General features: G+C 43.5%; 1 protein-coding gene across 1 annotated transcript; it reads left to right on the top strand.

The window, feature by feature from the left end:
* Positions 1–18344: 18344 nt before the first annotated feature.
* RIMS3 (regulating synaptic membrane exocytosis 3) lies at positions 18345–60036 on the top strand. The gene is made up of 6 exons (XM_032228451.1): positions 18345–18606; positions 51805–51946; positions 52260–52372; positions 54355–54456; positions 57376–57515; positions 59824–60036. Exons 1-6 carry the CDS (start codon positions 18387–18389, stop codon positions 60034–60036), a joined length of 930 nt encoding a protein of 309 aa, XP_032084342.1. The 5' UTR covers positions 18345–18386.
* The last annotated feature ends 12053 nt before the right edge of the window (positions 60037–72089 follow it).

Here is a 72089-nt window from a genome sequence, read left to right as displayed (position 1 = left end):
AAGACACTGAGTTTGTTGATTAGAAAGGTTGGCAGTTCAGAATGAGCTCCCGTTACTTGTCCCAGCTTCTGCCAAACCTAGCAGTTTGAAAGCACATAAAAAATGCAAGTAGAAAAATAGGAACCACCTTTGGTGGGAAGGTAACAGCGTTCTGTGCACCTTAGGTGTTTGGTCATGCCAGCCAAATGACTACGAGATGTCTTTGAATAGTGCTGGCTCTTCGGCTTTGAAACGGAGATGAGCACTGCCCCCTAGAGTCAGGAATGACTAGCACATGTGTGCAAGGGGAACCATTACCTTTACCTTTATGAACCAGGTCTATGTTTTCCTGTTATTGTTTTGTACAGAAGATGCCTTCTTGATTTAACCACAGCCTTATTGAGCTTGACTGCTATCAAAAGTGTGGACTACAACTCCCATCACGCCATGCTAGTTGTGGTTCTTGAGAACTGAAATTTACTAATGGGGTAGTTCAGTCTGAGGAAACCTATTTCACACCTTCCTACTTGTCTGTGCCTTTAAACCCAGTTTGCTGAATGGCTAAGTGGCCTGGGGGAATGAGATGGATGCCAAAAATCTGCCAATTACGTTTAAATGAAAACCAACATACTTCTTTCAACACAGAGCAGGCAGAAAAGTGAAGGGCCTTATTATTTGTGTTACTCTTTAATTTGTACCACTGTGCTAAGTATTGCTTTGACATTTGCCATTGGTGTGGTGAAAGAAACCCCTGCCTTGTGGTTTTTCAGAGAAAAGAAACAGTGCCCGCTAACCTATTTTGCTGCTGCTTAACCCTCTGAAGTCTTTTGTTTAAAAGCCTGGCAGGAAAGGTCTGTTGGTACAGATTTCCTGGAGAACGGCTGATTTGCCAGCTTAATTGAGGCTGGGGTGGCATTGGCAAGGATGGCATTTCCACATAGGCAGTGGTGGGTTTCAAATTTTTTTAGAACCTCTTCTGTAGGTGTGGCCTGTTTTGTGGGAGTGGCTTGCCGGCCATGTGACTGGGTGGGAGTGGCTTGCCAGCCATGTGACTGAGTGGGCGTGACCAACTAGTAAAATGTGGTGAAACTCACTTAACAACGCTCTTGCTTAGCAACCAAAATGTTGGCTCAGAAACTCTGGCATTGAAGTGTGCAAGTCTTAAAGCTGTCAAGTTACAAGACCCTTGCACCCCTAACCCTTTAGAAAAAACCCCCAGGGGTGTTCAAACTTGACAGCTTTAAGACTTTAAGGTTTAGATAGGACTCTTAGAGGCGGGCGGGGCGATTGGTGAGCCAGCCAATCAGTGAGCGGCAGGTGGGGCAAGCGTGGTGCGGACGGGCAGGGGGACGGAGCTGGAACCAGTTCTAAATGGCACAGTAGATTTGTGGAACCTCTTCTATAGAAGAGGTTAGAACTGGCAGAAACCCACCCCTGCACATAGGTTTTCCTAATCCTTTTAGGAAAAGGGAAAAAAGATTGTTAGCCCACAATGTGGAGCCAGTGCAGGCAAGCGACAAAGGACATGTTCTGACCGAGGCTTCCTGATACAGTTAAAAGCACATGCTTAATCCCAAAAATCCTCTTTTTATTTCAAAGGCTGTGAATTATGCTCATTCACAGCCCGCAATGAGTCACAAATAGTTTGTAAAGAGTCTGACAGTAGGCTGCCAATGTCTTTTCAGATAAAGCTGATAAGCACCCACCTTTATCTTCCTTGAAACGCTGCCAAAGACAATTGGCAATTAGCTTGGCAAGGCCAAATGGAGCAAAGAGTCAAAACGGAGTTTCAGAAGGTAAAGTGACCAGCATGAACAAAGTTGCTTCCTGCAAAGACTCACGAGCCTTTGCTCCTCCTTTATGTCCTTTGGCAGAGGCCAATCACCTCCAAGCCTTACTCCCAAGTCATCCCTTTTGTCTTGCCTTCTGTTCTGTTTTCCCAGATGTGCCAATATGACATCTCTAATAAAATGGAACTTCAAGGAACTTCAAGCCCCGGAGTTTTATTTCGTTGGGGGTGTTACTTGGGACCCTGATAGCATGGCCTTCAACTCCCAGCAAGCTGGCTGGAGAATTCTGGGAGTTGAAGTCTACACATCTTCAAGTTGCCAAGGTTGAGAAACACAGATCTATTGGAAAAGATTTATTGCATAAGTTCATGTAAAATAGATGGGAAAAATTCATGCCCTCAACTGAACTGTTGCTGTTAGATTCAGCAGCTAATGAGAAGGATATTTGTCCTTCATTCACAGTTCGGTTTAGAACCAGAACTTTTCCTCTTAGGATGAATAGACCCTCCCCCCCCCAAAAAAGGAAGATTATTTCAATATAGGCTTACTGGAAAGCAATTCCAGTGATGGAAAGGTTGACACTACCCACTATGGAGGAATGGTCAGTGAAACTGACTAATTTTGCTGAAATTGAAAGTTAGATTAGAGAAATAATAGATTATAGAAACAAGATTAGTATATAACTTTAGAGAGGTTAAAATATTTGTACTTATAATTGCTATGAAGGCTATCATAAGCCACTTCTTTATATCTTTTTTCTTTTTGCACTCTGCTTTTCTTTGCTCTCTTTCTCTGTCTTCTTTCTTTATTTTATATTAGTTTGTAAAAAGAATCTTTTTAAACATTTAATTATGCAAGACACACAGGTCAGGTTAGTGTTTTTTACCATGCTGTGAAAATAAGCACAATTGAGATCGCACTGACACCACACACAATACATGAAGTTATCTGGAGTTCTGATAGGCTGTTTGGCTTTCTTTCTAGAATTTCATTGGAGCAGGTCTGCAAAGAGAAGCTGGCTGTTTTGTACCCAAGTAAAACAAACGGGGGATTTTCTTGCTTCATATTTATTTATGTGTTTGTAAAATTTATTAGCCAACCATCTTGGCATACAGTAACCCTGGGCAGCGTACTATATTTTCTTTCTAAAACCTTTCTCTGCAATCAGAATCTTTTGAGGCAACTTCCTTGTGTGTCGAATCACACTTGGCCAGTAAGTAGCTGTTCTGTTCTGTTCTATTCTATTCCTGGCAAAGCAGTTAATAGGAATATTATATTTTGATAAAATTAATAAAATTTAATATAAAAAAACAGGAATAATATAATAGTAATAACAAAAAAACAACCACCATAGGCATTGACAAATTTGCCATCAGTCAATTGCAGAAGGCAGCTTTACTTTGAACTGCTTCCATCCTGCGACAATATCTGTAACACCACCCAACATCCAGATTTGCCTATCCCAGGTCCTTGATAAGGACTCGATAGGAAGACAAAAATGCCAAACCCAGACTGAACATCTGGCTGACTGTGCGATTATTATTATTATTATTAATAATAATAATAAATAATTTTTTTCAGCTGCTGTAAAAAATCACGCAGACTGATTATAAATTGCGGCACAATTCAGTAGCACAAATGATCCATTGTAATTTGTGCAAAAATTATAATATTACAACAGCAACAAACTGGTGGGAACATCAGCCTGAAAAAGTCACCGAAAATCAGATGGTCAAGATGGAGAGTTGACAGAACAAAGCACTGCATGGCCAATTTCTGGAAAAAATAAAAGATAAAGTGGACAGTGAAAAAACTTGGTTATGGTTAAGAGCAGGTACATTAAAGAAAAAAACAGAGTCACTAATCCTGGCTGCACAAGAACAAGCTATCTGCACAAATGCCATTAAGGCCAAAATCAAAAATCCTCTGATGATGCCAAATGCAGAGTTTGCAAAGAAGCTGATGAAACTGTTGATCACATACTCAGCTGCTGTAAAAAAATCACGCAGACTGATTATAAATTGCGGCACAATTCAGTAACACAAATTATCCATTGGAATTCGTGTAAAAATTATAATATTAAAACAGCAACAAACTGGTGGGAACATCAGCCTGAAAAAGTCACTGAAAATCAGATGGTCAAGGTCTTGTGGGATTTTTGCATACAAACAGACGAAATACTGGCGCATAATACACCAGACATCACACTGGTTGAGAAAAATAAGGTTACAATCATAGACATCGCAATACCAGGTGATAGCAGGGTCGACAAGAAGGAATATGAAAAAATCACGAAATACCAGGACTTAAAAATCAAAATTCAACGATTATGGCACAAACCAGCAGTGGTAATTCCAGTGGTAATTGGCACGCTGGGTGCTATTCCAAAAGCACTGGAATTACATTTAAAACAGTTAAAAATTGGCAAAATCACTATCAGTCAAATGCAAAAAGCCGCACTGCTTGGATCTGCACGCATATTACAAAAATACGTTACAACTTCCTAGGCCCCTGTGTGGGGCCCGACTAGTAACCAATGCCAAATCTGGTGAAACAACTGGCCGCTGTGATACAATTGTATAATAATAATAATAATAATAATAATAACAACAACAACAACAACAACTCCGCCGTTGCCGGTCCCAAGCCCGGATGAGAAAGGAGGAGGGTTGGGGTCAGGTTGGCATCTGGTCCCGTAAAAAAACCCCCGCCAACCCATACAATATGGTGAAAAAAACAAATAAGAATTCCATACCGCATCGGTCGTCGCGCGGGTTAACAAGGGCTGCGGCGGATGTTGTGGTCCCTGGACATCCGTCGACAAGTGGGCTACAAGTGGACCAGCCAACAAAACGACAAAAATATAGTGCAGATGAAAACCGTGCCATAATGGCCTGTTACTACAACTCAGAGCCAGAAAAAAGAGGCTATTTAAAGCGAATGTATGAATTATGGAAACAACAATATCCAGATTCAAATGTTAGTGAACAACGACTAGCAGATCAAAGGCGATTTATTATACGGAATAAAGTGTTTAGTGAAGTTGAACATGAGGAAATTCAGGCAAATTGCAAAACCCAAAAAACAATATCACAAGCGGAAATAACTGATATTCAAGACACAACTAAAGACATTATAGTAGAACTCCCAGAAGAAGCTCTCGGGGAGGAAATAACATCACCACCACTAGAACCAGTTATCACTGAACCAACTGATGAACTAACTCAAAAACAAAAAGAATTGAAGGATAAGATCATGGAGCATTTTCTGCTTAATGAGGAAAGGCAACGTTTACCATCACTAAAAACTGTGCCTAAGAAAATTTTGGCCCCTATCATGAAAATGGTTAATGCAGTGTTTTCAACAATTGAACCGGGATCCATCTTGGAAACAAACCAGTTAATGTACAGCGCAGCTGTAATAGTCACTAATGAACTAGGCATTAAAATTAAAGTACCTAGTCACACAACAGAAAAAGCATCAAAGCCAAAGTGGAAAATCCGTTTAGAACAAAAAATCAAAAAATTAAGGGCAGATGCTAGTAACTTAAAGAACATGCATGAGCAACGGCTTAAAAACAACAAAATCATAGATTGGCTAATCAGACGATATAGATTGGATACAAGAAACATCAATGAAGCTGTAGAGATTGTAAAACAGCAGATAACAGCAACAGCTAGAAAAATTGAAAGATATGAGGCACGAATCATCCAATATAAACAAAATCAGCAATTTCGATCAGACCAACGGCGTTTTTATCAAAGTCTTAATGTAAATGGTGACACCAAAAGTGAAAAACCAGAAAAGCAGGCCACAGTTGAATTCTGGAAAGAATTGTGGGAAAATGCAAAGGACTACAACAAGGAAGCAAACTGGATACATGACTTTGAGAAAAGCATTGGCAACAAGCAAATGCAAGTATTAGAAATAACAACTGAGATGGTCAAAAATCGAGTTAAAAAGGTAAAGAATTGGACATCACCTGGAAAGGACCAATTACATGGTTTCTGGCTCAAATATCTGACCAGTTTACATGCAATATTGGCCAGGCAACTGAATGAAATTTTACAAAAGGGCCAAATTGATGAATGGTTGACAACTGGAAAAACATACTTGATTCAGAAAGATGCAGCTAAAGGAACAACACCTGAAAACTACAGACCAATAACATGCTTGCCAACAACCTTCAAATTACTCACAGGCATTATTGCAAATAACATGATGGATTATTTGGAAACAAACAACATCTTGCCAGTAGAGCAAAAAGGCAACAAAAGAAGGAGCAGGGGCACAAAAGATCAGCTTCTAATTGATAAAATGATATTAGAAAATTGTAAGAACAGAAAAACAAACTTGAATATGGTCTGGATTGATTACAAAAAGGCATTTGACTCACTGCCACATAGTTGGATCATAAAATGCTTAGAAACAACTGGCATTAGCAAAAATATTACATCCTTTACTGAAAAGGCAATGAAACAATGGAGAACTGAGTTGGCAATAGGGAATGAGAGCTACGGAATGGTTAATATCAAGCGAGGAATTTTCCAGGGTGATTCACTTTCACCTCTTCTCTTCATCATCGCAATGATCCCACTATCAATAATCTTAAAAAAAATGAAATTAGGCTACCAAACAGCCAAAAAAGCTGAAAAAAATTCGCATTTACTATATATGGATGATTTGAAACTCTATGGAAAGTCAGAAATAGAAATCCAATCATTGACAAATACAGTCCGAGTATTCAGCACCGATATTTCAATGCAGTTTGGCATGGAAAAATGTGCCACTGTATCCATAAAAAGGGGCAAAATCACTGCATGTGAGGGAATTGAAATGCCCAATGGCCAACTAACTAAATGCAAAGAAAATGAAGCCTACAAATACTTAGGCATTCTGCAGTTGGATAACATCAAGCATGGAGAAGTAAAAACTATTGTCATGCGAGAGTACACCAACAGAGTTAGGAAAATTTTGAAATCTAAATTGAATGGTGGAAATACAATCAAGGCCATAAATACCTGGGCAATACCAGTTATAAGATACACAGCTGGCATAGTTAACTGGACACAAGCTGATTTGGACCTTTTGGACCGAAAAACCAGGAAACTAATGACAATGCACTACAGTTTACATCCACGTGGTGATACTGATAGACTGTACCTGCCCCGAAAATCAGGTGGCAGAGGATTATTACAAGTGAAGCAAACAGTTGAAGAAGAAAAACATGCACTGGCTGATTATTTAAAAGAAAGTCAAGAACATCTATTAATCGAAGTAAAGAACAAAAATCTACTGAAGGCCCAACAGACGAAACAAGAATACAGAAAAGATGTGATAAAATCAAGAATGGAGAGTTGGCAGAACAAAGCACTGCATGGCCAATTTCTGGAAAAAATAAAAGATAAAGTGGACAGTGAACAAACTTGGTTATGGTTAACAACAGGTTCATTAAAAAAAGAAACAGAGTCACTAATCCTGGCTGCGCAAGAACAAGCTATCCGCACAAATGCCATTAAGGCCAAAATTGAAAAATCCTCTGATGATGCCAAATGCAGACTTTGCAAAGAAGCTGATGAAAGTGTTGATCACATACTCAGCTGCTGTAAAAAAATCGCGCAGACTGATTATAAATTGCGGCACAATTCAGTAGCACAAATGATCCATTGGAATTTGTGCAAAAATTATAATATTAAAACAGCAACAAACTGGTGGGAACATCAGCCTGAAAAAGTCACCAAAAATCAGATGGTCAAGATCTTGTGGGATTTCCGTATACAAACCGACAAAATACTGGCGCATAATACACCAGACATCACACTGGTTGAGAAAAATAAGGTCACAATCATAGACATCGCAATACCAGGTGATAGCAGGGTCGCTGAGAAGGAGCATGAAAAGATCACAAGATACCAGGACTTAAAAATCGAAATTCAACGACTATGGCACAAACCAGCAGGGGTAATTCCAGTGGTAATTGGCACACTGGGTGCTATTCCAAAAGCACTGGAATTACATTTAAAACAGTTAAAAATTGACAAAATCACCATCAGTCAAATGCAAAAAGCCGCACTGCTTGGATCTGCACGCATATTAAGAAAATACGTTACGACGTCCTAGGCCCCTGGGTGGGGCCCGACTAGTAACCAATGCCAAATCCGGTGAAACAACTGGCCGCTGTGATACAATTGTACAATAATAATAATAATAATAATAATAATAATAATAATAATAATAACAACAACTCCGCCGTTGCCGGTCCCAAGCCCGGATGAGAAAGGAGGAAGGTTGGGATCAGGTTAGCATCTGGTCCCGTAAAAAAACCCCCCGCCAACCCATACAATATGGTGAAAAAAACGAATAAGAATTCCATACCGCATCGGTCGTCGCGCGGGTTAACAAGGGCCGCGGCGGATGTTGGGGTCCCTGGACATCCGCCGACAAGTGGGCTACAAGTGGACCAGCCAACAAAACGACAAAAATATAGTGCAGATGAAAACCGCGCCATAATGGCCTGTTACTACAACTCAGAGCCAGAAAAAAGAGGATATTTAAAGCGAATGTATGAATTATGGAAACAACAATATCCAGATTCAAATGTTAGTGAACAACGACTAGCAGATCAAAGGCGATTTATTATACGGAATAAAGTGTTTAGTGAAGTTGAACATGAGGAAATTCAGGCAAATTGCAAAACCCAAAAAACAATATCACAAGCGGAAATAACTGATATTCAAGACACAACTAAAGACACTATAGTAGAACTCCCAGAAGAAGCTCTCAGGGAGGAAATAACATCACCACCACTAGAACCAGTTATCATTGAACCAACTGATGAACTAACTCAAAAACAAAAAGAATTGAAGGATAAGATCATGGAGCATTTTCTGCTTAATGAGGAAAGGCAACGTTTACCATCACTAAAAACTGTGCCTAAGAAAATTTTGGCCCCTATCATGAAAATGGTTAATGCAGTGTTTTCAACAATTGAACCGGGATCCATCTTGGAAACAAACCAGTTAATGTACAGCGCAGCTGTAATAGTCACTAATGAACTAGGCATTAAAATTAAAGTACCTAGTCACACAACAGAAAAAGCATCAAAGCCAAAGTGGAAAATCCGTCTAGAACAAAAAATCAAAAAATTAAGGGCAGATGCTAGTAACTTAAAGAACATGCATGAGCAACGGCTTAAAAACAACAAAATCATAGATCGGCTAATCAGAAGATATAGATTGGATACAAGAAACATCAATGAAGCTGTAGAGATTGTAAAACAGCAGATAACAGCAACAGCTAGAAAAATTGAAAGATATGAGGCACGAATCATCCAATATAAACAAAATCAGCAATTTCGATCAGACCAACGGCGTTTTTATCAAAGTCTTAATGTGAATGGCGACACCAAAAGTGAAAAACCAGAAAAGCAGGCCACAGTTGAATTCTGGAAAGAATTGTGGGAAAATGCAAAGGACTACAACAAGGAAGCAAAGTGGATACATGACTTTGAGAAAAGCATTGGCAACAAACAAATGCAAGTATTAGAAATAACAACTGAGATGATCAAAAATCGAGTTAAAAAGGTAAAGAATTGGACATCACCTGGAAAGGACCAATTACATGGTTTCTGGCTCAAATATCTGACCAGTTTACATGCAATATTGGCCAGGCAACTGAATGAAATTTTACAAAAGGGCCAAATTGATGAATGGTTGACAACTGGAAAAACATACTTGATTCAGAAAGATCCAACTAAAGGAACAACACCTGAAAACTATAGACCAATAACATGCTTACCAACAACCTTCAAATTACTCACAGGCATTATTGCAGATAACATGATGGATTATTTGGAAACAAACAACATCTTGCCAGTAGAGCAAAAAGGCAACAAAAGAAGGAGCAGGGGCACAAAAGATCAGCTTCTAATTGATAAAATGATATTAGAAAATTGTAAGAACAGAAAAACAAACTTGAATATGGTCTGGATTGATTACAAAAAGGCATTTGACTCACTGCCACATAGTTGGATCATAAAATGCTTAGAAACAACTGGCATTAGCAAAAATATTACATCCTTTACTGAAAAGGCAATGAAACAATGGAGAACTGAGTTGGCAATAGGGAATGAGAGCTACGGAATGGTTAATATCAAGCGAGGAATTTTCCAGGGTGATTCACTTTCACCTCTTCATCATCGCAATGATCCCACTATCAATAATCTTAAAAAAAATGAAATTAGGCTACCAAACAGCCAAAAAAGCTGAAAAAAATTCGCATTTACTATATATGGATGATTTGAAACTCTATGGAAAGTCAGAAATAGAAATCCAATCATTGACAAATACAGTCCGAGTATTCAGCACCGATATTTCAATGCAGTTTGGCATGGAAAAATGTGCCACTGTATCCATAAAAAGGGGCAAAATCACTGCATGTGAGGGAATTGAAATGCCCAATGGCCAACTAACTAAATGCAAAGAAAATGAAGCCTACAAATACTTAGGCATTCTGCAGTTGGATAACATCAAGCATGGAGAAGTAAAAACTATTGTCATGCGAGAGTACACCAACAGAGTTAGGAAAATTTTGAAATCTAAATTGAATGGTGGAAATACAATCAAGGCCATAAATACCTGGGCAATACCAGTTATAAGATACACAGCTGGCATAGTTAACTGGACACAAGCTGATTTGGACCTTTTGGACCGAAAAACCAGGAAACTAATGACAATGCACTACAGTTTACATCCACGTGGTGATACTGATAGACTGTACCTGCCCCGAAAATCAGGTGGCAGAGGATTATTACAAGTGAAGCAAACAGTTGAAGAAGAAAAACATGCACTGGCTGATTATTTAAAAGAAAGTCAAGAACATCTATTAATCGAAGTAAAGAACAAAAATCTACTGAAGGCCCAACAGACAAAACAAGAATACAGAAAAGATGTGATAAAATCAAGAATGGAGAGTTGGCAGAACAAAGCACTGCATGGTCAATTTCTGGAAAAAATAAAAGATAAAGTGGACAGTGAACAAACTTGGTTATGGTTAAAAACAGGTACATTAAAGAAAGAAACAGAGTCACTAATCCTGGCTGCGCAAGAACAAGCTATCCGCACAAATGCCATTAAGGCCAAAATCGAAAAATCCTCTGATGATGCCAAATGCAGACTTTGCAAAGAAGCTGATGAAACTGTTGATCACATACTCAGCTGCTGTAAAAAAATCGCGCAGACTGATTATAAATTGCGGCACAATTCAGTAGCACAAATGATCCATTGGAATTTGTGCAAAAATTATAATATTAAAACAGCAACAAACTGGTGGGAACATCAGCCTGAAAAAGTCACAGAAAATCAGATGGTCAAGATCTTGTGGGATTTCCGTATACAAACTGACAAAATACTGGCGCATAATACACCAGACATCACACTGGTTGAGAAAAATAAGGTCACAATCATAGACATCGCAATACCAGGTGATAGCAGGGTCGCCGAGAAGGAACATGAAAAAATTGCAAGATACCAGGACTTAAAAATCGAAATTCAACGACTATGGCACAAACCAGCAGTGGTAATTCCAGTGGTAATTGGCACACTGGGTGCTATTCCAAAAGCACTGGAATTACATTTAAAACAGTTAAAAATTGACAAAATCACCATCAGTCAAATGCAAAAAGCCGCACTGCTTGGATCTGCACGCATATTACGAAAATACGTTACGACGTCCTAGGCCCCTGGGTGGGGCCCGACTAGTAACCAATGCCAAATCCGGTGAAACAACTGGCCGCTGCGATACAATTGTACAACAACAACAACAGTAATAATAATAATAATAATAATAATAATAATAATAATAATAATACAAAAGCAAAACAAAGTGCTTTTTCTAAAAAAGGGGGGACAACAAAGAAGTGGATTGTGGAACAAATGTGTTCCTCGCATGATACACGTAAGAAGTCCCACCTATGAAAAATGGTCTTTCTCTTTAGAAATGGAGAGAGCTCTTCCGACACTTGTGATTCAGAATGGGCATCCTGAGATTTTGGCGGGGGAAACAGCTGTGGTCTGATTTCTATTGATGGCTCTCAATTGACCCATCTCTGACTTGGACACTTTGGCTTGGCTTGGCGAAATGAATTGATTTCACCAGCCGCTACTTGGAGATCAAAATAACATCCATTCCCTAAAAGAAAAGCCCCAGAAGTTGCAAGGGAAGAGAAGGAAAAGTTGCTCCCTGTTTCATTCTGACCCTCTACAGTTGCTGAATGCCACTATTTGGTTCTCGTTTGACAAGCTGGTGTAAAGTGTGCCATTTACTGCTCAGCAGCCAAGAGGGGTGATTTTTCTCTCTTCTTTTCCTTTTTCCTCTCTGCTTCCTCCATCTCTTTTTGTCTCTCTCTTCCTTTTTCATCTCAGTGGTGTTCCGGGAAACATTTTCCAAGGTGTTGCCAATACTGTTTCCCTCCATTGTTGCAAAGTGGCTGGGAATGAATAATTTAGCTTCCTCAGGAAGAAGGAGGTGTCCATCGCCCTGGAAGGCTGAATTATTCATAGCAAGGGGGGGGGGGACGACGACGGACCCAAAGCTAGTAAGTAATCCAGCTGGGCATTTCACACCTTTTCTGGCAGTGCCCCAAATCAGAAGTCTGTTTTGAAAGACCAAGGTCCTAGGCTGACCCAAAAGCAGAAATGGTCCAAGGAATGCTCTGATTTTGGAATCTGGAGGTGGGGGAGGAAGGGGGCAAGTTTCCTCAAGTTCCCAAGATGCAACTTGTAGCATCTGCACTCTGCCAAGGTACCAGATAGAGAAGATTTCTTGGATGAGAAGTGAAACATCTTCAAGGAAAAACAAAGAAAGTCCACTTACCTTTTGGAAAAGCATCTTTGGGACAACCATGTCCTGGATGACTGAGTATCTCCATAGACTTCCAAGAAATATGAATCTTTTAAAAAATCTCAATAGTTGACTGCGGAATTCTGCGAGTTGAAATTCACCCAGCTGAAAATTGCTGAGATTAAGAAACACTGGTTATAAGATTTCATGAAAATTTATTCTGGAAGATTCATAGAACATCTACAGAATGCCAATTTTGCACTGGAAATAGAAATGTTGCAACTCTCTCCATTTTGCCATTTTCCAGCAAACATTTTAATAATATTGAGGCATCTTGGGAGAATGCTTGTAGCATGACGTTGGTGTTGTTTTGAAAAAAAAAAGCAGCTTTGGCTTCACAATTAAGAAGTGAATAATGCGGGAAATATGATGTTTGAGTTTTCTTCCTTTCAATTGCCTTTGATCACATATATACCTTGTCAAAAAATGCCCCGCTGAGCTGCTTTTGTGATGTTTTCTCAATCAAAGTCTGGGTTTAGCTAATATGTAGCTCCTTTTTCAGCCAGTCTGTACAAGTTGAACTATGAATCTGGATTCACATAACATGCTAAAGGATAAAATAAAAAAGAAATGCAGGTTAACCTTAGCTGGACTGTGGATAATGTGAGAATGCAGCTAACAGAAGTAGAACTGACCTGATTTAAGTGTATCATGTGAATCAATCAGTATATATTTCTTGAATAGATTTTGCCCTCTACGTGATCTCTAGTTGTGTTGGGATACAAGTCTCAGAACTTGTACATTTAAAGCAGTGTTTTTCAACCTTGGTAACTTGAAGATGTGTGGACTTCAACTCCCAGAATTCCCTTGCCAGCTATACTGGCTGGAGAAATCTGGGAGTCGAAGTCCACATATCTTCAAGCTGCCAAGATTGAGAAAGTCTTAAGAAAGGAGATATTAGTAAAGCATCATTTGTTGTTGTTAGTTGCGAAGTCATGTCTGACCCATCGTGACCCCATGGACAATGTTCCTCCAGGCCTTCCTGTCCTCTACCATCTTCTAGAGTCCATTTACTCTCATGCCTACTGCTTTGGTGACTCCATCCAGCCACCTCATTCTCTGCCACCCTCTTCTTTTGCTCTCAGTCTTTCCCAGCATTCGGCTCTTCTCCAGTGAATCCTTCCTTCTGATTAGGTGGCCAAAGTATTTGAGTTTCCTCTTCAGGCTCTGGCTTTCTAAAGAGCAGTCAGAGTTGATCTCCTCTAGGACTGACCAGTTTGATTGCCTTGCGATCCAAGGGACTCACAGGAGTCTTCTTCAGCACCAGAGTTGAAAGGCCTCCATTTTTTGGCTCTCAATCTTTCTTATGGTCCAACCTTCACAGCCATACATTGCAATTGGGAAAACCATAGCCAAAGCATCAGTAATGAAGGAAAATATGGACAAGATTGGAGAAGATAAATACTTACATTAAATGCTTTTGAAGGGAGGGAAGATGTTTCTTAGAAAAAATGTAATCAGGCCCAAAATTGTGACAGAGGAATATACAGAAATAGGGGCATTTTTAGCTCTAGATCTAGCAAAGCTGCACCAAATGCATTTCTGGCAATGTTACTGCTTGTTATCTCAATAACTGAGTCATCTGGATATGCTAGCTCTGTTAGTTTTCGGTTTCAGGCTGCCTAGCTAAGTTTGCATAATATTTGAAGTTCAAAGCTTTTAACAAAATGAACAAATTTATTGCTCCTGCTAGCAGGATTCATTTCTCCAAAGCCACAAAAACAGCAATCGTTGAGACAAAAAAAGTAGGGTCACTCAGAGAATGAGATAGCCAGTACCTAAATTTGATAAATAATTAAACAAACAATGCAACAAAATAAGTCTTTTTCTGCTAAAGCAGGGGTGTCAAATTCAAGTCCAAGGGATATTTTAAGGCTGAGATTGTTTTTCCACCCGTCCTCTTAATACCAAGAGAATTAAGGTGGAACCAATTTAAGTTTCTAATATTCTCTTCCTGTCCCTGTCCAGGCTTAACTGAGGTAAGATACTCCCAGGAAAGAAGGAGTGCATTTCAGAGGAACAAGAGACAACTCAGATAGCTTGTGTGAGAGACAGAGGATGAAGACAGCTCCTCCCTAATAGTGTAGAAGGCTGGTAATTTGCTTTAGTTTGGCAAGATTCTGTCTATAAGTGAGGAACAATAAAGAAATCTGCTTCGAAGAATAGCAATAGCACTTATACTTCTATACCACTTTATAGTGCTTAACAGCCTTCTCTAAGCAGTTTACAGAGTCAGCCTCTTGCCCCCAACAATCGGAGTCTTCACTTTGCCCACCTTGGAAGGATGGAAGGATGAGTCAACGTTGAGCCTGGTGAGATTTGAACTACAGGCAGCCAACAGTCAGCAGAAGTAGCCTGCAGTACTGCACTCTAACCACTGTGCCACCATGGCTCATAGAATCACAGTGTGTTTTTCTTAGTTTGTGGAGGCTGATAACAAGCATTCTGGGATTAGAAGAACTGATTCTAGAGTACATATTATGACTTCCAGGAAGGTATTTTGCCACCCACTGAGCTGTTATAAGACAGGTCCTCCTGAATTCATTCTGAGAATTTTGGATGTCAATCACTTCTTCCTGAAGCAGTGCAGAATATTTACCGTTTCTACTCTTGCATCCTAGAAAGCCCCCTTTGAACATTAAATATCGTTTAGATCTCCAGCAGGGCAAGGATTGGCTTTCACTGTATCCAGGGGTGGGCTGCTGGAGGTCTGCACTGGTTTAGTTAGTTGGTTTACTTTATTGTCATTGCACCTTGTACAACAAAATTAAATGTGATCTTCAGTGTACAATGACAGTTGGGCAATCCTCTAGCTAGGATTCTGCCCAGTTCGGCAAACCCCCAAATGCCACCCTTGGCTGACCTTGCCTGCCCTTCCCCTCCTACCCCTCCCCTCCCAGGAATCTCCACACAGCCCATTCACCTTGCCAGATAAGTGCAGGGCCCCATGCAGAGACTCAGGGAGGGGGGAAATGGGCCTACCGGAGGTTCTGGAAATTCAAAAACGGTCCTACTTCTGGCCTCTGGAGAGCTTCTGGAGCCTGGGGGAAGCAGTTTTCGCCCTTCCGGAGGCTCGAGGAAAGCCTCTAGAGCCTGGGGAGGGTGAAAAACACCCTCCCCCTGATAGGCCACACCCACCATGGCCACGCCCATCAAGCAACGGGGCAGCAAACCCATTGCTGCTATTTTTGAAGCCCACCCCTGACTGTATCTGGTGGTTGGTATTGGTCATCCAACAGTACAAATAGAACACTCTGACATGAACTTTAACAAGCAGAAAGGGTTGGCATTTATAAACCATAATCATTTTTAATGAAACAAAAAACAAACAAACCAATAAAAATTCACCAGCAAAAGCATCCAGGATGTATCTTCAGTAATGGGCATTTTGACCTTTTCTAAAATTCAGGCAATCCCTTGTTCATTTTATCCTTTTGGAACAGAACAGAAAGCAACAGACACCTTCCTGCCAGGCAGAGTCAACTTCTGGGGGAAATAATTGTATTATAAACATTGTGTGCCAGTTTATTGTGGTGTAATGCCATTGTGGTGTGGTGGTACAGGGGTTGAACCAGGAGTGGAGAGACCAAGATGCATGTCAAACTCGTAAAGCATCTCCATGTCTGTTATTGAGTTGCCATGTGAGGAAAGGTGGGGGGGAGCACATTCCACACATACCTTTGGCTAGAGTCGGATTTCAGATTACCACAGCAGGCTTGTGAGGCATGGAATTCCTCAGCCTGCTGGAGCACTTGGTTGGATAATGTGATTTATGACACAGACTGAAGGGAGGGGGAAAACAGGGGCAAAGTTCAGCTGTAACTTACATGAGGTCAGATCTGACTCCACTTGGGTATTGCCGAAATGTTGTTCCTAATAAATGGCTGATTTTCTTTCGAAACTTGGCTCAAGGCTCATGAATTAATTAAGGCATCTTTTGGAAACCTCCCTCAACCATGAAAACTCCCTAGAAAAGTTGGCATTAGTTACACATTACTGGGTTGTCGTTGTAAGAATAAAAAAATGGGAAATGTCCCTTGCTTCCTCCTCTCCCAACTTATCTACAAAGCTTCCATGAGGAATAGTCTAGTCTTCCGCTGGATAAAGACACTTGGATCTCATCTAAATTAGGCTCTGGGCAGGTTCAGTTGAGTTGGTTTTTTCCTATTGCCTGGAAAGTGTCTTACAGAAGTGGACAGGATCTTCACAATTGTTACTTGGTCCACCTCCTTATTAGATCCATGACCTTCCTGGTTAATTAAGGCCTCCCAGGTGATGATGTATGATGCATCCATGATGGTAAATTCATGCCCAAGAGATGAAATGATTCTTCCTCCAGCACTGCCAAGGTGGTGGTGGAACCTCAAGAAAGCATTGCTGGATCTAACAGTTCTGGAGAATTTTCATTCAGTCTCCATTCCTCCTTGTCCAGGTATATATTAAGAGCCGTGGTGGCACAGTGGTTAGAACGCAGTACTGCAGACTATTTCTTCTGATCACTGGCTGCCAGCAGTTCGGCAGTTCGGGTCTCACTGGCTCAAGGTTGACTCATCCTTCCATCCTTCCAAGGTGGGTAAAATAAGGACCCCGATTGTTGGGGGCAATACAGTAGAACCTCTAGTCACAACCATAATTTGTTCCATAACTTTGGTCGCAAACCAATTAGGTTGTGAACTGAACCTAATTTTGGAAATTTGGCACTTACAAAAAAAATGGCACAGAAGGGGAAATCAGTTGCAGGAAAAAAATTGTGACCCAATTTTTGGTCGTGGTCAGAAGCGTTCATGACCAGAGGTTCTACTGTATGCTAATTCTGTAAACCATTTAGAGAGGGCTGTAAAGCACTGTGAAGCAGTATATAAATCCAAGTGCTATGGTTATAGTTCCAGGGAGTTAGCTGGACCCATGTTGATATGGCTTCAGGTCAGAGCATATAGTATATAGTAATATATACTATAAGTATATAGCAATAGCACTTAGACCAGTGATGGCTAACCTTTTTGGCATGGAGTGCTGAAAGCGCATGTGCACCCATAATGAAATGCATGTGTGATGCCCCTGTGCATGTGCGCACGACCCACACACACTCCTGCACCCGCACATGCATGCATGACCCCCTGCATATGCCCCCCATGCATGCACCCTCCCTCTCCGCATGCACACACATTTCCCGCATGCGTGGCAGAGACCCAAAAACCAGCTGGCCAGCAGGAGGCATGCACGCATGCGCAGCAGAGCTGAGCTAGGGCAACAGTTTGTGGGCCTGCAGAGGGGGCTCTGCATGCCACCTGTGGCATGTGTGCCATAGGTTCACCATCACAGAGTTAGACTTATATACCGCTTCACAGTGCTTTACAGCCCTTCTCTAAGTGGTTTACAGAGTTAGCATTTTGCCCCCAACAATCTGGGTCCTCATTTGACCCGCCTCAGAAGGATGGAAGGCTGAGTCAACTTTGAGCCTGGTGAGACTTGAACTGCCGAACTGCAGCTAGCAGTCAGCTGGAGTATCCTACAGTACTGCACTCTAACCACTGCAGCCACTGCGGCTCAGAGACATCTCAGTATAGAGAGTACTGATCACATTATTTTTCAGCCCAAAGCACCTTCCCTGCCTCTGTTGTTAACAGAGGGACCAACTTCTCCTCCTTCATGTCTCCTGCTCTTCTCTTGCAGCTTCTCCCATCTGGTTCGCAGCCAGTGAGGTCTACCCAGGTGGCCATGCTGAATGGGGAGACGAGCAGCTCTGCAGCCAGGAATGTGGTCCGCAGCTCCAGCATCAGTGGAGAAATGTACAACATAGAGAAGAGCAATGGTGGCAATTCCGATTCAGCCAGTCTCTCCTCCACTAAGAAGCGGCGATCCAGCCTGGGTGCCAAGATGGTGGCTATTGTGGGGCTGTCCCAGTGGAGCAAGAGTACTATGCAGCTCAATCACCCTGGTAAGAAACGTCATGATATGACTGAGCCTTCCTTGTGCTGTTCTGCAACTGTCACTTGGTTGCTCCGCAAGTCTTTGGTTGGGTTGGTTGACCCAAGAACTGGAATCCCATGTAAACTCCAGCCATAATGACCTTGGCTTGGCTTTGGCTTTGGCTTAGGAACCAAGTTAATCTGGGATGTAAATTCTGGAACCTCTGAAGCAGAGGTGGGTTGCTCCCAGTTCGGGAGAAGCAGTAGTGGTAATTGGGCGTGGCTGGCCATGCCCCTGAACTGGCTCGCTCCGGCGCTCGCCCTGCCTCGTCTTCGCCACGTGCATCCACACAACTGCCTCCTAATGCCTACACACAGGTAAGCAGCATGGGCTGCTTAGGGAGCCCTGAGACTTCGCAACCACCGCTTCCTAAGTGGGATCAAGCCTCCCCACCACGTCGATGCACAGAGGCAGGTGGCAGCAGTTTCGTTTGCTGCCTGCGAGCTCCGGGGTGGGGTGGGGTGGATGGGTGGGTGAGCAGCCAAGCAAGCATGCCAAGATCTGCCAGCTGCCTCTAATCTGCAGTTTACTCGTGAGCAAGTTTACTCATCAGCAGGGTACTGTCAGCTGTCAGATTTCTGGCTTGCTCGCTCAGTTGCTGCCCCCCTTCTCCCTGCAGCTGACAGGCAGTGAACAAAACCACACACTCTTCAGACCCTCCAGCTCTCCTGTGTTCAACTCAGCGTGGCTCAGGTTGCTGCTTTCTTTGGCCTTTTTAAAAAAAAGTTTTACAGTATATTTTATTTCCCATCTCCAATCTGAAACATAAATTTGCCAAGCCATGCCCACAAAATAAGCCACGCCCACAGAACTGCTAGTAAAAAACAATTTTTATTTATTTATTTCTACATCAAACTTTTAAATTTTTTCATTTAATTTTGACTCCTGTACTTCACTCTCTGATATAAAAGAAAAAGAAAAAAATGAGCAAGAGAATGCTCGATTCACATCAAAAGGTTTTAGGCAGAAAGGCTGAATAAATGTAATGGGTTTTGAACACATCTCAATCGTTAATTGATAAAGTACTTATAATCTGTCTCATGTACATCCTGTATCTGTATAAACATTCTTCTCTTCATTTCCTCCCTTTCCCCCTTTAAATCCTACATCAGTTTAGCCACTTTATACATGTGATCAAATGAGCTGCAGCTCAAGAAAGCTTTAACCCATTTAATGAGTTAGCTGGAAAAGGGGCTACGCTCTGATATTTTTTTGTCCCCATAGACCAACTAAGTTCTCCTCCTACAAGGCAAACATAAACTCCTATTCTCCAAAGCACCTGGGGTATGACAAGAAGCAATGGATGGAAATTTCCTGACAGTTAGAAACAATTGACCAGTGGAACAACTTGCCTCCAGAAGTTGTGAATGCTCCAACACTGGACGTTTTTAAGAAGATGTTGGATAATTATTTGTCTGAAGTGGTGTAGGGTTTCCTGTCTAAGCAGGGGGTTGGACTAGAAGTCCTCCAAGATCCCTTCCAACTCTGTTAGTCTATTCTCTTCTCTTCTCTTCTAAATTCTATTCTATTCTACTCTACTCTAATCGTATGATTTTAAAGGTAAATTATTATTAAAGGGAGAAAAGCTTTCTTTCTTTGAAGTAACTCCTCTATTAGCAATGGATTCTACAGGTGAAATGACAGTGAGATTCAGAAGATATTTGGTTATTAAACTCATTAAGTTTTTAATGGTCTCATTTGTATTGCTTATGGCCAGAGATTGTATTGTTTGGTTTATGACAGTACAATTATTTTTGGTATTTGGGTCTTGATTTCAGTTGAGAGCAGACCTTTCAATCTAACTCCCAATACTGGCCATAGAAATAGTGCCCCATTTGAAAAGCTAGGATAATGCAGAATGAACAATGAAAGCCACCAGCAGCACATTGGAGGAGAGAAGAGGACGACTCGAATTAAAAGAGAAATATCTTTACATTTCCCAGGAAGATCACTCCAGAAGCAGAAATACCTCGGCCTGGATCAGGGGTGTCAAAGGGGTGTTAAGATCTGGCCCACAGGATTGCCCAGAAACAGTGCGTGTGACCCTCCCGAGCTGTGTTTTCGCTGGCAGGGGGTTGCAGGCAGCCAAAGATGGAGCTTGGGTGTCCTTTTTTTACTGGCAGAGCACTAGGGCCACCACAGTAGAGGTGGTATTCAGCAGGTTCTGACCAGTTCTGGAGAACCGGTAGCGGAAATTTTGAGTAGCTTGGAGAACCAGCAAACCCCACCTCTGGCTGGCCCCACCCCCATCTATTCTCTGCCTCCTGAGTCCTGGCTGATTGGAAGGAAATGGGGATTTTGCAGTATCCTTCCCCTGCTACATCCACAGAACCGGTAGTAAAAAAATGTGAATTCCACCACTGGTAGTACCCATTATTTGCATTGGAGGGATGCCAAACTCACCACACCAAATATAATTTTAAAAATCACATAATTATTGGAAGAAAAGAGGCAGCCAACACATACAAAACAGTTGATCTTTAGGCTTGGAAATGAGATGAGACATACCGTATATTAATGCAATTCTGTACGATAGAATTTGTTTGTGTAGGTGTGTTTCCTTTTCATACTAACAGAACATTCTTTGCATGTTTGGGTCAAATACAAATTTTGGGGCCATGGCTCAGGTTTCACACTCCGACGGGCCAACCTATCACATTCTGCTGCTCTAAAACTCATCTGTCCTTCTCTTAACTCTGTTTGCATTTTGCCCCCTTTCCCTCCCCCCACGTGCAATGATTCTCCTTGAGAAAAAAAATCCATCCTGCTGTTTTCTATCCAGCAGACCCTGAAGGTGTTTTTGTTGATGCGCATGCGTGAGAATGGGAATGGCCGCCGAGTTTCAACGCTCCGGCTATTGAGAAATAATAGCGATAGATTCCAGGCGACTAGGACCCCGAACATGACAACGGAGGGGTCCTTGCAAGAGATCAACATTCGGGCTTCCCGGGGAGGTAATTATTTGAGGAGGGGGCTGCCTTCGGGTGGCCCCTGGACGGTATTACCTCCCTCGGTGACTTTTCGAACAGCTGGGCGGCGGCGGTTGGCGGCGTTGCGCGAGCGGCGGCGGCTTCGGCCCCGCTGCCTTAGGAGGCTGCCCCGCTACCCTGGGAGGCTTGATTTGTGCCCTGAACAGAGGGTAGGGAACTGTATGGAAGTGCCTGTTTGGACTGGAGGACTGGCTCTCTACCCCCACCGCAACTTTGTTGTTCTGTACTGCGGCCCTGCTGATTGCTTCCTTTCCCCCTGGCACGGCATCCTTTTTGTGTTTTGCCGTTGCTTCCACTGGGCTCTGCAACGTTTTATTTATCATCTATCCACCTGGACTGTGATCCCAGGATTTCAACGACAGGCTCTTTGTTGTGTTGGGTATCATCTGTTGCTGCTGCTCTGCCTCAGGAGGGCCACGTTAGGCAAAATCGTCCACCGGACCATTCTGTATTGGACGCCATTGCTCCGGAAAGGCAGCGTATGTGGACCTCAGACTCCCCCAGTGGCCATTACTGACACTTCCTCCATCCTTTGGCTGGTCTCATCATTTTTTACCATCTTATCATCTTTACCGCCTCTTTAATTACCATCTACCCACCCCTCCTATAATTACATCTACAATTACATCTGTTGGGCTTCCTCACGTACGAACAAATTGTACCCATCTGGTTAATATTGCCCCTCGTCGTCCCAGGGAAACCATCTCAACTACCCAGACTCTGCCTTCACTGACATTATTGACAAACCGGACTTAACATCTTTGACGATTTCTTTTAATCGCCTGGACTTTTGGGACCTTCCCAACTACGTAAGAAGGGAAGAAATGCTACCTCCCCTTCTATATATATTCTTTTATAAGATCTACGCACGCTGCGCAAATTTTTAAATGGTATGGTGAGTGCATGTGACTGTATGTGTGAACTGGATGATCCCACTTTTATTATTCCATGATTGTTGTATTTTTTTTTATGTGTTTTTAATTATTACGTGGGGATTGCTTGAGTGTATAAATGAGTGTGCTTGATTCGGAGGACCTGCCGGGAATTGCGGGGGCTATGGGGGTGGTTGAGGGGACTAAAGACACGGGAGAGGGTCGGGGTATTGCGGTCGTAACAGGGAGGGGCAGATACGGCGGGGACTTTAGGGCAGGCCATTACCGGGGAAGGAGGGTTCGCTACATCACAGAGATCCCTCCTTCCGGCCCTAGGAGTCCCACTCCAAGACCAGATGGCGCAAGTAGTCAGGACCCTGGTCTCAGGCTGTTGTCGCTAAATGCCAGGTCTGTGTACATAAAGCACCTCTCGTCCGGGACTTAATTTTAGACGAGAGGGCAGACCTGGCATGTATTACTGAGACCTGGCTGGGCCCAGAGGGAGGAGTCCCCCTTGTAGAACTGTGCCCAGAAGGATTTCAGGTGCTACATCAGCCGAGAGCCCAGGGAAGGGGTGGGGGTGTGGCCGTTGTTATCCGGGAGTCGTTAGTTCCTCGTAGGGTCCCTGCTCCGGAGATTGTCGGGTGTGAGTCCTTGCTGTTAAAGTTGGACCTCAAGGGTCAAGTGGGTTTGCTGCTAACGTACCTGCCTCCCAACAGCGTTGCAGCAGCCCTCCCCTCGCTCCTCGAGTCGGTAGCCGAGCTGGCAATTGAGTTCCCTAGGTTGATGGTCCTGGGGGACTTTAATTTGCCGTCGCTCGGTGAAAACTCTGATGGGGCGCAGGAGTTCATGGCTTCCATGACAGCCATGGGCTTGGCTCAAGTAATCCGAGGCCCAACCCATTCAGCGGGACACATGCTTGACCTCGTATTTCTCTCGGAGCAGTGGATGTGTGATCTTGGTCTGAGGGGGAGTGACATCATACCCCTGTCGTGGTCAGACCATTGCCTACTGAGGCTCGACTTCCGGAGGCCAAACCCCCACTGTAGGGAGGAGGAACCGACCAGGTGGTTCCGCCCCAGGCGTCTTATGGAGCCAGCAAGGTTCCAGACAGAGCTTGGGGTTATTCCTGACACTTTCGCCCACAGTCCGGCAGAGACTCTGGCTGCTGCGTGGCACTTGGCAGCGTCAGAGGCCCTCGACCGGATTGCGCCACTGCGGCCCCTCCGAGGCGGCGGATCCCGGAGACCCCCTTGGTTCACCGAGGAGCTCCGGGAGATGAAGCGCCGGAGGAGATGCCTAGAGCACCGTTGGAGGTCCGATAAGTCCGCATCGAACCGAGCAATGGTAACCACCTGCACCAGGGAATATACTAGGGCACTTAGGGCAGCTAAAAGATCACACATAGCCTCCCTGGTCGCATCCGCTGAGTCCCGTCCAGCCGCCCTGTTTAGGATAACCCGCTCCCTATTGAACAAAAGGGAGACGGGGGAACCCTTGCAGGGCAGAGCTGAAGAATATGCCCAATTCTTAGCGGACAAAATTGCTCGGTTTCGGACGGACTTGGACTCCACACCTGCAGCTCCAGCCGAGGCACAGGGGGACCAAGTAGAACAGCTCTGGGTTGAGTTTCAGGAGGTTACCCCCGGGATGTGGACAAGGCCATGAGAGCTGTGAGTTCCTCCACCTGTGTCCTGGATCCGTGTCCCTCATGGCTGGTTTCTAACTGCAGTGAGGTGACACGAGGCTGGATCCGGGCGGTTGTAACCGCCTCCCTTCGGGAGGGGAACTTCCCCGCCGCACTGAAAGCGGCGGTGGTGAGACCCCTCCTGAAGAAACCATCCTTGGATCCAGCTGTCCTTAACAACTTTCGCCCGGTCTCCAACCTCCCCTTTCTGGGGAAGGTTGTTGAGAAGGTGGTGGCCTTCCAGCTCCAACGGTCCTTGAGGAGCAGACTATCTAGAACCCCTTCCAGTCAGGCTTCAGACCCGGTTACAGCACGGAAACCGCTTTGGTCGCATTGATGGATGATCTTTGGAGAGCCAGAGATGAAGGACATCCCTCCATCCTGGTCCTCCTTGACCTCTCAGCGGCTTTCGATACCATCGACCATGGTATCCTTCTGCGACGACTGCGGGAGGTGGGAGTGGGGGGCACCGTGTTACGGTGGTTCTCCTCCTACCTCTCGGACAGGTCGCAGTCGGTGTTAGTGGGAGGGCAGAGATCGTCCCCAAGGCCCCTAAAATATGGGGTGCCGCAGGGTTCGGTCTTATCCCCCCTACTATTTAACATCTACATGAAACCGCTGGGAGAGATCATCCGTAGGCACGGGATCAGATACCATCAATATGCGGACGATACTCAATTGTATCTGTCCGCCCCGTGCCAAATCAATGAAGCGGTTGACGTGATGGACCGGGGGCTTGAAGCCGTCATTTAGGATTTTTTAGGATTTTATTAAGGATTTATATGCCGCCCTTTTCCCTGAGGGGACTCAGGGCGGCTTACAATAATGAGGGGAAGGGGGTGCAAGACAAGACTTAAAAGAAAAAAAAAAAAAATCGTGAATAAAAGAAAATTATCCATAAAAACACAACATTCACTCAACATTCGGGCGGGGTGAGAGTAATCCTATCCCCAGGCCTGACGGGATAGCCAGGTCTTGAGGGCTGTGCGGAAGGCCTGGACTGTGGTGAGGGTACGGATCTCCACGGGGAGGTTGTTCCATAATGTCGGAGCTGCAACTGAGAAGGCTCTCCTCCGCGTAGTCGCCAGTCGGCACTGACTGGCGGATGGAATTCGGAGGAGGCCTACTCTGTGCGATCTGATTGGGACGCAGGGAGCTAATTGGCAGGAGGCGGTCTCTCAAATAGTCAGATCCACTACCAGTGAGCGCTTTATAGGTGGTAAGTAGGACCTTGAAGTGCACCCGACGATCAACAGGTAGCCAGCGCAGCTCACGTAGGATTGGTGTTATATGGGCGAACCGTGGTGCGCCCATAATCACTCGCGCGGCCGCGTTCTGAACTAAGCTGAAGTCGCCGGATGCTCTTCAAGGGCAGCCCCATGTAGAGCACATTGCAGTATTCCAGCCTAGAGATCACAAGGGCTCGAGTGACTGTTGTGAGAGCCTCCCGGTTCAGGTAGGGCCGCAACTGGCGCACCAGGCGAACCTGGGCAAATGCCCCCCTGGTCACAGCCGACAAGTGGTGGTCAAAACTCAGCTGTGATCCAGGAGGACTCCCAAGTTGCGGACCCTGTCTGAGGGGTGGAAATTTTGCCCCCCCAGCCTGATTGATGGAACATTAGCCAAATTTTTGGGAGGAAAACACAACAGCCACTCGGTCTTTTCCGGGTTGAGTACCAGTTTGTTAGCTCTCATCCAGTCTTTAAACAGCCTCAAGGCCCCGGTTCATCACGTCCACCGCTTCATTGAGTTGGCACGGGGCGGACAGATACAACTGCGTATCGTCCGCATATTGGTGGTACTTAAATCCCGTGCCTCCGAATAATCTCGCCCAGCGGTTTCATGTATATGTTAAATAGCAGGGGGGACAGAACCGAGCCCTGCGGCAACCCCATAGGTTAGGGGCCTCGGGGACGATCTCTCCCTCCCCACCAACACCGACTGCGACCTGTCCGAGAGGTAGGAGGAGAACCACTGTAGAACAGTGCCGCCCACCCCCACCTCCCGCAGTCGTCGCAGAAGGATACCATGGTCGATGGTATCGAAAGCCGCTGAGAGGTCGAGGAGAACCAGGATGGACGCGTGGCCTCCATCTCTGGCTCTCCAGAGATCATCGGTCAATGCGACCAAAGCGGTTTCAGTGCTGTAACCGGGCCTGAGCCAGACTGGAAGGGGTCAAGATAGTTAGCTTCCTCCAAGGTACGCTGAAGCTGTAAGGCCACCACCTTCTCAACAACCTTCCCCAGAAAGGGGAGGTTGGAGACTGGACGATAGTTGTTAAGAACTGCTGGATCCAGAGACGGTTTCTTCAGGAGGGGCCTCACCACCGCCGCCTTAAGCGCGGTGGGGAGGTGTCCCTCCCGAAGAGAGGCGGTAACAACCGCCTGGATCCAGCCTCGTGTCACCTCTCTGCTGTTGGTAGTCAGCCAAGAGGGACACGGGTCCAGTATGCAGTGGAGGAACTCACAGCTCGCATAGCCTTGTCCACATCCCCAGAGGCAACATCCTGAACTCAACCCAGAGATGTCTACCAAGTTATTCCCCTGTGTCCCGCTGGATCTGCGGGGTGGAGTCCAGTTCCGATCGAAACCGAGCAACTTTGTCCGCCAAGAACTGACTAGATTCCGCAGCCTTACCCTGCAGGGGGTTCCCCGTCTCCCTCCTATCTAGGAGGACCGGGTTATCCTAAACAGGGCGGCTGGGCAGAGACTCGGCGGACGCTACCAAGGAGGCAATGTGTGATCTTTTGGGCGGTTCTCAATGCCCAAATATACTCCTTGGTGCAAGCTGTCAACAGTGCTCGGTTCGATACGGACCTGTCGGACCTCCACTGGTGCTCTAGGCGTCTCCTCCGGCGCTTATCTCGCGGAGCTCCTCGGTGACCAAGGGGTCTCCGCGAGCCGCTGACCCGGAGGGGCCGTAGTGGCGCATTCGGTCCAGAGACTCCGATGCCCGAGCCGAGTGCCAGGCACGCAGCAATAGTCTCCGCCGAACTGTGGGCGAGAGCGTCTGGAATGACCCCAAGCTCCGTCTGGAACCTAACAGGGTCCATCAGGTCGCCTGGGCGGAACCACCTGGTCGGTTCCACCTCCCCACGTGGGGGGGTTTGGCTGGATGAGGATTAACAAGCTTGTGCTCAACCCAGAAAAGACCGAGTGGCTGTTGTGTTTTCCTCCCAAAGATTTGGCCAATAATCCAACACTCAGGCTGGGGGGTCAAATTTTACACCCTCAAGAGAGGGTCCGCAACTTGGGAGTCCTCCTGGATCCACAGCTGTCATTCGACCATCATATAGCGGCTGTGACCAGGGGGGCATTCGCCCAGGTACGCCTGGTGCGCCAGTTGCGACCCTACCTGAATCGGGAGGGCCCTCACAACAGTCACTCGGGCCCTTGTGACCTCTAGGCTGGAATACTGAATACTGCAACATGCTCTACATGGGGCTGCCCTTGAGGAGCATCCGGCGACTTCAGCTAGTACAGAACGCAGCCGCTGCGAGTGATTGCGGGTGCACCCCGATTCACACCGCATTACACCTATCCTCCGCGAGCTGCGCTGGCTACCTGTCGATCTCCGGATGCGCTTCAAGGTGCTATTGATCACCCATAAAGCCCTACATGGCAGTGGATCTGGATACTTGAGAGACCGCCTTCTGCCAATTACCTCCCTACGACCTATAAGATCTCATAGATTAGGCCTCCTCCGCATTCCATCGGCCAGCCAGTGTCGGCTGGCAACCACAAGGAGGAGGGCCTTCTCAGCAGTAGCCCCGACCCTTTGGAACGAGCTCCCCGTGGAGATTCGTACCCTCTCCACCGTCCAGGCCTTCCGCACTGCCTTGAAGACTGGCTCGCCCGTCAGGCCTGGGGATAAGGATTCCTACCCCGCCCGAATGTTGTATGCATGTTGCTCATTATTTTATTATGTGTTGTTGTCTCAATGTTGTATTTCCCCCTTCCCTGGTTTCTGTGAGCCGCCCTGAGTCCCCTCAGGGAAAAGGGCGGCCTACAAATGCAAATAAAACCTTATAAAAAAAAAAAAAAAAAAAGTTCTTGCTGAGTGGTGAGCATCAGGATCAACTGACACTAGTTGGCACCTTGCTTGGCAAGCCACTGCTTTCTTCCAGGGTATTTGGAAGAGTTGGAAGGTTAATTGTCACCTCATGTTCTCTCCAACACCTGCACTTCTCTTGCCAGAAGAGCGATCAAATTATGATCATCCAAGGAATGGGATCCCATTCCTCTTGTAGCCACCAGAATTTGATAGTTAACCTCCAAAAACAATATTTCTATGGCTGATTTCGTGCGTTTAACCAGTTGTCACCTGCCCATCCTGAAGAGGAAACTCAAGTACTTTGGCCACCTAATGAGAAGAACCTGGAGAAGAGCCTCATGCTGGGAAAGACTGAGGGCAAAAGGACAAGGAGACAACAGAGAATAAGGTGGCTGGGTGGAGTCACAGAAGCAGTCGTTGTGAGCTTAAATGGACTCCAGAGGATGGTAGAGGAGAGGAAGGCCTGGAGGAACATTATCCATGTGGTCGTGATGGGTCGGATGCAACTTCGCGATTAACAACAACCACCTGCCCAAAGTTTATGTGGCTAGGCAGGCAAAAAACACAAATAAAATGAATTTCAAAGCAGGAATAGGGGCAGTGTAATTACACAACTATCCTGAATGATTTATTAAGAGAAACAGAAGGCCTCTCATGCACCCAAAAAGGTACATCACTGTCCAAATCGGCTACTGGCTCTGCTGGCTGCTGGCAGGCCACAACAGCTGTTTACCTCATGACTGGGTATTCCCTTGGTGACTGGGGTGTTTGTACTTATGACTGTGGCATTCCTATGTATGACCACAGCATTGTAAAATTGAGTCAGTCACATGTTTTGAGGGTCACATGACATACAACCATAATGGGCAGGCTCCATTATGACCATTGTATGTTGAGGACTATAAAAAAAGAATAGCCAATATTCTTTTGTGAATCAGTCTTCCATACAGGTAGGCCTTGACCAGTGGTTGGTTCCGGATGCTGTTCCAACCGGTACGGTTGGAATGGGCCCAGCATCATCCATATGGACAAGCATGACGCATACATCGTACCTGCCTGCAACACCTCTGCATGCCTCCGCAATGCTCCAGCTGCTCGGTAGAGCATTGCACAAGCGCCGTATGTGCCATGCACATGCATGGAAGCGCCTAAGGCTTCAAGGACAGGTAAAGAGCGAGGCCGGGTGGCAGAGGTGGGTTCCTGCCAATTCTTACCTCTTCTATAGAAGAAGTTCCACAAATCTACAGTGCCATTTAGAACCGGTTCCAGCTCCCTCCCTCCGCCCGTCTGCACATCATCAAGATGAAAAGCAAGAGGAGAAAATCTGGGAGTTGAAGTCCACAAGTCTTAAAGCTGCCAAGTTTGAACACCCCTGGATTTTTTTTTCTAAAAGGTTAGGGGTGAAAAGGTCTTATAACGTGACACGTGGCTTTAAGACTTGCGTGCTTCAAATGCCAGAGGTCCTGAGCCAACATTTTGGTTGCTAAGCAAGAGCGTTGTTAAGTGAGTTTCACCACATTTTACAAGTTGGCCACGCCCACCCAGTCACATGACTGCCAAGCCACTCCCACTCAGTCACATGGCTGGCAAGCCATTCCCACCCGGTCACATGGCCAGCAAGCCACTCCCACAAAGCAGGCCACACCTACAGAAGAGGTTCTAAAAAATTTTGAAACCCACCACTGATGGGCAGGTTGGCCTCCGGAGCATTATACCAGAACAGTACCCGGTGCTCCGGGCAGGCTCCAGTATGACTGTACCGGGGCGTACCCCCTGCAATCCACCACTGGCCTTGACTTACAGCAGTTCATTCTGTGACTGCTCAAAGTTACAATGGCACTGTAAAAAGTTACATGACCATTTTTCACACATGACCATTGCATCATCCCCATCGTCACATGATCAAAATTCAAACAGTGGGGAAATGATTCATATTTATGATGGTTGCAGGGTTCTGGGGGTCACGTGATCAGTTTTTGTGACCTTCTGAAAATCAACGGGGAAGCCAGATTTGCTTAACAACCGTGTTACTTACTTAAAAACTGCAATGATTCACTTAACCACAGTGGCAAGAAAAGTCGCAAAACCCACTTAACAAATGTTTCACTCGGTAACATACATTTTGGGCTCAAGTGTGGTGATAAGTCGAGGACTACTTATATTTCATATTATTAATCTACAAAAGAAATCTTTAAATAGAACTACTGAAGGGGTTTGGGAAATGCTTTTCCAAAACTAAAAAGGTTTGTCAGCTGTGGATGCTGGAGGAAAAATTTATGTGCCCAAGGGGGAAAAAAAACCTCCTCAGTATGAAGAGACAATTATAATCTTGGTGACTCGCCTTGCATTATTTTGTTCTGGTTCTGGTAGGCATTTTATGGCTCAGCTGCTATTTGAAAAGAAGTTTATTTGGAGCCCTATTAGACTCTTGCGTTTGAGATGTTCCAAAAAGGTTGTAATTATGTTCAGAAAAGCTAAAAAAAGAAATAGGGGGAAATCATAAATAGAGAGGTGGGAAATAATAAGAATCCATGCTAATTCAGCTATATAATAACACTGGAGAAGATTTTGGGATATTAACAAACAAATAAAAAAAAAACCTTTGAACCATCGTGACTGCACAGAAGAAAGAACAGAGAAGGCTGCTATTTTTCATGTATAGAGATTTTATTAAAAGTTTTAAAGGGAACATAAAATGTAACAAAACTCTATGTAGAATAAAGAAAGAAAAAGAGGGAGAGAAAGGAAAAAGTGCAGAGAGAAAAGATAAAAAGAAATAGAAAAAAGCTTCCAATTTTCTTTGCGGGAAAGTATGATTGTAAAGGTTCCTTACTGTGTGAATACAAAAAACCTCACTTTTTCTATTATGTATTTTTTTTCTAATAATCAAAACCACAAGTTTTGTTCCATCTTGAAAGTCTGGAATAGTTATAAAGTAAGAATGGCTCCTAAAATTCCTTTATGTTTGCAGGCCTGAAAATAATTTCTATAAAAAAGGCATTTTTAGAACAGAAATGACACAAACTTGGTTTATGTATTCTGATTTATTGACTTTCTCTGAAAGTAAACCTTAACATGATTGTTAAGTTGTATAAATTCCTCTTGCAAATGAATATGGAGGAGAACGGAGGAGATGATAGACTGAAATTTACATTGAAGTATAACTTAAAAGAGAATTTTGAAAAAATGATGTACCACTGGTATTTAGCACCTGATAAAGGTGATTATACTAGGGATGCAGTGGCTGTGTCTAAGACGCTGAGCTTGTTGATCAGAAAGGTCAGCAGTTCGGTGGTTTGAATCCCTAGTGAGCTCCCATTACTTGTCCCAGTTTCTGCCAACCTAGCAGTTCGAAAACATGTAAAAAATGCAAGTAGAAAAATAGGAACCACTTTGGTGGGAAGGTAACAGTGTTCCATGTGCCTTCAGCATCTAGTCATGCCGGCCACATGACCATGGGGACGTCTTCAGACACTGCTGGCTCTTTGGCTTTGAAACGGAGATGATCACCACCTCCTAGAGATGAGAACGACTAGCACATATATGCGAGAGGAATCTTTACCTTTAAATTGTCAGAGTTGTATGCAGATGTGTCAAATGTATGTTGGAAAGATAAACAGTCTGAAGGGTGTTTTTATCTAGTGGACATATAAGAAAGACTCACACATATTCACAATGCAAGAATGGATGGTGAAAATGAATGGAGTTTGGGTGGAGGTGGCAAAATTGACTCTTTTGATTAAAAAAAAAGACTTCATCCAGCTTCGTTTCTATTTGCAAACATCTTTGGAACTGGAATAAATGAAATTTTCATCTTGGGTTTTAACAATTAGATTTGTTTACGATGGTAGAAAGGCTGTTTGTTATAGTTTATTCCAGTTCAAAGGGTCGTTGATTTTTAGATTTCTGTCTGTACGGAAGAAAGTCAAGGTTATTTTTTTCTATAACTTCCCCCCTTTTTTTGTTTGCTGTTGCTTTTTTCCTACCTCTTTCGTTTTTCCATTTAATTTTTTTTCTGTGCCTTTTTGCATTTTATTCTCTTTTTTTGAAAAATCTGAAAGGGGTTTCCAGGCAGCCATAAATGTGGAAATTGTCTTTCTTTAATCAAGGAAAACCATTTAGCCATCTTGGCAAGCTTTATCAACTTCACCAACCATTCCTGTATTGTGGGTTGTGTTGAACTTTTCCACTTTTGAACATATTGTAATTGCGGTTGCCGTATATAAAAACAGAATTTTGCCTGTCCATTAATCCCAACAGAAAAATCTCTGATTTTGTTCATCCTCAAAAGGATTATAATTAGGGCATAATCATCCATCTGGTCCATCCACCTTTCCTGTTTACTCTTTTTAATAGCTTTCAAAATTTCTTGTTATAGTTCATTGTTTGTCTTGTATTTCTGTAAACCTTGGTAGATTGTGTTTTCTGAGATATTGCTCTCCCCCCCCCCCCCGAAATATCATGCCCTCTGTATAAATTAGACTGATGATAAAATATTTAATATACCCACATCAGGTGTTAGTTTACTATTTCCCTCTGGTAATTTCAATATGATTTTCTTTTTGTAATTTATAAGCGGGCCACTTAAATGGTTTATTAGAAAATTCAAAACCAATTTGTTTCGCATAATTCAATTTTGTTCCCATTTTTCTTATTGTCGTTGATAGCTGTTGCTGTTGTTGAGAATACTTGTGTTCCCTGCAAAGTCTTTAATTCTTCTTTTCTTTTTATCTCAGCCAAGGAAGCTTTTACTATCTGATGTATATTTTTCAGGTCTATTTTCTGCAGCTAGTGCTTTTTACAACAGACATTTATTCATTACAGCAAGTAGAAACCCCTATAGTAACTGAGAAAGCTAGAGGAGGCTGCTTAAAAAAAATCAGAAAATCCAGGGCTTTACGCTAGAGAGAAGAATTGCGGAGTGGGGGGAAGAGAAATGCTGAATAATACAATGGTAAACCAGTTCCATACTGTAGAGTTACAGTAGATCTGTTAGCAGAGTTGTTAAGACATAATAAAAGAGAAATAAAAATGATAATAATAAAATTATATTAAATTAATAAATATTTTTAATTTTTATAATTAGAGATGTTAAGACTATTGTAGTGCCAATAAGAGACAAGAAACATATGTCATACATTGAATGACATAAACAAGTAGCTGGCACTGTACACAGGATATGGTCTATAGAGTCTACTAAATACAAATAGGAGACTCCACAGAAGGTTGTGGAACAAAGGTGGGCTAAGATCCTGTGGGATTTCTAGATCCAGATGGACAGGTGGGTAACTAGCCAATCAACCAGACATCGTAGTAGTAGATAAAGAGCAGAAGACAGCAGTGGTAATAGCTGTAGCAGAGCCAAGCAAAAGCAACATCAGGAAGATGATATATGAGAACCTGGAGAAGGTTATCAACTGCTGTGATTCACTTAACAACTGTGGCACAAAAAGGCATAACATGTGGCAATGTTCACTTAACAAATGTTTTGCTTAGCAACAACAATTTTGGCCTTGTAAGTTGAGGACTATCTAAATATACTTGGGACTCAATGGAACTCTTCTGATCCCTTAACTGTGTCAATTGATCCATTTTAATATTCTCATGACATGTCTCCACTTGAGTCAGCTAAGGACGTCTGGGAAAAGGGCCAGAGTCTCTCAGAAAGCTTGCCAAACAGGTAATGTTCATACAACACAGTCAACTTGGTGATTGATTGATTGATTGATTGATTGATTGAATGACTAGATTGAATCAGTCCAATTTCTTGTTCATAATGAGCTGATTAATCCAATGTTAATAGTTGCCAAGTTTGGCATGTTAAAGCATTCTCAGTGTACATTTAGACTTTTTTTTTTTTAGACATTTTATTAAGATTTATAGGCCGCCCTTCTCCCTGAGGGGACTCAGGGCGGCTTACAATCACAGGGAAGGGGGTGCAATAATAAAAGACAAACAGTGAGTAAACAAAATAAAATAATAAAACACAACTTGCATTCAACAGTCAACACTCGGGCGGGTAATTTAAGAACTTATCCCCAGGCCTGCTGGGAGAGCCAGGTCTTAAGGGCCGTGCGGAAGGTCTGGATGGTGGTGAGGGTACGAATCTCAACGGGGAGATCGTTCCACAGGGTCAGAGCTGCAACAGAAAAGGCTCTCCTCCGTGTAGTCGCCAGTCGGCATTGACTGGCAGATGGGATCCGGAGGAGGCCCAATCTGTGCGATCTAATCGGTCGAAGGGAGGTAATCGGCAGAAGGCGGTCTCTCAAGTACCCAGATCCACTACCATGGAGTGCTTTAAAGGTGGTCATCAATACCCTGAAGCGCACCCGGAGATCGACAGGTAGCCAGTGCAGCTCATCAGTCCTTGAGGCTACTCCACCTTATTACAGTATCAGGGTGAAGAATCCAAGGCCTTCAGCCTGGTAAGCCCCCCCCCCCAAACCAAACACTTCACTGCAGCCTCTATTCATTTTCCCATTATGTGCTTTTTAGCAAATGGTTAAACCTCAGCAGAATACTTTCCCACCTTCTAATATCTCATTTTAATTTTCAGTTGTAGATGGATTAATTCACGGATCCCTTATAGCTCCCCAGATCCAATTCGGTGACTTCAGAGACCCTCTAGATTGCTTTGCTAAAACTCAGTAGCCAAATTGCTGATTTTCAGCTGCCCAGCTCAGCAATCTGTCTTGGGGAGAAGAGGCGTACAAGGTCCCAAATAAGTGGCAATAACATATTTTGTGGCGATGTTCGTTAGAATTCAGTTGGAAGGAAGAGAACGGAGAAGGATCCGGTTTCAAGCAATATCCAAAAGAACTGTTGTAATGGACCCAGAAGGTCTTAATTAGCAATATCACTTATATGCAATCCCATATCTCCTTATAACACTCTCTGAGTCCTCATTTTACCAGCCTCAGAAGGATGGAAGGATGAGTCAACCTTGAGCCAGTCAAGACAAACTCTGGGCTGTGGGCAGAATTAGCCTGCAAAACTGCATCCCAACCACTGTGTTACCAGGGCTCTTGGAAATTAATCTTCCAGCTCTACCCCAATGTTCATATACCTCCATTTGGGATGTTCAGCACCATGGACAGGGCAGTAGACAGCCCAATTGAAAGGTGACTGGGGAGATGAGTAAAAAATGCATAAGATGATGGGAGTTCAAAACTGTTGTCTGGCTCCATCTCAAAGCCCCCCCCCTCACTTTCACAGCCCACTGAATTGGCAGATTCAAAATATCTGCAGCTTATAGGCATAGCGGGAACTGAATGATATCATAGATCTTATCCAGTTTTGTAACTGACGTACAGTAGTACATGAGAATAAAGACTGAATATACATGATACTAAGCATCCAGGGATTTTACTTCCAAACTGAGCTTTCAAATCTGTCTAAGCTATAGCCATCTTTTTTCATGACAGCAGAAGAATTATGTATTATGAAATCTCCTTTGGTATTTATATATATTCTTGTTGCAGGCAGCAGTTTTGCTGTTGAACAGCATATCCCCATAAAAGATTGTTGTTGTTAGTTGCGAAGTTGTGTCCGACCCATCATGACCCCATGGACAACGTTCCTCCAGGCCTTCCTATCTTCTACCATCCTCCGGAGTCCATTTAAACTCACACCGACTGCTTCAGTGACTCCATCCAGCCACCTCATTCTCTGTCGCTCCCTTCCTCTTTTTCCCTCAATCTTTCCCAGCATGAGGCTCTTCTCCAGTGAGTCCTTCCTTCTCATTAGGTGGCCAAAGTATTTGAGTTTCAACTTCAGGATCTGGCCTTCTAAAGAGCAGTCAGGTTGATCTCCTCTAGGACGGACCGATTTGATCGTCTTGCAGTCCAAGGGACTCGCAGGATCTTCTTCAGCACCAGAGTCCAAAGGCCTCCATTCTTTGGCACTCAGCCTTCCTTATGGTCCAACTTTCACAGCCATCCATTGCAACTGGGAAAACCATAGCCTTGACTATGCGCACTTTTGTTGGCAGGGCGATGTCTCTTCTTTTCCGTGTGTTGCCTAGCTTTCCCATAAAAGAAGCAGCCCACCAATCCAGGACCAAATGAAGGGCGATTTCCCCCCGAGATTACCCCCCCCCCCAAAGAAAGCCTCGTGTACTTTAGGGCAAGTGGTTGATTAGAAGACACAGTGATGCTCGGCAAGGTTGAGGGAAGTCAAAGAAAAGCAAGGCAGGTGAATGGACAGGATCAAAGAGATGATGAGAATGTCTTTGGAAAGAACTGTGAGTTATTATCACAGGAAGGTCAAGAAGGTGAGCGTTGATCTTTGCAGTCACTGAGTGTCAAGTACAATGCCATGGCATCGAAGCCAAACAGATCGAGTTTGGCTTTGAGAGACATTCTGTGTTTTTTTTTAAACCCTTGTTTTAGAGAGCCAGTTTGATATAGTGGGTAAGGCTTCAGGCTAGAAGCCAGGAGACTCTGCGTTCTAGTCCTGCCTCAGGTGTGAAAGCCAGCTGCGTGACTGTGGGCCAGTCCCTTTCTTTCAGCCCAATCCACCTCACAAGGTTATTGTTATTGAGGGCGGAAATAGGAGCAGAAAGGAGTATTAATTACGTTCACCACCTTGAGTTATTTATAAAAATAATAAAAGGTGGGATTAAACATGAATGAATTTATCACCTAGGACAGTGATGGCCAACCTTTTAGGCACCGAGTGCCCAAACTGTGCATGCATGCCCAAACTGAAAGGTGCATGTGCGAACACGTGCATGCATGAACGTCTGCCCACATGTGCAGACATGAGTGAACATGCACATGCACAGACATGGATGGTGCATGTGTGGACCTGCACATATGTGCATGCATGCGTAGATGTGTGCATCCACAGCAGAGACCCAAAGACCCGCTGGCTGGTGGCAGGTGGTGCATCTCAACACCAGCAGCGTGGCAAGAGGTAAGATCTTTTTCTTTTGTGAGCTTCTGTTTGGTCGTTTGCATGGAAACAGAAGCTCACAAAAGAAACACCATGGAGATCTGACCTGGGGCGACAGCGCATGTGCCATAGGTTGGCACATCATATACTGAGAATGTCTCTCTCCTTGGCTGTAAAAATATTTTTAAAAAACATACAATATTGTATGTTGTATGTTGCAAACAATATTGTTTGCTGTATTTCTGTTATCTTCCAAACTGCTCCCTTATTTCTGTGAATTGTCCCCAATAAATATCTAATGGGTTATTATAGCTTACTCAGTGAGTTATATTATGCTGTTGTAAACTGCACTGTATTTATAAAATTTAAAAGAATGAACATTGGGTGCAGACAGAGGCGGAGTACAGGAGGAGAAGTTAAATCTGCTTATCAGAATTTTGCTTTGCTTCTGTGTATTTTGATGTAGGTTATACGGATGCATTGGTCCAGTGATGGCTTCTGAATTTTTAAAAAACAGAGTTCTATGCCTATTTATTTATTTTGTTTTAGGCACTGCCCAATTCCCAAGGAACTCTGGCCAACTTGTATGATCAATATTCTTGGCAGGCCTACCATTCCCAAAATAAGCATTTTTGCAGGTTACCTGTGTAGTATATAAATGAACTAACTAGTCTGCCATTGCCTTAGCATTCTCTTTGCAGTGTGACTCACAGTCTGAAGGGCACTGTTGTTCAGTGCACGATCAATGAAGATGAGTCACCATTCAGAAAGCTGGAGGAGATGCCACGTCAGATTAGTCTACTGGCCTCTCTTGTGGTCTTCACAGACATTTGCTTTAGGATCAACAAAACTGTTGTTGCTGTTCCATAGAGCTGTTTGCTTTAGTGCTATAAAAGGTAGAGTGAAACTGATCCACTGCCAGCAGGTCCCTACTTGACCTTCAAACCCATCAAAAGCCTGACCTGCTGTGATGTTCTAGCTGAATATTTTCCGAAAATGTTCTTCACAGGACTGTAGATCCAACCAGGGAAAGAAACAAGAACATGAATTTTGGACATGAGGTATTATGCTTGAGGATTCACATGACCATAGCTACTATTTTGTGCAAAACAAAAGTTTCTGTCTATAGGTCAGTGACCCCCAATTTGGAATCCCCAGGGAAATTCAGCTACAGCCAATGTCATCTGCATAGGCCTTCTGCAACCATGTCAGATTGAGACAAAGGATTTTCATTTTGGTTGACAACGCTTATCGGTAGAAGAACATCAAATGGCTTCTGGAGACCTCCTGAATGGGTCAAACTGTGGAATGATATTGTGAAAGCAGCTTTATGTAACAAGACATTGAAAAAGGGGATCTTTTAAAAAAAAGTGTTAATTAACTGGGATGTTAATGTCCTTATTCATAAATTATGATTGAACAGCATTATATGAAAGCTTGGATGGACCACAGCCAAGATGACCAAGTTATAAATAATTCATAGGCCTGCAAATAATCGGGAGCCAATGAGACCTGTGTTGTTAAAGCGGCATATAAATTTAATAAATAATAATAATAATAAAAATAATAACAGTTGTCAAGATTTTATCGTAAACACCACTGACGGACTAAAATGTCTCTGCTACTTGTCAGGCTAGGTCCGGAAACAGCCAGGATTATAGGAATTCTACTTTATTGTTATAGGGTATGATAAAAGAAACGTAAAAGCTCACCAGTAATTTCAAGGGTGAACTTCAAAAATTTCAGCAACAGGTTGTCTGCCTGGTTGCTGGGTGGGCGTGGCCATGGTGGGTGTGGCCTAGGTGGGTGTGGCCTAGTCAGCCTGCTGCACCACATGGGGGTGCTGTTTTTGCCCTCCAGAGGCTCCAGAGGCTTTCCAGAGGTGGCGGGGAAACTGCCTCCCCTGGGCTCTGGAGGCCCTCTGGAGGCTGGAAACGGGCCGGTTTCCAGCCTTCCGGAACTTCTGGGAGGCCCATTTTCCCCCTCCCCAGTCCTCCATGCAGGCATTTACCTCGCATCAAAAACAGACCACATGGAGACTCCTGGGAGAGGTGGGAGGGGTGGGGCAGGATGGGTGGGGCCAGCCAGGGGTGGAATTTGGAGGTTCTCTGAACCAGCCATAATGTTAGCTATGGATTCTCCCGAACTCAGGTGAACCCATAGCAGCCAACAGCTCCCCCATCCCTTGAGTGTTTCCTCAAGCCCAGTCCCCCTCTTATGCCAGACAAAATCAAGCTGGGTCTATTTTGAGTTTCATCTCATGTTTTCCCAAAACAGAGTTATTGTTTTTTTTCTTAATGGTTTATCCATTCTTTCTCCAAGGTTATCGCCATATTTCCCTCCCCCAAAATATGGATGAACCATTGAATATGGAATGTTTTTGCCATCTTCTTGAGAGTTAGCAGTGGCCTTGGTCTGCTTTATCATGATTTATTGAAATGGCTCTTCAGAAACCATGGTTCTGAATTAACAGTTCGGTCGGGACTCTCACATGAAGGTTTCATATGAACCTGAATCCTGAGAAGTTGAAAAGGAAAGAAGACGTTTTGTAGATGTTAAGAGTTGCAATAGATTTTAGATTAGAAAGCTGATGAATTGGACAGACTTAAGTCAGCTTGAATCCCTCTATCTTTGAGTAGTCAGCTGCTGCTTCTGTAGCTCCCACTCCTAATCTATGTAGGCTTATCTTCAAATGTCGTGATTTCTGACCATTTCAGTAGATCAGTGTTTCTCAACTTTGGCAAGGTTTGAGTAGATTTCAACATGCTGGTTGGGGAATTCTGGGATTGAAGACCAGTCCTTTAAAAGTCCTTGTGGTTGACAAAAAATACAGTAGGTAGATGTTATAGGTATGTGATGGCGACCTATGGCACATGGAGCCATATCTGAGGGCACCTGAGGCATTTCCTTATGTCAGCTCCAGCGTGCATGCGCACGCTGCCCAGCTGATTTTCGGCTTTTTGGAGGGCAGGGAGGGGCCCTTTTCATCATTCCCAGGCTTCAGGGCCATGGTCCAATGGGCTACCGGAAGTCCAGAGGCTTCAGTGAGGCCTGCGCTCATGTTGGGGAGGGGAGTGCAGGGGGGTTGTGTGTGCATGCACAGGGGGTAGGGCGTTGCATTATGGGTGTGGGCACGCACACGCACCCGAGCAGAAAAACATTTGCCATCACTTTTATAGGGACTCCTCAACTAATGACTTGTTGATTAATGACTGTTTGAGGTTATGATGGACAAACCCAAAAGGTACCGTACTTGTGACCTGGTTCCAAAGTTCTGACAGCTGCTCCCTCCCTGCAGTCACATGACTGCATTTTGGGCACTGGGCCTGTGTCTACAGACCCTCAGCAGTCTCCTGCCGTTCTAGGACAATTTATGGTATTTTTGTCGAAAACCAGTATTTCCTCCCAGGTTTTAGCAAAAGCACCGCATCCCTTAGAGAAGGATGGGTTGACTTGTCAATTGAAGCAGTTGTCTACCGTATTTTTCAGAGTATAAGATGCACCTTTTTCCCTCAAAAAAAGGCTGAAAATCTGGGTGTGTCTTATACACTGAATACAGCATTTTTTGCCTCCCGAAACCTCACCCCCTTCACCAAAATGGCCGTACATAGCATTTAGGGGGCTTTCAGAGTGCTCCTGGGGGCTGGGGAGGGCAGAAATGAGTGAAAAATGGACCGTTTTTTGCTCAATTTTCCCCCCAAGCCCACAGGAGCACTCTATAAGCCTCCTAAAGGCTATCCATGCCCTTTTTTGACAAAAAATGGGCCAATTTTTGCAAAAAACGGGTCGTTTTGGGAGGTCTGCAGAGCGCAAAAACTTTTTAAAAAAAATTTGCCTCTTCAAAACCTTGGTGCGTCTTATACTCTGGTACGTCTTATACTACGAAAAATACAGTAATTGCCATGGATTCACTTCTCAATCATGTTGATTTCTTAATGATCACCACAAAAAGGTTGTAAAATCCCGGGTGAAAAACAATAAAGGAAACTATTCTTAAGTACCGTATTTTTCAGAGTATAAGATGTACCTCCCCCCACAAAAAAAGAGCGTGGAAATGTGTGTATTATACACCAAATACAGCCATTTTTGGCCTCCTGAAGCCCGGCCCCCGCATCCCATTTTTGCAAAAAAAAAATCAGCTGATTTTTGCAAAAGCTGAGGCTTTTTTGCCTTCCTTCAGCCCCTAGCAGCCCTCTGCAGGCTTTAGCAGGACTGGGGGAAGGCAAATATGCCCCCGTTTTTGCAAAAAAATGGGCAGTTTTTCACAAAAACAGAGGGTTCTTTTGCCTTCCCTCAGCCCCCCCCCCCCCCGGCAGCACTCTGCAGGCTTCAGCAAGGCTGGGGCAAGGCAGAAACGGGGGTGTTTTTGCCTTCCCCCAGTCCTGCTGAAGCCTGCAGAGGGCTGCTGGGGGCTGAGGGAAGGCAACATCTTTTTTTCTTACTTACCTTTTCAAAATCTTGGTGCGTCTTATACACCGGTGCATCTTATAGTCTGAAAAATATGGTAACTCCATGTGTCATTTTTGGTTCTTGGGGCCTGACAATCCAGGAGTCAAGGAATAAATATAAGGTTTCCTTCCAGCAGAATCCCATATTTTCCATGCTTCTCTCTTTAGATTCCAGGTTGATCCCCCTTGCTTTGTTTCTCCTCATCCACTTCCTTGCTTTTTAGAGTCAGATGTGATTTCATAAATTGAAGGTCTGTCCTTGATGTGTGTCTCTCTCTCTCTTTCTCTCTCTCTCTCCTCTCCCTCTCCCTCTCCCCCCCCTCTCTCTCTGGGTGGTATCTGGCCCTTCAAATCTGCAGCCCACGCCCTCTCTCTGGGCAGTAGGAGCTCTGCCAGATCTCTTTCCTGTCCCTGGGGTCTGACCTGCTGGAGGATGCAGGCACACAAATTAGTATAAATGATGGGAAGACAAAGCTCAAGGCTGGTTTTGCAAAAAGGACAGAAAGAAGATATGGTTTTGGGAGAAGGGGAGGGAAGAGGAGGAAGAGTTGCCATGGTGACCTGTGAATGAGACACCATGGCGCATGTGAAGCGTTGATTAGGAAAGAAATTGAGTGCTGAAAGGAGCTAAAATGATATTACCAATTGCTTTCTTTAAGGCTATACCGCTTTCTTTCTTTCAAAGTTGTTCCACATTGGACGGCATGTGTGAAGTCTTGTGCCTTTGGAAATCAACCAAAAATGCTCAACTTCACCTGCTAAATTCTTAACGAAGTAATGCTCAGAAATGAGTCTGTATATGTGTAAAAGAAGGGCCATGGGGAATCAACCCACCTGGCCAGATCTCCCAGGGACCTTTTTTAATTCTAAGCTAGGTAGTACTATGCATGCCAAATATGGAGTGTAAATCTCAGAGAAGGTTTGTTAGTGTAAGAAGGGTACCGAAAGTCATGGAATGGATGCTTCGTTTGGTGGAAGATTGACAAGATTGTGCCCTTGAAAACCATAAGACTCGCTGCTTGAGAGAATGCACTGGTTGGGAAGGAATGGTAGCAATGCACAGATGAGTTCTAGATAATTGATGGTTCTAATTTATCTATTTTTTTAATTGCTGTAATCCTAAAGGGGAAATTTGTATGCATCTTCAAGTCAGTTTTTGACTCCTGATGACTGTCTGGACATGTGACTGGGTGGGGTGAGTGGGCGGGGCAAGCAGAGAGCGGGCAGGGCCAGCAGGGGGCAGGGCCAGCCAGTGGTGAGATTTGCCACTACTCCGAACTGCTTAACATTTTTACTACCGGTTTGCCCAAACCAGATGAATCCACCTCTGAAGGTGGGATTACAACTCACATCTCTTGGTTTCTAGTCTGATGCCTTATCCATTACACAAATTGGCTCTCGCAATACATTGTAGGATAAATTAAATATGTTTACTTAATCATTATTCTTTAATTAATCATTATTTAATTCTTTAATTAATCATTATTTAATTAATCGTTGCTTCTTAAAATACTTGGACTTTAATGCAAGTTGAAGTCACAGAAAGTGGTCACACCAAGTTATCCCAGTAGAATCTTAAAAAGTGCAAAAAAAATAAAAATTAAAATGGCAAAATAAGATTTTTATTTAATTATCCAATTTCTATGCTGCCCATTTCACCTAAGCAATTCTGGGCATTTTACAAACAATTGTGTGTTGCTATTCATTGTAGCATTAAATTTTGAGGACAGAATGTGGTAGATATGTCAGATATCTGGCTTTTTGTACTTTGCATGCCTTTTGCAGCTGTAGATTCATGCTAGCCAATTGGCAAACATAGACTTCCTTCTACGTTTATGAAGTCTTCTCTCTCTGTGTGTGTGTGTGTGCGCGCGCGCGCCTATTTAGAGCAGTTGTTTGCATGAATTAGTCTCATTTGGAATTTGTTTGATATCGAACCCTGTGATTAATGGAATGATTCTTAGAGCCACCTAGTGAGCATCTGGCAAGATGTAATTTCATCTGGTAATTTTCCCCTGCCTAAAAATTAGCCATTGTTTCTGCTGCTACGAAGGGTGGATTTGCTGACTTCGAAAAGAGCCCTTCGTTCAAGACTCCCACTTTATGTAAATTATAACCTCAGAAGCTGAGTTTATATTTCAAAAATAAGTTTTGAATTGGATACACAGCTCATGTCATGTCTAGCATTGCACTTGTTCTAAAGGCCAATGGAAGTATGTTATTTTTAGGGTTTTAAAAATATATACATATAGTCTTTTTTGGAACATTGGTTCATCTCAGTGAATTTGGAACAATGGGATGGCCTGGGGACTAGAAACGCCTTTGGAACTGCTCTTTTATCAAATGCTGATCTCCCTTCTTCTCCTAACCCTTGTTCTGCAGAGAAAAGTACATTTCGGGGTGGAGTGTCAGTCTTACGAGATAGTCCAGGAGCAAAAGCACACCCCAAAATACTAATTCTATCTTAATTGTAAGGTTACTTCAGTCTTTCTGAACCTTGGTGACTTGAAGAAGTCCCATAATTTCACACCCAGCATGTTTTCTGCATTTCTTCAAGTCCATAACTCTTCAAGTTGCCAAGCTTGAGATACATTGGTTTCGTTAACAAAATCTTGCAAAGTCTGAAAACATCTTTCTCCCCCTCATCACCTTTACAGTCCAAAAAACTAGTGAGGGTCCCACCTGAGGCATTTGCTCCACCCTCATTCATTCTGCGGGCTCAGCTGCCTCTTATCTCTTATCTAAACACCTTTTATTAATTTACTGTGAATTCTGCTCTTTCACATCCAGCAAAGCCTTTCAAGGGAGGATTTACAGTCACAGACCTTATCTGGCTTTGAGAGTTGACAAGTCAATATCTGCAAAACTTGGCAAGGAGTCTCGGAGAGTCACGAACCAATGAAGCGAACTAATTGTCTCCAGCAAACTCCACTCCCCTTTCGCTCCTCTTTTATTTCCTCTGGGAGGGGCCATTCATCATCTGGCCTTACTCCCAAGTCGACACCTGTTCTTTAACTGTTCCTTTCGTCTGGCAACTCTGTGCATGCGCACACTGGGAACAGGCTCCAGCTGTTCATCTGCCTCACTGATGTCTGACTCAAAAGGCAGTTGATAGCTCGCATATGGCTCTGGTCCCCTCTCTGCCTCTGACGCAGAGCCCTCATCAGAGCCTTTCCCAGACTCCAGGACTGGCCCAGGTTCCTCCCCAACCTCCACACTGTTCAAATCTGCTGCCAGCTCCGCTAGCCACTGGCACGCCACAACAGATAGATACTTAGCTTCAGCTTTCCTCCTATCTCCCAAGGTCATTCTCATATACCATTAAGGGGATTGGCCAACTGGGGTTCCTATGACCTTTATCAGAGGAAAAGATCACGTCTCATGCTTGATCTCTGAACAATAAAACCGAAGCACAGAGGGGTTGTTTCCTTTCCTGTCTGATCAGGAGGATATGAGTTCCTGTGCAGCTCTGCAAATTAGACCCAGGAGCTGGAGAAAGTCTTGAGCAGAGACAGTTTTATTGCTCCAGATTCACTGTTGTGAATTCTGAAGTTGGCTCTTTGTATAGGACAATCAAGTTGTCTTTGGCATGTCGGATTACCCACCAGGCATGGCAAGATCAGCCTTGGCTTTCCAGAAAATGAAACGTGCACCAAGGAGCTAAATGATGATAAATCAGTTGCTTTGGATGGGTTTCCCACAGCAAGTAGGAATTAAGCCAGTGGTGAAATTCAATTTTTTTTACCTCTGGTTCTGTGGATATGGCTTGGTGGGCGTGGCAGAGGAAGGATACTGCAAAATCCCCATTCCCTCCCCACTCCAAGGGAAGATACTGTAAAATCTCCATTCCCTCACTACTCCAGAGAAAGGATACTACAAAATCTCCATTCCCTCACCACTCCAGGGGAAGCATACTGCAAAATCCCACCCCACTCCAGGGGAAGGATACTGTAAAATCCCCATTCCTTTCACACTCCAGGGGAAGGATTCTGCAAAATCTCCATTCTCACCCCACTCCAGGGTAAGGATACTGTAAAATCTCCATTCCCTCACCACTCCAGAGAAAGGATACTACAAAATCCCCATTCCTTCCCCACTCCAGGGGAAGGATGTTGCAAAATCCCCATTCCCACCCCACTCGAGGAGAAGGATACTGTAAAATCTCCATTCCCTCCCCACTCCAGGGGAAAGATACTGCAAAATCTCCATTCCCACCCCACTCCAGGGGAAGGATACTCCAAAATCCCCATTTCCACCCCACTCTGGAGCCAGTCAGAGGTGGCATTTGCCAGTTCTCTGAACTACTCAAAATATCCACTACCAGTTCTCCAGAACCTGTCAGAATCTGCTGGATTTTACCCCATCTGGCTACCACCTGGGGGAGGGCCTTCTCTGTAGCAGCTCCGGCCCTTTGGAATGAACTCCCCGCGGAGATTCGGACCCTCACCTCTCTCCAGGCCTTCCGGAGAGCTGTGAAAACCTGGCCGTGCCGGCAGGCCTGGGGTTGATGAGTTCCCCTCCCCTCTCAACTTGTATGGCTGTATGACTCTTGTGTATTTTAATTACGTGTATTGTGTTTGTATCCCCTTTTCCCCTTTTGAGTTGATTTGATTTTTTGATTTGATTTTTATTAATATTTGTAGGCCGCCCTTTTCCCTAAGGGGACTCAGGGCGGCTCACATAAAATCAGGGAGGGGGAATACAGACAGAGTTGTTCGCCGCCCTGAGTCCCTCCCGGAGAAGGGCGGCATACAAATAAACTAAATCTTAATCTTAATCTTAATATGCAAGTGGCGAGTGAGTAGGTAGATGTAGGCATCAGGGTTTGAATCCTAATCCCTTTCTTCCACTCTTTATTCAGTAGACTTCTTTTAGCTGTTGTTTTCTTGACTGTGGGAGTCAGAGATACCTCTTCCATGTTTATATAATATTCCGCCTGACCTGAGAATTGTGGCTTTGCCCATGTCAGCTTTTACAGCAGCACAGCCTGTATCTTATAAAGCAACCTGACAGCAACAATCAGGAGCAGTCATCTTTATGTCAGAGCCATGAAGAACATTCTTCTTCCCTCAATAGGCAGAAGAGAAGGTGTTTTTCTGTAGGCACACCTGTGTGAAGACAGTGGAGCTGTGAGCCAGGAGGAGAACGTACTATATGAACCTGAAAAACTCAGTCAATAGGCTTTGAAGTGGTATTGGTTTTATGTGTGGGGTGTGTGAGTAGGATGGTCTACTTGGGGGCATCAGGTCCCTTGATCACCAGGTGGCAGTATGTGACCTGTTTCATTCTGATTGGTGGTCAGAAAGAGTTTGCAACTTTGCTGGATCATATGACAGACCCACGGTCTTTTTTCATTGGCTGCATTTTAATTTGCTACTTATGTAAACTGAGTAAGTTGCACTTTACTTTACCACAAGCTGAAACATAGGGATGATAATGATGATTGACTTCCATTGCTATTTTTATGGCAAAGTCTGTTCACTTTAGTGTCAGAATGTTTTTTTTTTCCAAACATCTCTTATAAATGGATTGTTAACAGATTAACAGAGTTGGAAGGGACCTTATAGATCATCTAGTCCAACATCAACACCCCCGCTCAAGCAGGAGACCCTACACCAATGGTGGGTTTCAAAAATTGTTGGAACCTACTCTGCGGGTGTGGCCTCCTTTGTGGGCTTGCCACCCATGTGACCATATGGGAGTGGCTTGCCGCCCATGTGACCGGATATGAAATTATGAATTAGTCCTTAGGTCGGTCCAAGTAGCTATTCAGAAACTCTGGCATTGAAGCACGCAAGTCTTAAAGCTGCCAGGTTACAAAATCCTTGCACCCCTAACCCTTTAGGAAAAAAACCCCCAGGGGTCTTCAAACCTGACAGCTTTAAGACTTGTGGACTTCAACTCCCAGAATTCCTCCTCCAGTCATGTTGGCTCAGAAACTCTGGCATTGAAGCATGCAAGTCTTAAAGCTGTCAAGTTACAAGATCCTTGCACCCCTAACCCTTTAGGAAAAAATACCCAGGGGTCTTCAAACCTGACAGCTTTAAGACTCGTGGATTTCAACTCCCAGAATTCCTCCTCCAGTCATGTTGCGGTGACGTCGTCTATGCAGATCTGCTCCATCTTCATTTTTTTCACAGGGGGCAAGGTTGCCGCTGAAGATGCCGACGAGCCCCTGCCACCACCAGAATAACTGCTGCTGCCTCCTCCTCCTCCAACAGCACCACCACATTTGCTGTCCTGTGCTGCGGCTGAGATGAAGCTGCCAAAGCTCCCACTGGTGCCACTGCCCGTGGCAGCAGCGGTGGCGCCTCCCCCTCTGCTCGGAGCACCTGAGCTGGGCCCCATGTTACCCCTGCCGCCGCCTCCTCCTCCTCCGCTGCCGTGCTTTTGAGAAACCATGAGGCCTTTTTTTCCTGCTCCCGCCCCCTCCACCGCCTTCCTACTGGCTCCCGTGGCCTCATGGCTCCTCAAAAGCATGGCAGAGAAGGAGAGGGGGAGGGATAACGCGGGGCCCAGCTCAGATGCTCCGAGCGGAGGGGGAGGCACCACTGCCATGGGCGGGGGTGCCGGCAGGAGTTTTGGCAGCTTCACCTCAGCCACAGCGTTGGGCGGCAAATCTGGCAGTGCTGTTGGAAGAGGAGGCAGCAAATATTGTGGTGGCGGCGGGGGCTTTGGGGGTTCACTTCAGCCACAGCGCCGGGCAAAAGCAGCTAGGATTGGCCACCCACAAAGGATCTCCCCGGGCTTGCTTTGCTGAAAACGGGGCAACTGATGCTAGTTTGAGCGGCCGCAGCTGGTGCAAACTACTGTCAGTTGCCCAGTGCTCAACAAAACAAGTCTGGGGAGGTCCTTTGCGGGTGGCCAGTTCTAGCCGCCTGCAAAGGACTTCCCCGTGCTTGCTTTGCTGAAAATGGGGCGACTGACGGTAATGAGCAGTGCAGCCGGCGCCTAGGAGGAACATTGCCGGAGTTCCCAGAAGTTAATTATTTCCAGGTTCACCGACCAGTCCGCAAGGACCAGCAAGGACCGGTAGGAACCCATCCCTGCCCTACACCATTTCTGACAAATGGCAGTCCAGTCTCTTCTTGAAAGTCTCAAGTGATGACGCTCCCACAACTTCGGAAGGCAACTTCTGTTCCGTGGGTTGATTGTTCTCTCTGTCAGAAAGTTCCTCCTTATTTCTAGGTTGAAGCCCTTGGTCAGTTTTCATACATTATTCCTTGTCTGGCTTTCAGGTGCTTTGTAAAATAGCTGGACCCCCTCCTCTCTGTGGCAGCCCCTCAAATACTGGAACACTGCTATCATGTGTCCCCTAGTCCTTCTCTTCACCAGACTAACCATGCCCAGTTCCTGCAATCATTCTTCATGTTTTAGTCTCCAGTCCCCTAATCATCTTTGTTGCTCTTCTCTGCACATAGAGTGGTATTAGTACATCATTTTATCTTGATTGTATCCCTCTGATAATTGTAATATACAATCCACATTACCTGGTTCCTGGATTGATGACTTTCTGGGCTTAAAATGACAACTGGCTCACCTCTTGCCTCTCTGTCATCATCACTCCTGATGGAAAGAAACCTGCAAGGTCTTTCTGTTGGTTCTTCTCAGATAGCTAGATGGTTTATGTGGAAGAGATGGTCTCACAGATACACAGATCCTATCCGTGCCATAGAATAAGGCACTAACAATGCACTGAATTGCATCTGGAAGCCAACTGGCAAACTCTCAGAGGTGGAATTATGAGGCAAAACCAGGATTGAATTATTGCCATGCAGACAGCTGTGAATGGCCTTCACAATCAGCCCATGCAAAGTCATTTTCAGTAGCCTGGTTGTGAGGTGATAAGCATATGAATAAACATAAATAAAGCCTCCTGTTCCAGGAAACACCTGAAACATTAGCCAAAATCAGACTAAAGCCATGATGACAAAACTATGGCATACGTGTCAGAGGTGACACACAGAGCCTTCTCTGTGGGCACGCCCACCATGGCCAGCCGCTCTTCTGGTTTCCAGCATGCACATGCGTGCTTGCCAGCTGGTCTTCCCGTGAGCTGGAGGACCAGAAAACGCCCTCAAAAACAGCCAAAAGACAGGCACGTACACACCAGCCAGTTGGCCTTCACGTTTCTGGTGCTCTGGCATGCATGAAGATCCTCTGGCCGGTGTGCATGCGCGTGCCAGAAACCTGAAGACCAGCTGGCTGGCGTGCACATGTGCACCAGCCAGCTGGTCTTCAGGTTTCTGGCACTGCGACATGCACATGCATGCATGTTCCGGTTTGGGCACTTGGTGCCAAAAAGGTTCACCATTACTGGAGTAAAGCTTTCCTGACCATCTACCAAGAGAGAGATACGTCCAGGGGATTGCCAGGGAGTGCATCATCTTCATGGAGAGACAATTTTTTCTTGGATTTTTTCTAGAGTCGAAGGACTTCAGAATCAACAGAATCAACTGTAACCTTGCCAAGCCCAAATGGTAACCATTCAGGCAACATTCTAAACTACAAAAAAGCACTAACCAAGGTGAAAACTAATCAAACTTAGTATATTGTCCAAATAAAGCTGTTAGGGTTGTAAGTAACCTGGGCGAGCTTGTCCTGTGAATCACAAAACCTGATCCTATGGCCTGCAGAATAGTCAGACAGGGGTTATTTGAAACAATCAATATCAATAAAAAATCATAAGGATACAAGCAACAAAGTTACAGTCCTACAGTCATAAGTGGGAGGATAGGATAGGATGAGAAGGCTAACAGTGATAGTTGTCTTCCAATATTTGAGGGCCTGTTAAAAACAAAAGAGGTTTGACCTATTCTCCAAAGCACCTGAGGTCAGGACAAGAAAGAATGGGATGAAGGTCATTAAAGAAAGATTCAACCTATAATCAAGGAGAAATTTCATGTCAGAGGAATGGTTTTCCTCCAGAAGTGGTGGGTACTCCCATCACCGGAGGTTTTCAAGAGACTGGACAGCCATTTGGGGTTGGACTAAAAGATCTCCAAGGTCCCTTCCAACCCTATTGTGGTATGTTTTTTATTCTAAATATCCTGGCGACTTATATACCTATAGTATTTCTATTTCACTGAAGTGGTCAGAGTCTAGCCAAACCAAACCATAAATCACAAACAGAATGTCAGGCCTGCAGCCATCTTTTCTTGTGGATCTCAGGCCTGTCACCCTTTCTATTATTCTACTATGCATTTTCTAATGTGGGGAAATTGGAGGGGGGATTGTATGGAGTTAGATGATGTGTAGCCATAACAAAATTCTTTCTAGAAAGCCAAGGCTTTGCGCCTCTGCATCTGGAACTGGATGGGTGGAACTGCCAGCATGGCAGTGGAAGATTAGACCATGTGATGGATTTGTGGGTGTGGGGGCAAGATCTTGAACTTTCAACTGGGTGGGAAAACCAAGAAACTTTCCGATTCGCGTTTCCCCAGATGGGCCAACATGGCTCTCATAATAAATTGGAACTTTGAGGAATCCTTTGCCTCGGACTGATTTAATTTTGGATGCTATTTGGAACCCTGACACAAAAACCAACTGCATACAAGTATTTCATCAGATCAGGAGTGAAAACATTTTTAAAAAGGTTATATGGAAGCCTGCAGAGACCTTCAGCGCTGGTCCCTGGGTTTGGGAAGCCCAGGGGTGAGATGTTTCTATGGGTCCCGCTCCCAAGGGCAGCCATTCCCCCAGCTTGCCAGTGTTTCTGTCACAGTATTTGCTTTTCTCTCCTTCTGGGTCTAATCTGCTCAGCCTCCCAGAGGTAAAAACATGTGGTGGTGACTACTCATCCTTGCTTCATTGTTTGCTTGCAAACAGAAGACTTCTGGAGTTGTCCCTTACTGGGACACGGGCTTTGCAGATACCCAATAACACCATCTGTGGGTGTTAATCCTAAAGCAGACATAACTGCCCAGGACAACTGTTCAGATTCAATTTTTGATGGCTGTCCAAAGAGAAAAGGAGGAGGGGAGGAAAATCAGTATTTCTGCTTCACTCAAAAGGGCTTACTTTCAGTGGGGAACGCAGAGGAGTGGAACCCTTTGCATCTATCCAAAGGCCAGGGGTAAGCAGGAAAGAAACAAACCAGGATCAGCATGGATCTCCCTGGATGTATTATAGGACAAGTCCTATCCTTTCCTGGCTGTGAGATGATTCCCCTGGACTGCCTCACCCTTTATTTATGTGATTTCTCTCTCCCTCCCTCCCCAGATGGTGGCTTAAAGAAACTTCGAAGTAATATCCGTCGCAGCACCGAAACTGGGATTGCCGTGGAGATGAGAAACAGGGTCACCCGTCAAGGCAGTCGAGAGTCAACCGATGGAAGTACTAACAGCAACAGCTCTGATGGCACGTAAGTCCTGCTGTTGGTTAATGCAAGCATTGAATAAAGAGTAGACGTTACACAGAGAATACAAAAACAAGTGTTCAATTTTTTTTTAAAGGAAAATGTCCTGCTAATATTAGCTGATAGATAGGATTCCCCCCCCCCCCCCCCCCAATCCTGAAATGTTTTTCAGGTGCTTTATTGGCCCTTCTCTTGTGAAGGCAGGAAGAATGCTCTGGGACAAAATGTTAGGTGGAGAAGGATGAATCTCTTTTCTGCATGTTCTTTCAGGCTGTGTCTTCATTTTCTCACACACTGTCTTTCTTACCCTTTCCTTCAGATTTATTTTCCCTACAACCAAGCTGGGAGTTGAAAGCCAGTTCAGTGACTTCCTAGATGGTCTGGGACCAGCGCAAATTGTAGGGCGACAAACACTGGCTACTCCACCAATGGGTGAGTGAACCTTTGGTGACCATCTCAGCTCCTTTGAGGTTCAGGGTCACTTGATGGAGGAGGAAGAGCTCAACTGGATCTTTCTTAATTGACAGTCTCCCTGGGTTCATGTTTTGTGAGGGACTGTGTAGTGTGCACACCCACACCCACCCACAAACACACCCACACCCACACTCACACACTGGGCCTTAAATTGTGTTTTGCCCCTGTAGTTTACAAATCATGGTTTATGGCTGAGTGTTTTTTTGAACCTATCTAATTGTGATTTTAGTGGGACAGTGGTGGCTCAGTGGCTAAGACGCTGAGCTTGTCTATCAGAACGATCGGTGGTTCAAATCCCTAGTGCTGTGTAATGGAGTGAGCTCCCATTACTTGTCCCAGCTTTTGCCAACCTAACAGTTCAAAAGCACATACAAAATGCAAGTAGAAAAATAGGAACCACCTTTAGCTTTCCATGCACCTTCTGTGTTTAATCATGCCAGCCACATGACCACAGAGACATCTTCAGACAGCGCTGGCTCTTCGGCTTAGAAACGGAGATGAGTACCACCTACTAGAGTCAGGAACAACTAGCACATATGTGCGAGGGGAACCTTTACCTTTTACCTTTAATTGTGATTTACTTAATAAAATCTTCTTCAATGTAAGCATGATTCCTGATGTTAGCTGGCTGGGGAATTCTGAAAGTTGAAGTCATACATCTTAATCTGCCATGGTTGAGAAACACTCCTTCCTACTATACATTTTTGTAGCAAATCCCCAAGTATTGCATGGAATTTGGGACCATGAAGATGATAGGCTCTAGGCTGGAATACTGCAACGTGCTCTACATGGGGCTGCCCTTGAAGAGCATCCGGCGACTTCAGCTAGTCCAGAATGCGGCCGCGCGAGTGATTGTGGGTGCACCTCGGTTCACCCACATAACACCTATCCTCCGCGAGCTGCGCTGGCTACCTGTTGATCTCCGTGTGCGCTTCAAGGTGCTTCTTACCACCTATAAAGCCCTTCATGGTAGTGGATCTGGGTACTTGAGAGACCGCCTCCTGCCAATTACCTCCTTGAGACCGATTAGATCTCATAGATTAGGCCTCCTCCGAGTGCCATCTGCCAGCCAGTGCCGGCTGGCCACTACGCGGAGGAGAGCCTTTTCAGTAGCAGCTCCGACCCTCTGGAACGATCTCCCCGTGGAGATTCGTACCCTCACCACCCTTCAGACCTTCCGCGCAGCCCTCAAGAGCTGGCTATCCCGCCAGGCCTGGGGGTAAAGATTTGATTCGCCCCCACCCGAATGCTGAATGAATGTTGTTTATTTTTTAATTATGTGTTATGTTATATGTTACTGTTTGTATCCCCTCCCTATAAGTTGTTAGCCGCCCTGAGTCCCCTCAGGGAAAAGGGCGGCCTATAAATAAACTTATTCCTATTCCTATTCCTATAAGTCATAATAGAACGTGTATAGCAATAAGTCCTTGAAAATCTTCCTACCTAATTGAATAAATTTGACATTAGTCACGTTTGGCCATTGCAAATTTTTAGAACGGGAGTGGGATTCAGGTTGTTAAAGTTGCTTCATGATAGGCCCAATATTCTAGGACTATTTTTGATTCATCCTTCTATGTGACCGGATCAAGGTAAGTTGTAATTAATTTTCCATGTTGGTTTAAGGACATTAACATTAAGATGAGCCAAGACACCGCAGTCACACATGGAAATGGGGCAAGATGTTGGTGTGAAGGACAAAAGGCTATTCTTCATTAAATCAAAAAAATCCCACTAAATTTTGAAAGAACTTTTTCTCAAGGCGATAATATTAATCAAACAGCTTATTAAAGATGGATGCACACCAACTGTTTTGGACTTCTAAAAATCTAAAGGATACTTTTCCTTCCCTTCATGTGTTTCTTCTTCTTCTTGCATAATTACATGTGGATAGCACAAAGCTCTTGAGTTGTGTCCATGCTGACATTACTGCTGCTTCCTAGGTGATGTCCACGTTTCAATGATTGACCGGAATGGACAGCTAGAAGTGGAAGTGATAGAAGCCCGAGGTCTCACGCCCAAACTAGCAGCCAAATCTTTTCCTTGTAAGTAATTCCTTCCCGGATAAGACTGAATAGAGTTAAGATGAAAAGCTGCCTGGAATAATTTTGAGTATTTATGGGAAAGTCGGTTTTCTAGTTTGTGTCTGTTCTTTAAATACCACAGATGTATATTCATCCAATTGACCTAGAAAGGGTCTAAGCAAATTAAGATGTTTTGAAGTCAAGTCAAACTTTTAAAAAACTAACTGGGTTAGGAGTAGATTGAAAATTCCTTCCGTGCCAAGAGAGACTCACTTCTAGTCCTTTACACAGTGCAGGCAGGAGAAACTGGCAAAGTAATTTGAAGATTTGAAGATCGCAATAGCAGAAGTGGCATTCAGCAGGTTCTGACTGATTCTGGAGAACTGGTAGCGGAAATTTTGAGTAGTTGGGGGAACCGGTAAATATCACCTCTGACTGGCCCGCGCCCCCATCTATTCTCTGCCTCCCGAGTCCCAGCTGATCAGGAGGAAATGGGGATTTTGCAGTATCCTTCCCCTACCATGCCCACCAAGCCACACCACGCCCACCAAGCGATGCCCACATAACAGGTGGTAAAAATTTTTGAATCTCATCACTGTGCAATAGCAATAGCACTTAGACTTATATACCACTTCACAGTGCTTAACAGCCCCTCTCTAAGCGGTTTACAGAGACTCCAATAATCTGGGTCCTCATTTTACCGACCTCGGAAGGATGGAAGGCTGGGCCAACCTTGAGCTGCTCAGAATCGAACTGCTGGATATAAACGGAGTTCCCATTTTAACGCACAGAAGTAATTGAAATCCTTTCCTAATGATTTGCAGGCTTTTCTACAATAAATCAGAAATGTTTGTATCTTTGTGTATCCACTTAACCGTTGTATTCCTGTTTACTGGGTTGAAGCCCCATATATAGCTATCGGTATATCCATATTATATTAAATCTGGTTACTGGGTTAACTTGGCATTTATTACATTGCATTAAAATATATTTAATCACATATTTTATTAATAAAATATCTGTAGCCTAGGCTAGGACTGAGAACTTACTCTTAAATCCAATAAATTTGATTTGAGTTTCTTGGCACATGCAGGTAGTCCTTGAGATATAACCGTAATTGAATCTAGTAATTACAATTATAAATCAGGATTGTCATAAAATGGGTCACCATGTTACCAAGCCCAATTTTATGACCTTTTTTGCAGTGGTCAGCAAAGCAAGCCCATTTTTTTTCATTACGGGGAATCTTTTTTTGCCAGAAACCAGAAGTAAAGACCAATTTCTGGTGAAATCATTGCAAATCACAGTCATGTGACCAAAGGGTGCTGCAAATGGCCAAGCACCCCAAGTGAGGTCAAAGGATTGCAAGGCAGGCCCAACATCAGAATTTTGAAACTGGGTCTGTGTAACTGTGTAAGAATGGTTGCTAAGCACCGTTATATGTTGAGGAATACCTGATAAAAGATAAGAGGAGAAACTGATTATTATTTGATTTGGAACATATAGTACAACTACCGTATTTTTCGGAATATAAGTTGCACCTTTTTCCCCCCTAAAAGAGGGTGAAAATTTGGGTGCATCTTATACACTGAATGTAGTCCCACCCACCCACTATCACCCACCCTTTGGCCTCTGCCTCCCAGCAATTTACCTCCTTGCAGCAAACAGGGAAAATTGGGCTTGCAGAGGCTGCAATAGGCTATAGAGCAATCCCTGTAGCCTGAAACAGCTGATGATCAGGAGGCCCCAGCTTAAACTGAAAGTGAAACTTGCTGTTTGCTCAGGCAAATTGTTGGGAAGTAGATGCAGATTTTTTTTTCCCCAGGCTGTTTGCTGCTTGCTGCAAGGAGGTAAGTCAATAACTATAAATGCCTATAGAGTGTTCAAATTATTACACTTATTATTTAAAGACTGCTTTATTATTGTTCTAGACAGCTTAACAAAATGAAGAAGCTTTTTAAAATTAATGCTTGCTCTGAAGAGGCCCAGTGCTATTGTATTGTCTTTTAAATAGCCGAGAATAACATATACTTCCAGAAAGCACATCAGTCTTAACAGCGTCTGTACAAGTATAGTCTGAAATGTAACACTACAAACAGTGCATATTGTCTGTACTGTTTGCTGTTTGTTGCAAGGAGGCAAATTGCTGGGAGGCAGAGGCAGATTTCCCCCCCTTGTTTTCCTCCCCCAAAGCTAGGTGCATCTTATACTTTGGAGCATCTTATACTCCAAAAATATGGTAGTTAAAGAAAAGAGAAAATAGAAGCAAAGATTAAGAATATTAAAGTATGATAAGAGTTGATAAAAATGTAATGTATATGTCTATATAACAATAATAGCTGTACGGTGGGTAGATCAGTATATGTTGCTAATTTTTAATTGGTAGTTATAAAGGAATATGTATAGAAAAAGGGAAGAAAAAAACCTGTATGTACATATGAGATATACTGATACTGAAGGGGCTGTAAAGATGAAAACCGTGATATAAAATGAAAAAAATTGCTCAATAAAAAGCACTGGGGAAAAAAGATTGATGAATATCTGTAGAGGGTTTTGACAGCCAAAAATGTTATTGCAAGAATGAAAGCTTGGTGCTCTCTGAGCATGGTTGTTTTCTTGCGGATGTTTCATTTCCCAAATTAGATAACATCTTCAGTAACTACCATAGCACTTACGATGTTATCTAGTCAAATAATGAAACATCTATAAGAAAACAACCAAGCTCAGAGAGCGCCAAGCCTGCAGCTCACAGTTGAAAGGAGACTTCAACCCTGAGCTACAAATTTTATCCTTTCTTGGTAAAGCATCTTTGCCATTGCCAGGCACGAATGCGCAAGTATACTTCTACAGATGCATTTGGTAGAATGTCGAAAACATCCCAGCCTGGGGTGGAACAACTATTATTAAGCTCCCTGCTTCTATTCCCCCCCCCTCTCTCAGCTACGTACGTTAAAGTGTATCTGCTGGAAAACGGGGCTTGCTTGGCCAAGAAGAAAACAAAGACTGTCAAGAAGAACTATGACCCACTCTACCAGCAGACCCTTCTGTTTGATGAGGGCCCTCAGGGCAAAATGCTACAGGTGAATGCTTTCCTCCTCTTTGAAGGGTAAGAAGAGCCTCCTTCTGCCCATATGTGTTTTAGATCCATAATTCAGCCACAGGCAGGGGTGGGCTGCTACGGGTTTGGCTGGGTTCGGGAGAACCTGTAGCTAACGCTACGGCTGGTTCGGAGAATCTCCAAATCCCACCACTGGCTGGCCCTGCCCCGCCCACCCTACCCCACCCTTCTCACTCACCCCTCCCCTCCCAGGAGTCTCCACGCGGCCTGTTAGGGATGTGAGGTAAGTGCAGGGCCTGTGCGAAGGCTCTGGGAGGGGATAAACAGGCCAGAAGTTCCGGAAGTCTGGAAAAGGGCCCATTTCTGACCTCTGGAGCCCGGGGGAGGCAGTTTTCGCCCTCCCAGAGGATTGAGGAAAGCCTCTGGAGCCTGGGGAGGACAAAAACGGGGCCCCTGCCATGGTGCAGGAGGCTGATTAGGCCATGCCCACCATGGCCATGCCCACCTAGCAACCGGGCAGAGAACCCTTTGCTGAAATTTTTGAAGGCCACCCCTGGTCACAGGCCTACTGAGATGCCCTCACAGCTGTCCCCTGGTACCACGTGGGAGAGAACCTCCTACTAGGTTTTAGACATGCAACCTATATAGGTGCAATATAAATTCTAGTGAGTTTGTCTGTGGCCTTTGTGGGAAAGTGATTCTGGTAGCTATTAAGTAGACAATCTGTATGGCTACAGTAGAGATTCTTGTTGTGTTGTCTCTGGTATCCTCATTAGACTTAAGATCCTAGATCAGAGGTCTTCAAACTTGGCAACTTTAAGACTTGTGGACTTCAACTCCCAGAATTCTCCAGCCAGCTATACTTATGAAATCCACAAGTCTTAAAGTTGCTAAGTTTGAAGACCTCTTTCCTAGCTGCTTTCAGCTGGGGACCTTGTATAGTTCCCTTGAGAGGTTCTGAAGGCCCCGGTAGGGAGCTTGAATGCTATGAAGTTACTTGAAATTGAAGAAGGTTATCATGAATTGCCTCAACTATTGACTTTAAAATCTAATTTTCAGTGAAGTCCCAATTTAGATAAAAATGGAGATGTTTGCCTTCAGAAAGATGCCGAGTTCAAAGTTCAATTCAGGACTTAGAAAGTAAGGAACAAATGGCCTTTCAGATATTGCTAAGGAAATCTTCCAGAAATCAAGGGAAGTATTGTTCAGTGCTAAACATGGAAAAACACAGGTTCCACAATAGTGAAGGAAATAATAGTTTGATGGAGAATCAGGAAGTATTTCCCTGAAAGTATTTCCCCTTAATTGAGATCTTGGTGTAAGCAAGATTTTTTTTATTTTGAGCAATAGGATTTCATAGGGTTGGTTGTATGGTGCCGAGAGTCTCCTTATGTGAGATGAGTGGCCATGCAAATGTGATTATTAAATAAGTAAAATAAATAAAAGGTAACTTTCCGCAAATGATGAGTTGTTAAAGGATGGGAGTTAAAAAGTATTGACTCATTTTTAGTTGAAAGATCAATTTATAATATCCCTATTTTCCATCTCCCCCTTTTCAGGATCTCAATTAGGGAAAGCCAAGAATTACAGATCTGATTCTAGATTTCAGAGGCGAGCAAAGGGCAGATTCCCAATAAGTCCCACTGTTGGATAGTTGTAAGATAATATTAAAAAGGTGCCAGAACCAAGGTGCTTCTCAATTTACCAATTTTAATTATCCTTCTGGTTTTGCACACTGACTAAAAACTGATAATGGGTAAATGTTGCAACTAATTGTACTTGGTGTGGTTATGTGGATGCATTCACACAGATGTTTAACTAAATGGAAGAAGCACGTCAGGGTAATTTCAAAACATTGGGTATTTTTAAATAGCCCCTAGGACTATCAATCAAAAGGCATTTTAATATCTCCTAATGTATAAACTGGGATCTACATCAGTTAAGCAAGAGCATATATTTCCCCATTTCCAGGATAGTAAATGATCGACAAAATGCAAAACTCACTTTTTAAAGGCTGCAAGATTGATACTAATTAGTTTAAAGGACTATCTTTGAGATGCAAAGTAGACCACTCCTACCTTATCTAGGAATAGGTTCTGGAACCCAAAGAAAGGTTGGTTTAGAGTCAACAGAAGTAGGACTAGGCTGTTAATGATTTATAATAGTATGAAGAACCAAGGTGTTAGCTAAAAACAGAAGCACCCCAAGGGTTAATTATGGGGTGTTGGTAATGGTCTCCTGCTTTCTACCTGACCCTCTGAAGGACTTCTAGTCTTCTGATTTTCTTGGATTCTCTTGGTAATTCAGCTTGACCTCCTTTTTCCCTTTAGGTGATTGTCTGGGGAGATTATGGTCGCATGGACCACAAGTGCTTCATGGGGATGGCTCAGATTGTCCTAGATGAGCTGGACCTGTCCAGTGTAGTGACAGGTTGGTATAAGCTCTTTCCCACTTCCTCGTTGGCAGACTCCACCATTGGACCCCTTACTCGTCGCCTTTCTCAGTCTTCACTAGAGAGTTCAATAAGCCCTTCTTGTCCTTAAAGAAGACACAACACAACAACAGGGAATGCCTTGTTCTACCACGGCTTCCGGTAGCATGGTTTGTAAATATTCCATGTCTTTTCCTCCCATCACCCTTTCTCCTCCTCCTCCTCCTCCTCCTCCTAAGAAGAGAAAACTGTTCTGGTGACTTTAAACATGTCTGACCCTCCTTCTCGGGAGGGAAAAATAGGAGAAATCCAGAAGGTGATGGGGGAGGAATTGAAAGGGAAAGAAAAGAAACACGTATTAAGGGGGAAAAATGACAACAACCCAATAAAAAAACTGCCAGTTTCAAGACTGTTACATCACCCCAAAGAAAATGTCCTGTGAGAAGGGGTAAACAGTTTCTAATGTTTGAAACATCTTAAGACAGCATCTCAACGTTAAACCCACTTCAAAAGAGCATGTTAGGTTTTCTTTCTTTCTCAGTCCTGTTTTCTTTTGGCATCTCTGGAGGAGAAGTTTTGGCTTGTTCTCCTCGTGTTTCTTTAAAAACAAAAACAAAAGGAGGAGAAAAAATGGAATGCGGCACTGCTAACTTTTTTTTTAAAGGAATGTAGCATTTTCAGACATTATGTAGCTTGCCACGTGCTTACGGATTCCTCTGCAATATTTGTACAGTATGGCCATCTTCCAACCTGGCAGGAGCCGTCAGCATTTCACTTCCTGCTTAATTGCTGGGTTTGGAATCCTGGAGAAAGCAATTCCGTTTGTGTTGCATATCTGGAGAAGAAGCATAGGAGGATCTGCCAAAGGTGCGGAAGAAGAAAGATCTCCAAAGGGTGCATTTGACTGTTAAGTTCAAAGAACACTAAGACTCATGTTTTGCTTTGTCATGCTTAGAGAAATTTAATTGTGTCTCCTCCTTCAGACACTCCTGCGTTAGATACCGGATCTTTGATGCTACTTTAGCAAGGCATATGCAAAGAACACTCTTACTGAAATGGGCCCTTTGTTCAGTTTTGTCCTCATGGTGTCTGGACCGAATTTGCAGCCCAAATGACAAGACGCCAAACCAACCAATTTTCAAACAGAAGATGAAACGTAACAAGAAGAGATGTACGTGGCCAACATGGAAGCCTTCAAAAGTTCATAGGAGAGCCCCTGGGTTACTCAAAAAGATGAGTGTGGAGTCTCTCCATTTTATTAACTGTTTTCAGTTTAATCCAATCTGGCTGCAATTCTACAACTAATTTGTTTAAAAAAAAAACAATCGAACATTTGATGGAATTTGCTTCTGTGTAAACCTGCATAGGCTGGATTGTTAGTTGTATGAATATGTGTTTTATGTAGCATTCTGGTCTCTCGGTGATGACCAGTTCCCGTAGCAAAATTGAGAATTGCAGAAGTTTTTCATGAAGGTGCCTATTAAAATTTGTTGCAAATACTCAGGGGAGATACTGCTGAAAAATCACATTTTCTTTATTGTTCCTGTTATTTTTTAAAATTTCCCATGGACTATGGGGACGGTAAAAGTGGACAGATCGAGCGTCAAAGCGGCAGCAGCCTAAAAGCTACTTGTTAGTTTCTGAATAGTAGACAGCCTTGGGAAGTGGCTCTTAAATTGAAATGCTAAGGTTGGCAAAGAACTCACTTTAGCTATCCATGCTTGAATATGAAGGCCAAGAAACTGTTTTACTTCTTACTTCTTAGTGTATTATATAAGTAAAATAAACATGGGCTCTTCTGTGACTCCAGCTAGGATGAAACACAAGGGAAGTTCTCAAGAAGAAAAAATGAAGGGGAAATAAATCTGACAGCATTTGATCTTCTCCCTTACAAGGATGACAAGTTTCCAGAGTATGTGTTGATGGGATCCTGTCACACCCTTCAAAAAAGCATATGTAAATATATTAGTAACCTGTTTCAGCAACGTTAACCTGCAACGATTCTTCGATATGGGATTTCTGTAGCCCTACAATTTCACCAAGACCAAACCCATCTACAGATTTCAAAGCAGGGCATTGATGATGTTATCTTGGCCTTGTTCTTCTTGAACACCACAACGTTGTGTTGCTCTCTACATGTATGGACGGTTGTGACATTTTCCAGAATAAGCAATATATTGGTTTTGAGTTTCACACCTGAGGCACGCTGTCTTGTTTGTTTTAGAAAGTCTTTTCTTGGCAAAAAGACGAAAACAGTGTGTCATCTGCCATTCACCTCTAAAGCAACTAATGTTGCCTGGTTTCACGGCATCCTGAATCTGACTTTGAATAAATGCAATTCGCAAAAAGATTTTATTTTAAAAATTCAAAGCAGGACTAACTCAAAGTTTGTCTCGAATGACAAAAATGTGGCCCATCACTCAGTTGCCTGATTTGCAGAAAACCCGAGGTCTGCTCCAAAGTAGAAAAATATGGATTACGAAAGCCTTGTGATGGGTTTGTCTCGTTGAGTCAGCACAATTTGCCCTCTCAGATGCAATTTTGAGGGAATAGCAGGACTGTAGCCTCCCTCAAGTTATGTCGCTGAGATTTGAGGAGCCATGGCGACAGTTCTTCTAAACCAGGATACCACTTAGCACAACAATTGTTTAAAACATAAGCAAGGAAGGCAGTCAAGATTTTGTGCAACTGATGACAGGCTTCTCCATTGAAGAAGTGGCAGAACATGAGTCCGTGAAGTGCCTGAAGAACATACAACCATCATTAGAAGCTGGCCCTGGTCCAAGAAGAGCAGCTACTGTCAATGAACTGCACGACTCCCCTCTTCTTCCGGTTCCTAAATCAAGAAGAGTCCTTAAAAAAACTAACCACATTTTGCTTATCCAAGGATCCTTGCACATTTGCCTAGATAGTTGGCAATTCTGCCAGTATAGCTACCCTCTTCTCTAAAGCATAGAAGCTTCGTTTGAACAATCCCCCAGTGCTCCGGACAATTGCTCTACAGCTCCCCCTCCAAGGGTTTCTGAACTTTCCTACCTCGACCTTAGACCATTCTGGATATCTGTATCATCTCTTTGGCTTGATCACCTGACGTTTCCAGTATCTTGATTGCTGACCCCCAAAATGGTATGTGCTTTGTAAGATCTTGAATTGTGTTTCATCTTAGCTAAGCAGCTCCTGGGAAATATTTCGTTGCCAGCTTTGAGCCAGGGTCTACACTGAACAGCACCCTGGCTTGCTTAGCAAGTAACACTAGTTATAGGAATACACCTGGCATCTTTTGGCGGCAGATAGGCAAGACGATGCCTTGTTTATCCATGGAAGGGTCTGTATAATAATGCCCATGGTGTAAAAGAACAACCACATCTGGAGACATCTCACCTAGTTTAGAAAAGGCACCATCCATCCGAAAGACTGGAACAAGGTAGCAGATAAATAGAAATCAAATTAATTCTGTTCCCTTATGGTGAAGGTACTAGGGATTTCTAAACAGCTTCAGTATTTTTATAACGGTTCAGACAAGAGTGATATGATGTGATTCTAAGAACAGCATGCATGATATTGCAGTCAGACAGATATTGGAAGTATAGTTGGACCACTAAGACATTTACCTGCTTTTATAAATTCAGCACTGGAGGAAAGAGATATAAGATCTACTGTATGTCCCAACGTAAGAACTGCAAATCTAGACGCGATATGGCATTAGTGGCACTTCCATCTCAACAGAAATTTTGGATTTCACCAGTTTGATAAAAGTCTTTATTTTATTTAAAAACAAAAAAACCCCACAAACTATTATCACAGTCAGGAGCTTACATTAGAGAGATGATGAGGCTTCAAATAAGAGTTTCATGTCTAAAAAACCCTCCCAAAAAACTATAATGCATTTCATGGGAACAAAAAAAAAAAGGCAACTAATTCCAGGCCATTAAAGGAGCTTTGGGTTTTTAGTTCATAAACATCAATCATCTCTTTTGTGCCAGAGCTGATGGTATCTCTCACTCAGAGGATTTGATGAAAGCAAAAGTCCCAGTGAGGAATCGCAAAGACCTTGGAATGTGCTAAGAAAGAATCCACTGTATCTCGGTTTTTCTACCGTTTTCCCCCAAATAAGACCTCCCCAGATAATAAGCCCAATTGGTCTGTTGAGCGCATCCGCTAAAATAAGCCCTCCCCTGAAAATAAGCCCTCCCCAAAAATATTGCCATACAGCAGCAGCCGTAAGGTGACCACACTCGCCACCTCATGCACCTCAAAAATAATAATACCTCTCCGAAAATCCCCTTATTTCGGGGATTAAAAGGGTCTTATTTTCAGCAAAACACAATATTTGGGCTGTAACCTCCTTTTTTTTTTTAAAAAAAAAATGAATTGTCTGCACAAAATAAATAAAAAATCCCAATAAATAAAAAATCCCAATAATAAAATATAAAAAATTTCCTGTTGAAATGCTATTTTTTTTCAAAAATAGGGGGAAATAATTGTACCCCAAGATCATGATATTGGCTTCAAAATTGGGTAGATCCAGAGGACATTAATACACTATATTGCCAAAAGTATTCACTCACCCATCCACATAATCAGAAGCAGTTGTGAGCGAATACTTTTGGCAATATAGTGTATCTCACAATCTGCATTTTGAAGTGGACCACTGCCATTGCCACATTTCTAGAGGATGTTGCTTTTTGCCCTCTAATATTGCTTCCTTGTCTCCTTTCTTTATCTGACGGGAATCACTGAAATCCTGTTTTATTTATCTGGCATATTTATATCCCATTTTTCATCTTGCGTGGAATTCAAAGTGGCATATATAAGTTTGCCAAACCCCAACAAATCTTCCATTTTATCAAATTGGCTGTTTCATATACATTACAGTCGAGAAAGGGCAGGAAAGTTTAGAAAACAGGTCCTGTTTCCATTCAAGGTTTGCCTCTGAGCACAATTATTGAATGGATGGAACCTGATCCAAAATGAACAAGACCTCTGGTGAATTGTACACTTTGAATCTTAATCTACGCTTAATTCAGTGCAGAATAAGAGTTAACAATAACAAACGCTAGCTAAAATGGAGAAATGAGCTAAGCAATATCGTGATCCAGACAGAATTTGTTGACAGTTTAAAGAAACAGCTCATCTTTACACACAGAGGAAAAAAATGCCTCTGGACTTCTTCCAGCACAAAAGACCATTTGATCCAATTTACAATGGAGATAGATGCATGATAGAATTGAATACTGCCATCTGCTGGTTGGAGAGAGCCCACGAACAACTTCAGTAAAGACTAAAAACGAGCACTAAAGCAGCATCTCCCTCTAGGGGATCCAACTGCAGAAATCTTGACTCATGCAACCTGAGGCTTCCCGTTAAGTAGAGTTAAAGAATGAAGAAACTGATCGTTTTTCTGCACAGTCCATGAACTGAAGTATATGAAGATGGGAACAATGGCTAAAATTTCTTTTACCAAACTATTTCTACTGGAATGGCAATTAAGGGTGCAAGACAAGCTGCCCGAGTGAAGTGCAAATTGTTGGTTGTATACCTCATGATTTTATAACTATAATATGTTGTGATTTGTTTTGTCTGTTAGTCTAGTAGAAGCAGCAACAGATGAAAAGGGACAGGGATGGTATGACTGTATTAGCACATCTCTTTTCTTTTTGCCTTCTCCTTCGGCGTGCAAAGGAATTATGCTTCTCCAGTATTGGGTATTTATTTTAATAATGCATATCTCACCTTAAAAAGGAAATATCCAAAGTTGCTTTGCAAACTCAACGCAGAAATAAAGCAAAATCATAGTAAGAACAGTGTTAGACTGTTAAAGATACAGTATGAAGAGAAGAAAATACAACAGCTTATTGATTTTCAGCTGTTCAAATAATTTAGTTGGATTTTTTCTATGAGAATCTTTCCCACCCTGTACCTATAGTCTCAATACCACCGGGATTCTCCAGGGTACATGTAGTTCTAATTGATAACTTGATAGCCTTGACTGTTTGTTTTCTCCCAGCATTTCCCATATATGTGTTTTTTCCAACCAGAACTCAGCTGTTCCCTGAATATGAAAGCTTCCTTCAGGGTGGGTGGTTTTTTTTTTTTACATCACCAGTACAATGAATATAGAAAACAATCATGACTGGGATGTTGCATCAATCTGGCTCTTCTGATGCCTTCCTGCCAAAGTAACCTTTCAAAGTGGAGAGGCTGCTACAGAGCTTACACAACTCATGCGGTTGTCCTTGCACCAGGATTCAGGAAAAGTGCGCATAGTTACCAAATATATCTCGAGGTCTGCTGTTCTCAGGGGACACAATACTGTTGCGCTCTCAAAGGTGCGGGATTAAAATGAGAATACAAGAGGACTGAGATGCAATAGAGAAAGGGATCCTGGGCTGAGCTTTTGAATGCCCCTCACTTGAAATCAGCCATTGTTAGTGGAAACTGGGACCCCCGACTACAGGATCTGTTGCAGTGGTGGGTTCCTACCCGTTTGGCTGAACCAGTAGTGATTTGGCGGCTTGGGTCACTGGAACTGGCAGCGACCCAGGCCTGCCACGCCCTGAACTGGTTCTCCTACGCACCGCCATCTTGTTTTTTGCTTCCGCGCATGTGCAGAACAATTTTTATTGTATTGCGCATGTAGCATGCATCAAGCACACACATGCTCAAGTGCACAGCATGCCCACAAGCGAACCGGCAATAGTGTCTGCCGGAACCCACCTCTGATCTGTTGCCTGTTCTGTAGCTTTTAAAGGGAAAAAATTAGTATATTTTAAATAAAAAAAGCTTTGGAGATGGTAGCTGAGGAAAGAGATGTGCGTGGAGATGATGCTGATTTTATGTCATGAGTTAAGCAGGGGTCGGGGAAGAGTAGGGTGTTTGTCTCACTGGACAATCTTGTCTCTGTTTCTGGTTCTTGGGATATGCTGATATTCTGTCAATCATGCCGATTCGGAATTCCAGTCCTAAGACACCAATGGGATAAATTTGGGGAACATTAGACTAACCATTCCAGTTACTGCTGGTATGAAGGATCTGTTACTTGTAATTGTGGTGAAGATGTTAAAGCAATGCTCTTTTGATGCCAGAGTACTTCTCCCTTGGAGTGTGGGTGCAATAGGTTGCCTTGAGTTGGGACTATCCGGCTCATTGGGTAGCAAACCCCTCTGGATCGTAGCACTTTTGATGTTGGTGGCCTTGTTGGTGTTTTCCTTTTAAAATATAAGGGCTTATATGTGTTCATGTTAACGATGGATAACTTTCTTCTCCCCACCAATTAGTTCTTCCAATGCCCTCCTTTCCCACGAAAAAGAATATTGAACAGCTTATTGTTCACTGTGACATTGTGAAAATAATCCCCCGAGACGGTCATTAGAAACTGGAGGCAATGCTACCTCTAAATTTTGTTTGGCCTGGAGCCATTCTGGAACTGAACTCTTAGTAGGAGCTTAAAATGTATTTGTATTTATTTATTGGGGTAATTTATATCTAGCCTTTCTCCTAAAAACAGGTTTGATAAGGCAGCAAGCAAAAGCTTTATAGAATGAAATGAAAATATTGATGTGCAGTACAAGTAGAATTTAAACTTGACCTGGAAACTTAAGTTCAATCTCCTGTTTTAAAAAGGTCTACCCGACAGGAGGAATCGAACACTTCAGCTATGATTGGCTGAAAGGGAATGTTTTCATTTACACATTGAAAATACATCTTTATAGCAGCCATTCGGCATAGAGGGCCCCAAATGATACAGAATACAAATCAGACCATACAGTAGTTTAAAAAAAAATCAGTTAAGTAACATCAATGAAAGGACAGGCATGAAGAAAAAAAAAAACCCTGAATCTATAGAACTGCATGGAACCATTGTACAAATAGCTTCTAAAAGGATTGTGAAAAAGAAACCCTGCAGATAGTATGGCAAGATTTGAAAAGGTATGGCGGCTTCTCTGTTTTTTGTTAGCAAGGCTTAAAATCTGGGGGGTCATCCCAAAGGTGCTTTTCCAAAAGGCAAGTAGGCTTTCTTTTTCTCTTTGAAAATGTTTTGTTTCTAATCCAAGAACCTTCTTTGGTTCTAACTAGCGTCTTGAGTGAGAAGCGAAACATTTAAACTATCTATCTATCTATCTATCTATCAATCAATCAATCAATCAATCAATCATCTATCTATATTTCCCTCTCTCTGTCTGTCTGTCTCTGCCTGTCTCTGTATGTTTGTCTCTATTTCTCTGTCTGTCTATATATCAAGAAAGCCCAGTTACCTTTGGGAAAGCATTCTTGGAAAAACCTTGATCTGGATGATTGAGAATCTCCACAGACAATCTGGGTGGTCAGTCATATAAAAGGAGATTTCCCAGAAAGAAAAGACCCATTCATTGTGGCTTCTCGGATTAAAACCAGCATTCTTGAGAAGAGTTTGAGAAAGTGGCAGGGAAGGTAGACAGCCCCATTCTAGATCCTTGAAATAGCTTTACTTGCTATCTTCAAGGCTTGTTCTAGTATGGGGCTGGGGGCGCCTAAACAAGCTACCCATCTGACTCACTTTTATTTAGAAGCAAATTCTAGCTAAACTAATAATCTCTCTGTTCCTCTCTGTAAACAGCATAAGCGGGGATCTTGCCATGCTGAGGAATATCAACATATTTGTAGCTCAAAGTTTAACTGTGGAGTCCTTGGTGGTCTCTGAATTTAGTTGTTTTCTTGCAGATATTTAATTTATGCAATTAGGTAACATCTTCAGTGTTGTTCATTGAAGATGCTACCAAAGTAAGTTAACGGAATGTCTACAAGAAAACAATCAAGCACAGAGACCACCAGAAGAATATGGCAAGGGGTGAAGTAATTCTAGAAAAAAAAGGAGTCATTGCAAAACAGTAATTAGGTGTTGTGATAAGCTTGATCAAAGCATAGCTAAGGTTTCTGAACTAGGGTTTTGTTTAAAGCAGGGGTCTCCAAACTTGTGGACTTTAAGACTTGTGGACTTTAACTCCCATTCTGGGAGTTGAAGTCCACTAGTCTTAAAGTTCCTAAGTTTGGAGACCCCAGCTTTAAAAGATTAAATCGTTGTCCAAGCCAACAAATTATTTGTATTAGCCTGCCTTCTTACTTGGCTTCCAAGATTATAGCATGACCTTGGTCTTAAGTAGCAGATTTTCTGAGAGAAATATGAATGGGGATCAGAATAAGAATTTCAAAACCTCCGGTCACACTGAGCACAAGGGGATGTCTTGCAATGGGCAGTGGAGAGAAGTTACTAATGGACCAACACACACACACACACACACACAAAGACAATTTTATACCCGTGCTCTGTAATGTTTTCTATGTGATGTGGTCTTTCCTAAATGTAAATCTCTTGTATTTTTCTGTGGATTTATATATGCAGCAGGACTGACAGCTTTGAGAGTGCACGCTGAATTTTGTAAATTATTCTTGACAAGATTCCCCCCCCCCTCTTTCCAAAGGAGACGAGATGGATTTTCAAAAAAAAAAAAAAAAAAAAAGAAGAAGAAGAAGAAGAAAAAAATGTTAATGTTACTCCATTTGGCTTGTTAACTGCATGTACAGTATTTGGACAGCAAGTAAAGAAAATTAAAGTCAGTTTTGAAAACTGTTTTGATTGTTTTCAGATAAGTGTTACTGTCACTGGTTTTTAAACCAGTGATGTTTCATACACACATACACAACACGCAAGTGTAATATAGCTGAGTGTCTGTTGGGTGTATGCGTCCTTGATTTTGATGTGAGTGCATCTTGTTTGCATCATTCCTCTGAACACAGGGAGGAGAATGATTTATTATCCAGGACAATCACGTTCCTTCTCTAACCACTAAAAGTATATTTAGCAGCTTGTTGAAGGTCTGAAATGTCAACAGATCTTAACTATGGATTTGCCGCAGCTGCAAGACCCAGAAATTTTAACTTAATTTTCAGCCAGAGCTGTCTCTCCCACAAAGCTGCATTTGGCACAGGGAACTGATTTACTTCGGGTTACATTGGTCATTCTCAACCTGATCCACATTAAAATTTGTGGACTTCAACTCTCAAATTCCCCAGCCAGCATGGGGAAGACAGGGAGTTGAAGTCCACACATCTTAAAAGTGGATCAAATTGAGAAATCCTGGGCTAGGTGAATAAGACTACTCTTAAAATAGTTCTGTGGGACTATTGCTGTGGATGGTACGTATGCAGGGTGAGATTCAGCCGGTTCGGACCAATTCAGGCGAACCAAATGCTAATTTTACATCTGGTTCGCCGTAGCAGTAGTTGCAAGGACTGGTTGGCCCTGCCCACCCCTCCCCCACCCTCCAAGGAGTCTCCACGCAGCTCATTTTGGATGCCAGGTTAAGTGCAGGGCCCACACGGAGGCTCTGGGAGGGTGAAAAACGGGCCTCCTGGAAGTACCGGAAGTGGGCCCGTTACCGGCCTCCAAGGGAGGCCGTTTTCACCATCCCAGAGGCTCAAGGAAAGCTTCCAGAGCCTGGGGAGGGCAAAAATGCCCCTCCCCACCATGGTGCAGGAGGCCAAGTAGGCCACGCCCACCATAGCCACACCCATCCAGCAACTGGGCAGGGAACCAGTTGCTAAAACTTTTGAATCCCATCCCTGTAATGTATGTGTATGCTCAGTTAATTTTCCTGTCCCCGCATGCCACCCATTCCCAGAGATTCTGGATGCCTAACAGTGTCAACATACCCAAGACTCAAAATACATATTAAAAAATTGACATAATAACCAACCATAGAAATGCCACGCACACGAACCTCACCTTCAGTTTACCATTTCCCTCTATTTCAAGAAGGATGAAGTGGACCAAATGTAGAGAGTTCCAAAAAAGAAAGGAATCTGGTTCTGAAAGCCTCATCAGTTGGCTATCTCAAAGAGACAGTGTCTGCAGGGGATTGGTCCTATTTGATCTGGTTGGGCAGATAAATACAAAAGGCAGGGCCTCAAGTAACCAGGCCTAGAGTCACAGGAGGCCTTAAAATTGACACTCGGCATCTTGAATCATCTCTAGAAGCCAACTGGCAACTTGAAACAATGGAAGGGGTGTATGTGTTTGCGTGTCACCCAAGTATATTGGGAAAAATGATCCTGAGAATATTGCTGCTGCATACATTCTTGGTATGCCCTCACTGCTGGTAAGACAAAGGGAATGGAGGCAGGTAGAGCTATGTAGGGCATGAGAGGAAACCAACTCACTTAGAAGGAACCACAAAATGAAATCCAAAAAGTACTGCAAAACCCCTTCCTTTTGCTAGGAAAACTGTATGTCTATGTTAAACATTTAAACTATTTGTGAAACCCCAGTTCTGAAGGTACTTCAGTTACTATGGAAGAACGTCATATACTTTGATAAGTAGATCAGAGTGTGATGGCATGGCCAGCTTAAAGCTGCAGAAAAGTCTGATCACAGATGGTGCCATTCCTGAGAAGTCCCTTGTTTTGCACCTGGAAGAGGGGTGTGAGAAACATTAGTTGGGGGGAGGGGGGGAAACTGAAATTGACATGGTGAAGATGAAATAAACCAAACTAGATATCTTAGTGAATAAATGTACATAGTCACTTTGCCATTTTTGAAAGAAATGGAGTGGCAATCATACTCCAAAAGGGTATTACCCAGTATGTGCTCACAGCTGTAGCTCAATAAACAGGATTATGTCTGTTGGAATGAGTGGATATCCAGGAAGCAATAAAATCTTGCACAAGGTTGTGCAATGGAAGATGACATTGAAGAATTTTCTATAAAATTGCAAAAGAAAGCATATAGTAGTATTGATCAGTATTTGGAATGCAAGCGTTCAAAGGGAAGGATGAACTTGGAATTGCAAAAAAAAATATTGTATTGAGTAAATACAATAATGCAGGAGATAGGTTAGTGGTGTTTTCTGGAGAAAAATAGTGTTTAGGCATACCGATCAGATATGAGCTGGAAAATATATAATCGGAATGCAAGACTAATGTAAACATGTTTTTTTCTAAATTTAACTTACGTGAAATAAAACCTGGGAAATTATGAGAAAAGATAATGCATCGGGCACATAAATTAAAAAATAGCATTGCCAGCCTATATATCATAGGAACAAATTCCTCTTTTTTAACCATTTCAGTCTTATACCTGCAATTTTCAATCAGACAAATAAATGTGTTTAAAAATGCCTCTATAATCTT

This window comes from Thamnophis elegans, chromosome 12 (assembly GCF_009769535.1).
Source record: "Thamnophis elegans isolate rThaEle1 chromosome 12, rThaEle1.pri, whole genome shotgun sequence".
Lineage (NCBI taxonomy): Eukaryota > Metazoa > Chordata > Lepidosauria > Squamata > Colubridae > Thamnophis > Thamnophis elegans.
The sequence above is the reverse complement of the archived record's forward strand: the minus strand, read 5'-3'. Positions and strand labels throughout refer to the sequence as shown.

What these genes read in the sequence shown, in the direction of transcription:
- RIMS3 (XM_032228451.1), top strand. Translation starts at nt 18,387, where the DNA reads ATGCTGAATGGGGAGACGAGCAGCTCTGCAGCCAGGAATGTGGTCCGC. An exon ending in TATGCAGCTCAATCACCCTG is followed by an intron (nt 18,607 to 51,804) that starts GTAAGAAACGTC and finishes CTCCCTCCCCAG; the next exon opens with ATGGTGGCTTAAAGAAACTT. An exon ending in AGCAGCCAAATCTTTTCCTT is followed by an intron (nt 54,457 to 57,375) that starts GTAAGTAATTCC and finishes CCCCTCTCTCAG; the next exon opens with CTACGTACGTTAAAGTGTAT.